Genomic DNA, 72,089 nt, shown 5'->3' with positions numbered 1-72,089 from the left:
GTGCACTTGGACACGAGAAAATGCGCGACTTGTTCACTGCTTGGACACGAAATGCGCGGCCTGTGCAGTTGGACACGAGAATACGCGACCTGTGCACTTGGACACGAAATGAGCGACCTGTTCACTTGGACACAAAAATGCGCGGCATGTGCAGTTGACACGAAAATGCGCGGCCTGTGCAATTGGACACGAGAATACGCGATTGTGCACTGGACACGAAATTCGCGACCTGTTACTTGGACACGACAATGCACGGCTTGTGACAGTTGGACACGAGAAATACGCGACCCTTGTGCAGTTGGACACGAAATGCGCGACCTGTTCACCTTGGACACGAAAATGCGCGGCCTGTGCACTTGGACACGAAAATACGCGACCTGTGCACTTGGACACGAAATGCGCGACCTGTTCACTTGGACACGAAAATGCGCGGCCTGTGCAGTTGGACACGAAAATACGCGACCTGTGCACTTGGACACGAGAAATTACGCGACCTGTTCACTTGGACACGAAAATGCGCGACCTGTCACTTTGGACACGAAAATGCGCGCCTGTGCAAGTTGGACACGAAAAATAGCGACTTGTGCACTTTGGACACGTAGAATGCGGAGCCTGTTCACTTGGACACGAAAATGCGCGGCCTGTGCAGTGGACACGAAAATGCGCGACTGTGCACTTGGACACGAGAAATGCGCGGACCTGTGCACTTGGACACGAAAAATGCGGCGGCCTGTGCAGTTGGACACGAAAATACGCGACCTGTGCACTTGGACACGAGAATACGCGACCTGTGCACTGGACACGAAAATGCGCGGCCTGTGCAGTTGGACACGAAAATACGCGACTGTGCACTTGGACACGAGAATGCGCGCCTGTTCATTGGACACGAAATGCGCGGCCTGTGCATTGGACACGAAATACGCGACCTGTTCACTGGCACGAAATTGCGCGGCCTGTGCAGTTGGACACGAGAATACGCGACCTGTGGTCTTGGGCACGAAAATGCGCGGCCTGTGCAGTTGGACACGAAAATGCGCAACCTGTGCACTTGGACACAAAAATGCGCGACCTGTTCATTTGGATACGAAAATGCGCGGCCTGTGCAGTTGGACACGGAAATGCGCGGCCTGTGCAGTTGGACACGAAAATACGCGACTTGTGCACTTGGACACGAGAATGCGCGACCTGTTCACTTGGACACGAAAATGCGCGGCCTGTGCAGTTGGACACGAGAATACGCGACATGTGGACTTGGGCACGAAAATGCGCGGCCTGTGAGGTTGGACACGAGAATACGCGACCTGTGCACTTGGACACAAAAATGCGCGGCCTGTGCAGTTGGGCACGAGAATACGCGACCTGTGCACTTGGACACGAAAATGAGCGACTTGTTCACTTGGACACGAAAATGCGCGGCCTGTGCAGTTGGACACGAAAATGCGCGGCCTGTGCACTTGGACACGAAAATGCGCGACCTGTTCATTTGGACACGAAAATGCGCGGCCTGTGCAGTTGGGCACGAAAATGCGCGGCCTGTGCAATTGGACACGAGAATACGCGACCTGTGCACTTGGACACGAAAATGAGCGACCTGTTCACTTGGACACGAAAATGCGCGGCCTGTGCAGTTGGACACGAAAATACGCGACTTGTGCACTTGGACACGAGAATTCGCTTCCTGTTCACTTGGACACGAAAATGCGCGGCCTGTGCAGTTGGACACGAAAATACGCGATTTGTGCACTATGATACGAAAATGAGCGACCTGTTCACTTGGACACAAAAATGCGTGGCCTGTGCAGTTGGACACGAGAATACGCGACCTGTGCACTTGGACACGAAAATGAGCGACCTGTTCACTTGAACACGAAAATGCGTGGCATGTGCAGTTGGAAACAAAAATGAGCGACCTGTTTACTTAAACACGAAAATGCGCGGCCTGTGCAGTTGGACACGAGAATACGCGACCTGTGCACTTGGACACAAAAATGCGCGGCCTGTGCAGTTGGACACGAAAATACGCGACCTGTGCACTTGGACACGAAAATGAGCGACCTGTTCACTTGGACACGAAAATGCGCGGCCTGTGCAGTTGGACACGAAAATACGCGACTTGTGCACTTGAACACGAGAATGCGCGACCTGTTCACTTGAACACGAAAATGCGCGGCCTGTGCAGTTGGACACGAGAATACGCGACCTGTGCACTTGGACACAAAAATGCGCGGCCTGTGCAGTTGGACACGAGAATACGCGACCTGTGCACTTGGACACAAAAATGCGCGGCCTGTGGAGTTGGACACGAGAATACGCGACCTGTGCATTTGGACACGAAAATGAGCGACCTGTTCACTTGGACACGAAAATGCGCGGCCTGTGCAGTTGGACACGAAAATGCGCGGCCTGTGCACTTGGACACGAAAATGCGCGACCTGTTAATTTGGATACGAAAATGCGCGGCCTGTGCAGTTGGACACGAAAATGCGCGGCCGGTGCAGTTGGACACGAAAATACGCGACTTGTGCACTTGGACACGAGAATGCGCGACCTGTTCACTTGGACACGAAAATGCGCGGCCTGTGCAGTTGGACACGAGAATAGGCGACCTGTGCATTTGGACACGAAAATGAGCGACCTGTTCACTTGGACACGAAAATGCGCGGCCTGTGCAGTTGGACACGAAAATGCGCGGCCTGTGCACTTGGACACGAAAAAGCGCGACCTGTTCATTTGGATACGAAAATGCGCGGCCTGTGCAGTTGGACACGAAAATGCGCGGCCTGTGCAGTTGGACACGAAAATACGCGACTTGTGCACTTGGACACGAGAATGCGCGACCTGTTCACTTGGGCACGAAAATGCGCGGCCTGTGCAGTTGGACACGAGAATACGCGACCTGTGGACTTGGGCACGAAAATGCGCGGCCTGTGAGGTTGGACACGAGAATACGCGACCTGTGCACTTGGACACAAAAATGCGCGGCCTGTGCAGTTGGACACGAGAATACGCGACCTGTGCACTTGGACACGAAAATGAGCGACTTGTTCACTTGGACACGAAAATGCGCGGCCTGTGCAGTTGGACACGAAAATGCGCAACCTGTGCACTTGGACACGAAAATGCGCGACCTGTTCATTTGGATACGAAAATGCGCGGCCTGTGCAGTTGGACACGAAAATGCGCGGCCTGTGCAGTTGGACACGAAAATACGCGATTTGTGCACTTGGACACGAGAAAGCGCGACCTGTTCACTTGGACACGAAAATGCGCGGCCTGTGCAGTTGGACACGAGAATACGCGACCTGTTCACTTGGACACGAGAATACGCGACCTGTGCACTTGGACACGAAAATGCGCGGCCTGTGCAGTTGGACACGAAAATACGCGACTTGTGCACTTGGACACGAGAATTCGCTTCCTGTTCACTTGGACACGAAAATGCGCGGCCTGTGCAGTTGGACACGAAAATACGCGATTTGTGCACTATGATACGAAAATGAGCGACCTGTTCACTTGGACACAAAAATGCGTGGCCTGTGCAGTTGGACACGAGAATACGCGACCTGTGCATTTGGACACGAAAATAAGCGACCTGTTCACTTGGACACGAAAATGCGTGCATGAGCACTTGGACACGAAAATGAGCCTCCTGTTCACTTGGACACGAAAATGCGCGGCCTGTGCACTTGGACACGAAAATACGCGGCTTGTGCACTTGGACACAAAAATGCGCGGCCTGTGCAGTTGGACACGAGAATACGCGACCTGTGCACTTGGACACGAAAATGAGCGACCTGTTCACTTGGACACGAAAATGCGCGGCCTGTGCAGTTGGACACGAAAATACGCGACTTGTGCACTTGGACACGAGAATGCGCGACCTGTTCACTTGGACACGAAAATGCGCGGCCTGTGCAGTTGGACACGAGAATACGCGACCTGTGGACTTGGGCACGAAAATGCGCGGCCTGTGCATTGGACACGAGAATACGCGACCTGTGCACTGGGACACGAAAATGCGCGGCCTGTGGTTTGACACGAGAATACGCGACCTGTGCATTGGGACACGAAAATGAGCGACCTGTTCACTTGGACACGAAAATGCGCGGCCTGTGCAGTTGGACACGAAAATGCGCGGCCTGTGCAGTTGGACACGAAAATACGCGACTTGTGCACTTGGACACGAGAATGCGCGACCTGTTCACTTGGGCACGAAAATGCGCGGCCTGTGCAGTTGGACACGAGAATACGCGACCTGTGGACTTGGGCACGAAAATGCGCGGCCTGTGAGGTTGGACACGAGAATACGCGACCTGTGCACTTGGACACAAAAATGCGCGGCCTGTGCAGTTGGACACGAGAATACGCGACCTGTGCACTTGGACACGAAAATGAGCGACTTGTTCACTTGGACACGAAAATGCGCGGCCTGTGCAGTTGGACACGAAAATGCGCAACCTGTGCACTTGGACACGAAAATGCGCGACCTGTTCATTTGGATACGAAAATGCGCGGCCTGTGCAGTTGGACACGAAAATGCGCGGCCTGTGCAGTTGGACACGAAAATACGCGATTTGTGCACTTGGACACGAGAAAGCGCGACCTGTTCACTTGGACACGAAAATGCGCGGCCTGTGCAGTTGGACACGAGAATACGCGACCTGTTCACTTGGACACGAGAATACGCGACCTGTGCACTTGGACACGAAAATGCGCGGCCTGTGCAGTTGGACACGAAAATACGCGACTTGTGCACTTGGACACGAGATTGTGCGACCTGTTCACTTGGACACGAAAATGCGCGGCCTGTGCACTTGAACACGAGAATACGCGACCTGTTCACTTGGACACGAAAATGCGCGGCCTGTGCAGTTAAACACGAGAATACGCGACCTGTGCACTTAGTCACGAAAATGAGCGACCTGTTCACTTGGACACGAGAATACGCGACCTGTGCACTTGGACCCGAGAATTCGCGACCTGTTTACTTGGACACGAAAATGCGCGGCCTGTACACTTGGACACGAAAATGCGCGGCCTGTTCACTTGGACACGAAAATGCGCGGCCTGTGCAGTTGGACACGAGAATACGCGACCTGTGCACTTGGACACGAAAATGAGCGACCTGTTTACTTGGACACGAAAATGTGCGGCCTGTGCAGTTAGACACGAAAATACGCGACTTGTGCACTTGGACACGAAAATGTGCGGCCTGTGCAGTTGGACACGAAAATGCGCGGCTTGTGCACTTGGACACGAAAATGCGCGACCTGTTCATTTGGATACGAAAATGCGCGGCCTGTGCAGTTGGACACGAAAATGCGCGGCCTGTGCAGTTGGACACGAAAATACGCGGCCTGTGCAGTTGGACACGAGAATACGCGATCTGTGGACTTGGGCACGAAAATGCGCGGCCTGTGCAGTTGGACACGAGAATACGCGACCTGTGCACTTGGACACAAAAATGCGCGGCCTGTGCAATTGGACACGAGAATACGCGACCTGTGCATTTGGACACGAAAATAAGCGACCTGTTCACTTGGACACGAAATTGCGCGGCCTGTGCACTTGGACACGAGAATACGCGACCTGTGCACTTGGACACAAAAATGCGCGGCCTGTGCAGTTGGACACGAGAATACGCGACCTGTGCACTTGGACACGAAAATGCGCGACGTGTGCACTTGAACACGAGAATGCGCGACCTGTTCACTTGGACACGAAAATGCGCGGCCTGTGCAGTTGGACACGAGAATACGCGAATTGTGCACTTGGACACGAAAATGCGCGACCTGTTCACTTGGACACGAAAATGCGCGGCCTGTGCAGTTGGACACGAGAATACGCGACCTGTGCACTTGGACACAAAAATGCGCGGCCTGTGCAATTGGACACGAGAATACGCGACCTGTGCATTTGGACACGAAAATAAGCGACCTGTTCACTTGGACACGAAAATGCGCGGCCTGTGCACTTGGACACGAAAATGAGCCTCCTGTTCACTTGGACACGAAAATGCGCGGCCTGTGCACTTGGACACGAAAATGCGCGGCTTGTGCAGTTGGACACGAGAATACGCGACCTGTGCACTTGGACACGAAAATAAGCGACTTGTTCACTTGGACACAAAAATGCGCGGCATGTGCAGTTGGACACGAAAATGCGCGGCCTGTGCAATTGGACACGAGAATACGCGACTTGTGCACTTGGACACGAGAATTCGCGACCTGTTCACTTGGACACGACAATGCACGGCTTGTGCAGTTGGACACGAGAATACGCGACCTGTGCAGTTGGACACGTAAATGCGCGGCCTGTGCACTTGGACACGAAAATGCGCGGCCTGTGCAATTGGACACGAAAATACGCGACTTGTGCACTTGGACACGAGAATTCGCGACCTGTTCACTTGGACACGAAAATGCGCGGCCTGTGCAGTAGGACACGAAAATACGCGACTTGTGCACTTGGACACGAGAATTCGCGACCTGTTCACTTCGACACGAGAATGCGCGACCTGTTCACTTGGACACAAAAATGCGCGGCCTGTGCAGTTGGACACGAAAATAAGCGATTGTGCACGTGGACACGAGAATACGCGACCTGTGCGCTTGGACATAAAAATGAGCGACCTGTGCACTTGGACACGAGAATACGCGACCTGTGCACTTGGACACGAAAATGAGCAACCTGTTCACTTTGACACGAGAATTCGCGACTGTTCACTTGGACACGAGAATGCGCGGCCTGTGCAGTTGGACACGAAAATGCGCGGCCTGTGCACTTGGACACGAGAATACGCGACCTGTGGACTTGGACACGAAAATGAGCGACCAGTGCATTTGGACACGAAAATGCGCGGCCTGTGCAGTTGGACACGAAAATACGCGACTTGTGCACTTGGACACGAGAATGCGCGACCTGTTCACTTGGACACGAAAATGCGCGGCCTGTGCAGTTGGACACGAGAATACGCGACCTGTGCACTTGGACACGAAAATGAGCGACCTGTTTACTTGGACACGAAAATGCGCGGCCTGTGCAGTTGGACACAAAAATGAGCGACCTGTTCACTTAAACACGAAAATGCGCGGCCTGTGCAGTTGGACACGAAAATGCGCGGCCTGTGCACTTGGACACGAGAATACGCGACCTGTGCACTTGGACACGAGAATTCGCGACCTGTTCACTTGGACACGAGAATGCTCGACCTGTTCACTTGGACACGAAAATGCGCGGCCTGTTCACTTGGACACGAAAATGCGCGACCTGTTCACTTGGACACGAAAATGCGCTGCCTGTGCAGTTGGACACGAGAATACGCGACCTGTTCACTTGGACACAAAAATGCGCGGCCTGTGCAATTGGACACGAGAATACGCGACCTGTGCATTTGGACACGAAAATAAGCGACCTGTTCACTTGGACACGAAAATGCGCGGCCTGTGCAGTTGGACACGAGAATACGCGACCTGTGCACTTGGACACAAAAATGCGCGGCCTGTGCAATTGGACACGAGAATACGCGACCTGTGCATTTGGACACGAAAATAAGCGACCGTTCACTTGGACACGAAAATGCGCGGCCTGTGCACTTGGACACGAGAATACGCGACCTGTGGACTTGGACACGAAAATGAGCGACCAGTGCATTTGGACACGAAAATGCGCGGCCTGTGCAGTTGGACACGAAAATACGCGACTTGTGCACTTGGACACGAGAATGCGCGACCTGTTCACTTGGACACGAAAATGCGCGGCCTGTGCAGTTGGACACGAGAATACGCGACCTGTGCACTTGGACACGAAAATGAGCGACCTGTTTACTTGGACACGAAAATGCGCGGCCTGTGCAGTTGGACACAAAAATGAGCGACCTGTTCACTTAAACACGAAAATGCGCGGCCTGTGCAGTTGGACACGAAAATGCGCGGCCTGTGCACTTGGACACGAAAATACGCGACCTGTGCACTTGGACACGAGAATTCGCGACCTGTTCACTTGGACACGAGAATGCTCGACCTGTTCACTTGGACACGAAAATGCGCGGCCTGTTCACTTGGACACGAAAATGCGCGACCTGTTCACTTGGACACGAAAATGCGCTGCCTGTGCAGTTGGACACGAGAATACGCGACCTGTTCACTTGGACACAAAAATGCGCGGCCTGTGCAATTGGACACGAGAATACGCGACCTGTTCACTTGGACACGAAAATGCGCGGCCTGTGCAGTAGGACACGAAAATACGCGACTTGTGCACTTGGACACGAGAATACGCGACCTGTTCACTTCGACACGAGAATGCGCGACCTGTTCACTTGGACACAAAAATGCGCGGCCTGTGCAGTTGGACACGAAAATAAGCGATTGTGCACTTGGACACGAGAATACGCGACCTGTGCACTTGGACATAAAAATGAGCGACCTGTGCACTTGGACACGAGAATACGCGACCTGTGCACTTGGACACGAAAATGAGCAACCTGTTCACTTTGACACGAGAATTCGCGACTGTTCACTTGGACACGAGAATGCACGACCTGTTCACTTGGACACGAAAATGCGCGGCCTGTGCAGTTGGACACGAAAATGCGCGGCCTGTGCAGTTGGACACGAAAATGCGCGGCCTGTGCACTTGGACACGAGAATACGCGACCTGTGCACTTGGACACGAGAATTCGCGACCTGTTCACTTGGACACGAGAATGTTCGACCTGTTCACTTGGACACGAAAATGCGCGGCCTGTTCACTTGGACACGAAAATGCGCGACCTGTGCACTTGGACACGAAAATGCGCGGCCTGTTCACTTGGACACGAAAATGCGCGACCTGTTCACTTGGACACGAAAATGCGCTGCCTGTGCAGTTGGACACGAGAATACGCGACCTGTTCACTTGGACACGAGAATGCGCGACCTGTTCACTTGGACACGAAAATGCGCGGCCTGTGCAGTTGGACACGTGAATACGCGACCTGTGCATTTGGACACGAAAATGCGCGACATATCGTTGTGATTGAGAATACTTGGGTCAAAAATTGCAATAGTTTTCACTATTTTTACATGTTGGCAATGTTCTTTGGGATCAGAAGTGATTCATAGTATATGGATAAGGATAAGAATAGAAAAGGATAAAAAATTACATAACACATTAAGATTTATGTACGGAGACAAAAGTTACAAACTCTATTTATGTTTAATAAAACGTATGTATATTTGTGACAATTTCCGCAATTTTTTATTTTATACCTGCCTCCTGCGCAATAGCGGTATAACAATACTTATACTAAATTTTTTAAATCAAATACGAAGAATTATAATATATAGTCTTGTCTCCGATAAAACATTACAAAAGAAAATTGCATATAATCACAGCGCATTGTACTATACGTAACAATATTAAAAGATATAGTTATCATAATATCTTGTGTATCATAAATCCGTAATTATCGCAATTTTTATTTTATATCTGCCTTCTGCGCAATATAGCAGTATAACAATACTTATACTAAACATTTGTAATCAAATACGAAGAATTGTAATATACAGTGTTATCTTTCCGATAAAACGTTACTTAAAAAATCACATATAAATCACAGCGCATTGTACAATACGTAACAATATTAAAAGAAATATTTATCAAAATATCTTTGGTATCATAAATTCGAAATTTTTATTTTATACCTGCCTTCAGCGCAATATAGCGGTATAACAATACTTATACTAAACATTTGTAATCAATTATGAAGAATCATAATATACAATGTTATCTTTCCGATAGAACGTTATAAAAGAAAATCGCGTATAATCACAGCACATTGTACTATATGTAACAATTATTAAAAGAAATTATTATCAAAATATCTTACTTATCATAAATTTTTGGTATATAAAATAAAATGCACATGTTTGATAACAGAGAACTTACGTATACTAATTATGATTAAGTTTAGGAAATATAGTTTCTATAATCAAGCATTTTGAAAGATATTAATTATTACAATAAATCATAAAAAGTGCAAAATGTCTTGTTATAACTGATTTATAGCTAAATTTAGAAAACAATTAGTTTAAACGAAAAACATGCATAATTATAGCAATAAGTTACATATAACATTAACATTTGGCTTTGGTATCTTTATCTGTTTCCATTTTTTTGTTTAGGATAACAAATATGCATTACACAATTTGTAAACTTATTATATATCGGCACTTCATAGTACATGACTTTGCCTGTAAAATTCGAATTATAAGTAGATATTTCAGATGCAATCAAAGCAATATTGCACATACAGATATTTAAGATACATTCTAAATAATGTAAGAAATATGAGTCAATTTATTTTCAAAACAAAGTAAATAAAAATAATAAAGCGTTTTCTGTTCTAAAATTAGTAGACAGCAGTTTGTAAACAAAAAAATATTGCTTGACTCAAAGACAATTCTTATGGTCTTCTAACTCGAAGAGAGTTTTCATAAGTAGTATTGCAAATCGGACATCGATTTCTTTCTAATTTTTCAATGCATTCAATGCAACAAGCAAGATGACCATATGGTATGAAAACATGTGTTCGTTCATTAGTAAGACACACCGTGCAGGTTTCTTCGAAAGGTTTTGCTCCTGACACGTTAGAATTCTGGTAATCTCTGTTAATAGCATGGAATGGAAGGTCTTCTCTATGAGTATTGCTGTTATCCTCATACCAATATCCATAATCATCTTCTGGCACGTCATATATGGATGAATCATCTGTAAGAAAAAGAGGAAAGTTGAAAGTATTGCTGTTCCATCTTTATGCAAAAAATCTTATTTTAAAGAACTGTTACGTCAAACTCCGGAATTTGTAGATAGCAACGAAAAGGCTATCTAGAGGAGGGGAGATAGGAAGACGTAACGAGATCTTATCGTATCTCGGGTGCACGCTGGAAAAGGCGCGTGTCTCGAGACGAGTGCACGTTTCGGGAAACTCCAGTTATGGGTCAACGTCCAGAAGGGACGCTATTACGCCTACTGAGAGTTTCGTGCACTTGTGGTCCTGTTTTCGGTCAAGGATATTATCCCTTTTACCGGGGATCGGACCTTGTGCGATCTTTGAGAGAGGGAGGGAGCTGAGGACGAGGTCTTATTCTAAGAAATGATTGGTATTCATTTTACAATTAATATACGTTTATTCATAACAAAATCATTTAAACATTTATTAATAAAGAAAAGATCTAGTAAAATTTAAGCGGAATATAATTATAACAGAGAAATAGGCAAATCATTATATACACATATATACGAGTGTGAGGTGTATGTGTGTGTGTGGGAAGGGCGCGGGTGTTACAAAGGTGCGGAGGTCATCGAACAGGATTTAGAGGGAAAAGAATCTAAATTAACTTGACAGCCTGCTCGGATTATTACAGAATTATTATTAATAATAAATTTATATGTAAAAGAAGGAAAAGAGAAATTAAATGGTGTAATGTATGTGCATATTGAGAATCATGCAAATTAAACGGGGAATTGAAAACATTTATAATAAATTAAATGTGGGCTGTATGTCGGACCGCAATAAAAATAAATAAGCAAATATGTCGTGGTTAAATGTACATAATTATTTATATATATATATATATATATATATGCTCCCCTTCTTCTTCATATATCCACGCGTTAGGGAAGTCTCCCAGTATAGCCCTTCCATCCCTCTTGCTACCCCTGTTCCGAATTAGCCGATTTATCGGTCGATTCCGAACAATCTCCTTTGCTTTGAGTTAACTGGCTCGGTGGACTCGGGGTATGTTGCTTTGAGTTAGCTGGCTCGGCGGATCCGAGGTATGTTGCTCTGAGTTAACTGACTCGTCGGTGGACTCGGGGTACACTGCTTTGGGTTAGCTGGGTAAGCGGACTCGGGGTATATTGCTTAGGGTTAGCTGACTCGTTGGTGGACTCGAAGTACTCTTTAGATTTATTCTCCAAAGCATGAGGAGACTTCCCCGCACGTGACGGACTTAAATTTTAACAATCCGCTAATTCGTAGTGGATTCGGCCGGTCCCACCAATAAGAAGTCGCGAAACGCCGCGAAACACGGGAGACGTCGCCACAAACGGGCCCGCAGGGAACCGGAAAAACCTTGTCCCACACAGCCCGGTGCTTCGCGTCTCGCCACTCCACCGCCCCTACCAGCCTTCTCAGAGGAACCCTGTTCCTCACAACAGCGTCGCCCCGTCATACAATCTCGCCCCATTATCCTCCCATCTCGGTTTTCCCCCGCACCTTATCGTCCGGTTTGTCGGGTGGCCCCATTTCGCGTGGTCCCCGTCAACCGCGATCCGGTCGCCCTCCTCGAACCTCCCGACTCCCCCTCCTCTTCCCGAACTCCGTCTCCGGCCCCGTCCACCGCCTCGACTCTCGACCTTGAGCAAGTAGGCGATCCTGAGATCGTAACCTTAGATTGATAGCTATATAATTAGGTTTTACTTATTACAATTTTCATATGCTTTACTTCATCGATTAACATACACACGCACACACACAGTAGATTCATGTAACCTCAATCCTAAAACTAACTGTAATAATAGCGGGCAGGATGTGTATTTTCAAGTAGGTATCCCTTTAGAAATCTTGCCCGATCACCCCCGCACTTATGTAACACCCGCGAGAAGTACACAAATATACCTTAAACATACACTTCCATTGTAAAATGCTTTCAATCTACCGTTTTTGCCTAGTTCTCATCAATTGTAATTTCGACAGTTACTTAACTTAAATTTATAATAAATGTTTTACTTATATTAAATATAAATTTCCATTTATTTATCACTTAAGACCTCACCCACCACTATCTCCCTCTCGGAATTGCATGAAGTCCGATCCCGAGTTAAAGGGATTAAATTCCTTGACTCGAAAGAGGACCGACGATCGCACCGCTCACGGAAGGCGTCCTAGCGTCCCTACGAACGTTGACCCTTCCTGAGTCATAAAAGTGTGTTCGGGCTCGCGCCACGCGCCGCAGAGCGCGTACCTGCGAGCAGTATTCTTAAGCTTCGAGTTGCGTTCTTCCTTACCCCGACCCCCTGGTTAACTTTTCCTTCGCTTCCCAGATTTTCTTATCCTAATCCCGGGGTTGGACGTAACATATAAATAATCATTATTTTCGCATAACATACTACGTTCTACAAATAAGTCGCAATAAATAGAGATCATAACACGGTTCTACAATTTAATAGAAACTACTCGACGCTTTTTCATACGCAAACAAAAACGCTCCTAAATCCCTGTTTACTACTTGCAACCCGTTAGCACCACGCGTGTCCTTACAGAGTCCTGCTCCATCGGATTATCCAGAACGATATTCTTGAAGCTTTTGAAGTTCTCTGCTTGCTCTAAAGATATCCTCTTCCTCTCTATCTGAAATAAAAATAAGAGAATTATTCGATTATTTTGCTTACTTTCCTCGGTATTAGTGATCACTATTATTTACGAACTTTTGACTTAACGGCTTTCTTGCAAATATCTCGCTTCGACTTTTATCATATTAAATTCTTCTATACTTTTCTGTATTTTAAATTGCGTGAATTACAAGTTATTATAAAAAGGGACTCAAAAATAGAAACCATTAATACTTCGCTACAGTTATTGCAATTAAAGCAAAGTGATTACCTTAAATTTTATGTGTATTTATTCTATCCCACGATGCATAGTATCCATTATCCTTGTATCCCAGCCCCTCAGACGCATATATCCCAGCAGTTACTCCATTCTGAAACAGAAAGTTTTTACAAGCCTTTACTCTGTTCTTCATATAATTAGTAGCATAATCAGTTAATGTGATTCAGGAAATAGATTTAAAAGACACTTATCTGATTGTACAACAAATTATTGACTATCCTTCCGATCAAGGGTGCCTGTACCATCTTATTCCTTGCGGGCCTCTCTCTGGACGTATGAGACTTTCACTTTCCGGGACGCCTCCCTCAGGATGCTCAGGACATCAGGAGTGAACCAGGTCGCTGCGCTTCTCTCTCAGTGCATTGTTCGGACGTAGATATTCACCTGAAACGCTCATCGCTCTCTGTCAGTCCTCGCTCTAAAACAAAAGTGAATTAATAGTTGCACGATTCGTCAATAAATAGATAAACAAATTAATAAAGATAGTTAATGACAGCACTGTTAGCTCTTTCAATAGACAGATTAATAAATCAACGGATTATCTGTTCCATTTTCAATATTATTGCGGATTAAATTTATTCTTTGATAATAAGTCTCTTCACTTACCCCGCCAGTCTCCTCTTCTTCAGGACCGCTGTTCCTGACTCTTCGCGTCACACGACGATCACGGGGCCAGTCACCGGACCTTCCGGTCACCGCGATGTCCCACACATCGTCTCCTCTCGCTTCGTCGCCGTCACTCTTCCCACCGCCAGAGTACCCGACGTAGTGAACCTGAAGAGAGAGAAATAAAAGCTATTATGAATTAATGAAAAATACGATTATTTTATTATTATTAGATTCTATTCACCTTGCTTTTTCCTCGCCTTGCATTCCTCTCGTAGATTTCTCGCGTTTGACACCACGCGTTACACACCTGTCAAACGCACAAGGAGAACATAACCTCACCTGTCAAACACACAAGGAGAACATAACCTCACCATAATTTCGATCTCCCAAGATTACACGTCGTCAGGCCGTCTGCTCATCGCGCGTTTACCGCTAAGCCTGCGATATGAACTTCCTGACGTTGAATAACTCCAAGAAATAAAATTATTAAATATTTTATACAACTTATCTCTTTCGCGACATTCGTGCGCAAATGCACAGTGTCCTTCTTTCGGTGTGCGAATGCACGGTGCGCTTTTTTTCGTGTGCATCTTTTCCGTGTGCAAATGCACGGTGTCCTTCTTTCGGTGTGCAAATGCACGGTGCGTTTCTTCTCGTGTGCATCTTTTTCGTGTGCAAATGAACGGTGCGAAAATTTTGCGTGTCCAAATGCACGGTGGGCATATTTTCGTGTACAAATGAGCGGTGCGCATCTTTCCGTGTGCAAACGAACGGTGCGCGTCTTTCCGTGTGCAAACGAACGGTGCGCATCTTTCAGTGTGCAAACGAACGGTGCGCATCTTTTCGTGTGCAAACGAACGGTGCGCGTCTTTTCGTGGGCAAACGAACGGTGCGCATCTTTTCGTGCGCAAACGAACGGTGCGCATATTTTGCGCGTCCAAATAAACGGTGGGCATCTTTTCGTGTGCAAAAGACTGGTGCGCATATTTCCGTGCGCAACTGAACAGAGCGAATTTTTTAATAATTTACTTTCTGTGTGCGAAAGACATTTGGCCAATAATTCCTGTGTCCAAAAGCACCGTGTCCGATTGAACCGTGCGCAAAGTGTCGTGTCCAATATCTCTGTGTCCTTTAGCATCGTGTCCATTTGAACGGTGTCCAAGTGCACCGCTCCCAAAGAAAAAAAAGTAAATTGAGTAATCGCTTTTTTAAGCAGTACAATTGATATTTTCCTGTGTATGCATGTACACACGTATGTACATACGTACGCACAAAAAATTTTTTTATGTTAGAAAATTTTATTTATATTTAAAAAAGGCGAGAAACTATTATCGCTCAGGACGGGGGCCCGGCGTTACGCGCCGCTCGTGCGTAATCATCGCCGCTTGTAGTAAACAACTGCCCGCGCGCCGACCGCGGGGCGGCCGCATCTCGCCGCGCGCTTGGATTTGGCGGTGGGCCGGGCCAATACGGCGATTTTTAATCATTAATAACTCATCAACTATTGCGAAAATTGCAAAATGGTACATGATTTTTCGACTCAGTTTGGCTCGCTCTATCTAAATATGAGAAAAGTACCAAACATTCAGAGACACCCTGTATATATATGTATATTACTTGTAAATAATTTATGTATGTTTTATATGCGTATAACATAGGGTTATGTGGGGTGATGTGCAACACTTTCACTCGTTGCTCGGAAAACATATCCAAAAATCAAATTCTTGAATATATCATGGCTGTATAATGTAGAGGAAGGAAAATACTAAAATTCTGCGTGATTAGATTTTCAAAATTTTAAATTTTTTCTAAAAATTTTTCGAGTTTTCAAAAACGTCTGTTTTAGCCTTTTCCTTGGGGTGATGTGCAACACAGGTAAAATTAAGGTAAAAAATGCATGAATATCGACATCAATCGACTTAAATGTTAAATTTGGGCTTCTTAAATATAAATTAATCGAAATCTGGTGAACAAAAAATTTCACTGTTGTAATCGACCTAAAAAAAAAAATCATTTTTTATTTCATTTCTTATTTATTTATCGCTTAAAAATTAATATAATGAAAGGAAAAACGCAAAAAACTTTATTTTTCATCATCTGAATCGCAGTTGTCACAAGTAAAATAGTTGCGACCTTGCATGTCGACACATTTCACATCATGTTGCACATCACCCCAAACACGCTATTTTGCGCGGACTGGCGTGACACCAACACAATGTAAGAAAATCACAAAATCGCTTTGGATTATCAAAAGTACTTGAAAAACTAACAATATAAAAATATTTACCTATAAGATGACTAAAACCAATTCACGAAATCACTATGAATGTGAAAAGCAAAAATTACATTCAGCTCGAGAAATTTAACTCGCTTTTCGTACAGCAAACCAGGGTGCGTGCTATCTCGCGAGTTATTTATCTAAAACAAGGTACTGTCAACACAAACAGATGGCAGTATGCGGTTCTGTCAAATGTCGACATGCAGACCAGGAATCGGAAACGTTGCACATCACCCCATGTTGCACATCACCCCACACAACCCTACATTTATCAGTAACACAGGCCCACAAAAAAAGAAAAGTTGTTTGCGCCATGGTATTTCCCATGTATTTTCGCCTGCTGAAACCGAATATGACCTCAGTTTTGCCCCTACACGTCAGGATTTTTTTCTACAGTCAAAAACAAGATGTTTTGTGCCCAAAACACCTTTTTTTGACTGTAGAAAAAAAATCCTGACGTGTAGGGGCAAAACTGAGGTCATATTCGGTTTCAGCAGGCGAAAATACATGGGAATACCATGGTCTAGTCCATGGCGCAGACAACTTTTCTTTTTTTGTGGGCCTGTGTAATCAATAATATGTTGTTATATATAGACCTTATGTTCGTAGTTTATATGTCAAATAAATATCAGCTGTAAATTACATATTATTGTATATACGTTTTATATATGTGTTTTATACATTTAATACATGTGCATTCATATAAATGTATTAATTAACATTAGATATATGTATATTATACATACAGAAACTGCTTTTAATATAAATGCATAGATGTTCCATAGATTTATACATCTAATATATACATGTATTACATCTTTTGTTCTGTGTGAAATTGCACAGTTTAATCTTGTGACTAAAGTTATAAAAATATTAATCTACTTATCATTCTGAAGGTTCTACCTCGCAAGCTTCATATTGGACAGCTTTACTCTGTACATATACGATACATGGATACAGTAAGATATTTTATTTATTCAAATTATTAAGTTTTTAAAGCACCAGAAATAAATAATTTAACCTTTCCAGGGTATTGCAACATTATTCGTTATGTGTGAAAAACGTACAGCTATTTTGTATGATGCTTTATGGGATAAGATTATAACAGTTGGTACCACAACTTGAAGAAAACGTTAAATTTATAATGAGCGATTTTGAAATGGCTGCAATAAAATCACTGAGTCAAAAATTTCCCAGAGCAAAATTAAGTGGATGTTGGTTCCATTTCAATCAGGTACATACAATCATTTATCAGTGATATATTTAATGTATTGTATTAATATGTACATACAATCAGATGCATATAATTTAAAAAATGTAGGAATTGTCAAGTTAATAAACATTAAATTAAGAAATATTAGGTATAAAATTTTTTTAAAAATTGTAATCTTTTTCATTATATTATGCTCTATTACTTTTTACTTTATTTTGATGTAGTTTGCATTTTTACATACATTTTTTGTACATCATTCTATTTTTGATTGTTTTCAACAGCTTTTCCTAATTTTTTAATTTCCGTCAGCGTAACTTTCTCATATTTTTGTTACCGTAACATCCTTATGTCATTTTGTAGGAACTTTCTATATCACACATTTTCAGAGGGGTATTCACCTGGAATTTTCTTATATTCTTTAAAAATACTTTCACAGTAATGTACTTTTTACAAAAATAAAATATAAAAACTATGTATGTAGATTTATTGTGTATCTCCGTAGGGTTTACAAGGCGTTTTTTATGAGGAACGTACCCAAACCTCTTACAAATCACTCCCCTACGCGCCCTGGCCATATGCGACCTTACATTTCATTTATTTCCCCTCCCTTCGTCCTTCATTCCTCCATCTTCTTCCGCCTTCCTTGCTTCAGCCATTTCTCCGCTTCCCTCCTTTCTGCCACTGCTCTCTCCCCCTCCTTCCCTCTCTCTCTCTCTTCCCGCTCGCCGCCTTCCCTCCTTGCTATTCTGTCTTCGCTCTGAAACAAAAACCCACTTCCTTTCCCCTCCCCTCCTCTTTACTCCAGCCATCTCCCTCCGCCTCTCTTGCTTCTGTCATTTCTCTGCTTCCCTCCCTTCTGCCACTGCTCTCCTCCCCTCCCTCCTTCTCTTTCCCTCCTCCCGCTCGCCGCCTTCCCTCCCTCCTGTTCCGTCCCCGCTCCTCCCGCCAACCTCTTACTCTCCTTTCTTCCTATGGCCCTCGTCCTCGTCTGTATCTATACCCTCGCCTCCACCGCTTTCTCCTCGTTCATCTTCACCATTAATCTACTCCCCTAGCTCCTTTCGCCTTGCCTCCAAAGTCCAGCTCACGCACGCTCGTCACCTCTTCTCCTTCCTCGTTCTACCCCTCCGTCGCTTTCTCTCCTTCTCTTTCCATCACCTGTCTATCTGTCCGGCCCCTTCGGTCATTTGATCCATCGATCTGTCGCGACGACTCCCTGCTCCGTTCCATACCTGCCGCGCCACCATCGACAATCCCTCTGTCTCGCGACAGATCGATCGATCGCCCGATCGATACTCCCTGCTGCCAACTCGCTCAGCTCCCTCGTCGTGTAACCTGGGCTGCTACCTCCATTCCTTCAATCCCGCCCTTCTCCCTAACCTCACTTTCCACGTACCACTTCACCAACGATTCCCGTCTCCTCCAGACCACCTTCCGCTTCGCCTTCATTCTCCCGTCTTCCTTTCGCACTCCCCTATCTACCCCCTTCAATCAACACCTTCCTCACCTCTCAATCTCTCCCTTCATCTCCTTTCACGCTCCTACCATTTATCCACCTGTTTCCCCGCCGAGGGCTACGGAGGAACCCCCATACTAAAGGAAAGGGATGAGTGGGATAGGGTTGGGTACGTCCCTTCAAAAACGCCGTAAGATACTAGACTGTGAACCCTACGGGGATATACAGTAAATAATAGTTTACGAGTATAAAAACTATAAATAGTAATCACGCAATTTAGAATTATTTTTTCTGCCTCCGTGTATATGGCGCGAGATACTACCGTATTTTTATTCATCATGATCATTACAAATGTGACTTCATTGCATTACTTAATTTCAATTATATTTCTTTCTTTCATTTTCTTGCAGGCTGTCCTGCGTAAGTGGCAAAAACTACGCTTTTCAAATGTTCCACGAACTATACTATCAATGACAATGGTATTGCCTTTATTGCCATCAAACATGTTTCAAGAAGCTTTACACATTATACAAGCTAAAGCTGACCTACTTTCTCGTGAATATCCGGATATTTTATGTTTCACGTCCTATCTGAGGCTTACTTGGTCAAATATGGCATCAAAAATTAGTACTTTTGATTGTCCAATACGCAATAATAACATAGTAGAAAGTTTTCATAATACTGCAGTGTAAAAACTAGGCACAAGAAATATAAATGTTTGGACGTTTTTGGGTAATTTTATATCAAATCATACATACTTTTACCGAATAATTATTCTCTGTTCTAATGTTATATTCTTAAGAACTTATACATTAATGTTATGTATTCTAATTATTCTACCTCTTTTCCTTAGAAAAATTAAAAAATTTAATAGTCGATCAAGAACTAGATTTTCGTCGCTTGAAAAATGGTGTTCGAGCTCGACGAACCCGTACCCGGGCAAGTAGAGAACGTGATGTCAAAATACATAATATGCAAGAAGATCTAGCTAATAAAAGATATTATTTTTTAATCTTCCTTGTATTTTTTTTTTAATTTACAGTAGTACGAGTTGACTAATAGATAATTATTATAAAATTATAATAAAACTCATCTTTAATCTTTTTAAGATTGCCACTGAAACAATTTTTGCTGATGTTTACCACGGACAATAATATCTTTGAAATGGAACAATTGACATCATTTGACGGTAAATTAACATAATTTTACTAAAAATTACAATAATGATTACATCCATTTATAGTTCCAGTTTTACTTTTTATTACATTTAATACAAATATAAATTTTGATCAATTAATATAATCAACTTACCCTAAACATATCTATGACTATGTTTCTTTTTTCCAGAAGATGAATTGTCAAGTGATGTACAGATTGCAGACATAGAGTTCTTCTCGGATAATTTAAACGAAATATTTGAGACAGGTAAATAATGCTACTTTCTTTGGATGTAAAAATCTTCTTAATAAATGTATTAAAGTCTGTAATTTTATTCAAAAATTTTTTTTATACTTTACTCCACTAGCATAATTAAAAACATTTTGTATAAAAAGCAAGCTACAAATTTTTAATAATATGTTTACAGCTCAAACTTGCCTTGAAATAATTTTATATTTTAATTTTAGACAGACAAACTGGACGCACAAATACTAGACGTAGAAGATCTCGACGCATACGTGACATTCCATTATCTAGTGCAAGAGAAGAAGAAAATGAAGCAAATGCAGGTAAGAAGAAGTACTTTGCCATTACTTTAATGTCTTATAAGTTTTTGTACAAACAATTTTTTATGTTTTAAAAAATTTTATAGTTAATAATGCTTGCACATTTGTTGAGACTTATATAGCACGCAATAAATATTTACATAAAATTAAGGAATCTACAGCATTAGTTTTATTTTTAATTGGACAATGAATTGATTAATACGCCAGATAATATTGTTATTAGCAGCCTCTAAATATGCCTATAACTGTTTCTTCTTTTCAGAACATGAATTGTCAAGTGACACACAAACTGTACGTATGGAGTTCATTTAAACGAAACGTTCGAGACAGGTAAATATTACTATTTTCATTATTTTCTTTGGCTCCAAAAACTTAATAAGTGTATTAAAGTCTATATTTTATTCCAAATTCTCTTTTATACTTTACTTCACTAGGATAATTAAAAACATCTTGTATGAAAAGCAAATTTTGGTACAATTCTTATATAATATAATAATTTTACAGCTCAAACTTGCAAATAATTATTTTAATTTTAGATCGACAAAGTGGATCTCAACGCGTATATGACATTCCATTATCTAGTCCAAGAGAGGAAGAAACTGGATCTCGACACGTACATGACATTTCATTATCTAGTCCAAAAGAGGAAGAGACTGGACCTCGACGCGTACATGACATTCCATTATTTAGTCCAAGAGAGGAAGAAACTGGATATCGACACGTACATGACATTCCATTATCTAGTCCAAGAGAGGAAGAGACTGGATCTGATCGCGAATATGACATTCCATTATTTACTCCAAGAGAGAAAGAAAATGAAGCAAATGCAGGTAACAAGAGGGAATTAAGGAATATATAATTAAGGAATCTACAGCATTAATAATTATTTCTGTTAGAGAGAGAGATTGATTGATACGTAAGCTAATGTTCTTATTAGCAGCTCATAGGTTCTGTTACGTCCTGTGGACTTTGCGATTTCATTCTTTCATAAAAACCTTTCGCAAGATGTTTTTCCTACAGAATTGTTTTTGGGATGACGAAAACCGAATAATATTTGTCGATCGGCGGGCAGGTTACTGATAATAATGAATCACCATTCTTTCCAACAGTAAAATCAAACAATGAGTATATTAATTGTGAAACCTGCGCCGCCGGTCAACGGCCGGTCAATAGCCGGTCAGGCCGTCAGTCCCGGGGAAAATTCGGGAAAAACACTTCACGCTGGACAAAAACAGATAAGAACGAGACGATAGAAATTCCGAAATTCTAAACAGTAGAGTCCGCGTCCAACGGGATTCATAATACAATCGCTTCTGGTCTCGACCCGCGCCGTCAACTTTATATTTATTATAACTAAATTCTGTGCGCGTTAAGTCTCAACACGAAATCACCATGCCAATGAAAACCACCACCGATCTGCAGAGCCACGAGATCTTGAAACTCCGTCAAGAAGAGAAAACGCTAAAGGCCAGCAAGTATTAAGTTCTTCAAATTTTCTCTCACCTTTACCCTTTTCACCTACAAAAAGTCTATCGAATTCTCGGATTTCATTTCTCAAATTTCGTCTCAACTCTACCGCATATTTGTAATATATATATATATATATATATATGTCAATTGGCTATTTTGACGACATAAAAAAATTGGATATTTTATTGTATACATAGGAGTACATTAACACTCTGACGTATACATCACTTATATTTTTGCGATAAAATGTACTGGCACGTATGTATAAAGAAATAATTATACAGGGTGTCACTGAATGTTTGGTACTTTTCTCATATTTAGATAGAGCGAGCCAAACTGAGTCGAAAAGTCATGTACCATTTTGCAATTTTCGCGATAGTTGATGAGTTATTAATGATTAAAAATCGCCGTATTGGCCCGCCCACCGCCAAATCCAAGCGCGCGGTGAGATGCGGCCGCCTCGCGGTCGGCGCGCGGGCAGTTGTTTACTCCAAGCGGCGATGATGACACGGCGCGACGCACGAGCGGCGCGTAATGGCCGTATCACACTAGCGGTTCGCGTTGGAGTTGCTGTTGGTGTTGGCGTTAGCTGTTGCGTCTCGACCAATCAGAAAGTGGCGGACCGTATCACACTAGCGGTTCGCGTTGGCGTTGCCGTTGGCGTTGGCGTTAGTTGCTGCGTCTTGACCAATCAGAGAGTAGCGGTTGGCATTGGCGGCTGACGGCTCCAGAAAAGCCACCCGTCTATTTTTCTCAACGCCAACGACGACCAATCACAGAGCCTGTTCAGCTCACATGACCACATTAACAAGAAGCGATCATGCCTCCCAAATGAAGTCTCTGTCAACTGACGTGGAAATGAAAATGATCCAGGAGATTGAAACTCGTCCTGTTTTGTGGGATGTCACCTCCTCAATTTATAAACGTGCCGATTTAAAACCGGCGGCATGGGCAGAAGTTGCCGATGCCCTCAAAATTCCATCAATTACCGGTAAGTTTTTATAAAAATTTATTGCAATTGTTGAAAAAAAGGAAAGTTATCAATTTCACTACCATGTGTCACTATGCTCAGCTCAGAACAATGACAATAAGTGGGATTGAAAAGTGGGGTTATGTTCTCTTCATTGTGTTGATCATTATTGATGTATGAAGTTTTTATTTACAGCTGAAATTGTTGCAAAGCGCTGGAAAAATATGAAGGAGACTTTTATGAAAAACTTGGCAAAAGTCAAGGAATGCAAAAACAAGAACAGTGGAAATGGTGCTGATGACGGATTCAAGCCTACTTGGTATCTTTACAAACGCCTATTGTTTTTGATGAAGACTTGCGCTCAGGCAGAATCTAAATCAAATTTACCAAGTCCACCCCTGTCTGCTATCTGCAGCGATACTGATTTAGCTTTCCACAGCATTTATTACGATGAAAATGTTCAGGTGAGTACAAGTACAGGTCACCAATTTATCTTCATTTCAGATGTGCAGTTTCCAAAATATAATTCTTTTCATTTCTTATTTATTAGAAATTTATGATGCTGCCCGAAGATACGTCAAATGCCACTAACTCTAATGAGAGCCTTGGCAGTTCCTGTGATGGACCTCTACTGGTTTCACCTGGCCCAAGCTCTGATCCTGCTGGGATCATAATATCACCATTATCCGTCCCGACACCACCACCCAGACCAGCCTCAGCACCCATCAACAATGGGACAACAGCAAAACGTCCATGTGAGGAAGATCATTTTTTTAATAAAAGAGGTTCTGGTAAGAAGACATCAGCGACGCTCCTTGAGGGCGCTGTGAAAGCTATAGAAAAAATTGCATCTGAACCAGTACCATCCCTCAATTCAGAAGTAGATGCTCCTGAAGCTTTTTGTTCATTTATTGCTGCCAGGCTCCGCAATATAAAAGCAGAGGAGACTCGTAAACAGTGTGAAAACGAGATACTTGGGGTTTTAACAAAGTACTGATTGCAGCTACTGTATCTAAGGCCAAATATAAAATGACTCTTTATTTTCTTAATTTTAAAAGGTATAACATTTTTTTTATTTCAAGTTTTGCTCTTGAAGGTCACTCTCATATGTTACTAAGATTTCTAATGCTATAAATTCTAGTTTTACTTTATGCAGTTTTTTTTAATCATTTGTGTTTAGTTTATTTTGTCCTATATCCACGGGATATAGGACTGTGATATTTAATAGGTCTTAATGCTTCAGTTTTAAGAAATATTTTTTAGTTGGTGCATCAGTATTGAAATTATTAAATAATGTAATAAAAAGTACAAAAATATGTATTTGTGATATAAATGTATGTATACATATAAATATATGTAGTTGTAATAAAAAGATGATTGAAAAGTATGTATTGACTTCTCAAGTGTCTGTTGCCTTGTCACAATATATTCACTCAGTTATATGTAAAGTTTGACAGTAATCAATAACAACAATATCTTATTTAGTATATATTACTTCTGTTATATTTCCAAAAATAATGACTTTGGTTACGTACAGGCTATTACATCTTCAGAAGTAGAAAATCTGAATTAATGACAATAATCAGTTTCTATCTTGAGCGCTAATCATTCGGTCCTGCCAAGGCACTGCTCCTACACCACTGAAGTAAGCACACCATTCGTCTCTTAAAGTTAATGCGTCATTGGCATGACGATTTCCTCCAAGATTACCAAGGGGTAAAAATCCTTGAGGGGCAGGTTCTTGACGCCACTCTCCAGGTCTAATCCGTCCAATAACCTCATCTTCATGGTCTACCATGACAGGAGGAGTATACAGTGCACGCCCAATAGTGTCACTGCGTAACAAATTATGTAAACACAAAATAGCCATGACTATGTCACGTGCATCATCTGGATCGTAGCGCATTGGAGAACGAAAAATTTGAAATCTGTTTGCCATAACTCCAAAGGCATTTTCTGCGCAACGCCTTGCTCGAGACAACCTGAAAGTAAAGATACAATTACTAAATAGCTCCATTCAGTTTATTCACATTACAGAGTTCTGACACCAAGCTTACCTATAGTTGAATATTCGCCGATCTTTCTTGCCTCGGAGTTGTTCTTTGGGGTATGGGATTAATATTCTTTTAGTTAACATAAATCCCTCGTCACCCACAATAACAAATGGAAATGGTTTTTGTATACAAGGAAGAGGTGCTGGTGGGGGAACATTTATTGTATTTTCCTCTAAATGCCGCTTCAGTGAGCATTTGTTCCACACACCTTTATCTGATATGCGCCCATTAGTGCCCACATCTGCATAGATGATGCGCAGTTGAGGATCCACAACAGCAAGAAGGACAATGCTAAAAGAATCCTTATAGTTGTAATACAAAGAGCCTGACTGTAATGGTGGGGAAATTACAACATGTTTCCCGTCTATTGCTCCTATACAATTGCTGAAGTTCCATCTATCGCTATATTCAGCAGCCACAGCTTTCCATTCCTCCTCTGTTGATGGGAATCTGAGGTATGTGTCCTTTAAGACAATGTATAAAGCTTTACATGTCTCTTTAATAATTCCTGAAATGGTACTTTGACCGATTCGAAAGAGCAAAGATAACGATTCTTGGGTTTCACCTAAAAATAAAAATTAATTTTTATTATACGAGCGCATGATTTTGCTGTTGCTCATAACCTTCCATAATCTGAAGAGAGTAATAACATACCAGTTGCAAGGTGCCGTAATGTCACGGCTAGCCTTTCATCAGGAGGAATGCTTAGTCGCAAATGAGTGTCTTGTTTTTTTATAAGTGGAGAAACTTTACTCACAAGCCAGTCAAACATTTCAGGAGTCATTCGAAGGCACCTGAAAGAGATCAGTGGATATAAATATGCTTCATAAAGACCGACTAACCTAATTATCATTTTTTAACTATAGTAAAGAACATCTTCATAAAATAATTAGCTCTTCAGAAGTATTTAATACCTACTTACGATATCTTCCTAGATCTTCCGTTCGAAGTTCAAGAAAGAGATTATTATGTGCACCCTGTAGTCCTCTCCTCCCAATCCAATGGTGAATCCATAACTTTCGATTAGGTATGCGAAGCCAAAGTTCTAAGATAATGATGTAGAGAGCAATTGAACATATTTTCTTCCTGCGATGGAGATAATAATAATACTGCAATCTTCTGGTAGGGACCATTTCGGAAGGTTATAATTTCGTCTGCTGTAGTTGGGAAAACAAACACAGTCGAGGCCTTCTCGAAAACTCGTGACACGTTCTCAAAACGTTCCTTGCAGCGCAGGAAAGCGCAGAACGGCGGCAGCAATCGCAATCGCAACGACGCAGTGTGATTGGTTCAACAGCAATCGCAACGGCAAACGCAACGGCAACGCCAACGCGAACCGCTAGTGTGATACGGCCATAACGCCGGGCCCCCGTCCTGAGCGATGATAGTTTCTCGCCTTTTTTAAACAGAAATAAAATTTTCTAACATAGAAAAATTTTTTGTGCGTACGTATGTACATACGTGTGTACATGCATACACACAGGAACATATCAATTGTACTGCTTAAAAAAGCGATTACTCAATTTACTTTTTTTCTTTTAGTAAGTAACGGTTGTCTTTAAGAAAGAATATTTTCTTGATGATAGTCTTAAAATGTACAAATTTTAGAAAGAGTCTTTATCATGTACTCGAAAGAAGAATTTATACTCCTTCAAAGAACATAATAAAATTTTATCAAAGAAAAGTCAAAATAATAAATAAAGTAATATGAGGACCCTCGAGATTAAAATAGGAGAAGTCAAGGCTATGAGGGTCAGACGCAGATCACAGTGAGTAATATCAGAAATAACTGATTTATTCGTCGTTTTGATACATTACATCGATCCGTACGTTTCGGCTCAGTTTTGAGCCATCTTCAGCGGTAGTTACAGAAATTAAGTTACACGTTCTCCGTACCGTATGGTGAGTATACTGATTCAAAGTATCAGAAAAATAGATCAATTGATCCATATCTGTAAATTTGTTCAATTAATGTTGAGATATTAAAAAGATCCCTTAGAAAACTCACCATTCGGTCTGAAAAACGTGGAATACAGAGCCATGTACATAATGAATACTCTCTGCGAGAAGACTTGACGATCTTGTCGACACGACACACAATGATATGAAAGGTCTTGCAAGAAGAGGCATGTCGTAGGTCAACACACCGGCGAGGATTATAACAAAGCACGATTTGACACCGTCACAATATGTCACATGTACCGTCACATGTACCAATAGTAAAACCCCGATTTGCCAACGACCAAAGTTCATGAGCATGGATTACAATTTGCTCAAAACCGTGACATATGCATGATGCAAAAAATCCGTGTCAGTTTGAGACGGTGTCAAATCGTGCTTTGTTATAATCCTCGCCGGTGTGTTGACCTACGACATGCCTCTTCTTGCAAGACCTTTCATATCATTGCTGTGCATGTGTCGTGTCGATAAGATCGTCAAGTCTTCTCGCAGAGAGTATTTATTATGTACATGGCTCTGTATTCCACGTTTTTCAGACCGAATGGTGAGTTTCCTAAGGGATCTTTTTAATATCTCAACATTAATTGAACAAATTTACAGATATGGATCAATTGGTCTATTTTTCTGATACTTTGAATCAGTATACTCACCATACGGTACGGAGAACGTGTAACTTAATTTCTGTAACTACCGCTGAAGATGGCTCAAAACTGAGCCGAAACGTACGGATCGATGTAATGTATCAAAACGACGAATAAATCAGTTATTTCTGATATTACTCACTGTGATCTGCGTCTGACCCTCATAGCCTTGACTTCTCCTATTTTAATCTCGAGGGTCCTCATATTACTTTATTTATTATTTTGACTTTTCTTTGATAAAATTTTATTATGTTCTTTGAAGGAGTATAAATTCTTCTTTCGAGTACATGATAAAGACTCTTTCTAAAATTTGTACATTTTAAGACTATCATCAAGAAAATATTCTTTCTTAAAGACAACCGTTACTTAATAAAAGAAAAAAAGTAAATTGAGTAATCGCTTTTTTAAGCAGTACAATTGATATGTTCCTGTGTGTATGCATGTACACACGTATGTACATACGTACGCACAAAAAATTTTTGTATGTTGTTAGAAAATTTTATTTTTATTTAAAAAAGGCGAGAAACTATCATCGCTCAGGACGGGGGCCCGGCGTTACGCGCCGTTTGTGCGTAATCATCGCCGCTAGTAGAAAACAACTGCCCGCGCGCCGACCGCGGGGCGGCCGCATCTCGCGCTCGCTTGGATTTGGCGGTGGGCCGGGCTAATACGGCGATTTTTAATCATTAATAACTCATCAACTATTGCGAAAATTGCAAAATGGTACATGACTTTTCGACTCAGTTTGGCTCGCTCTATCTAAATATGAGAAAAGTACCAAACATTCAGTGACACCCTGTAGATTGGCTAGTATGACGACAGTACAAAACTATGTACAATAATACATTACGTGGCTAATATGACGACACTAATATTTTCCGTAAAATCCCGTTTACACGAAGGAAAATCCCGTTTACGCGAAGAAATTATCAGAAGTAACGCTCGCGTAAACGTAGTATATGTTACGTTGATATATCAGATTTCTTAATTTTTAAAAGCGTTAGGTTAGGTTGTAACCGGACGGTACAATTTCGTGCCCGATTCACGCGGCTATGTGTCCTTTTAACGGTCGCCACTCGGTTTGACCTATGTTCACCGAGAAGGTATAGGTAAGTGTTTCCCCGTTATGTTCTATGAATGTGTCATCTAACTAATTATTCCCCTTTTTATTTTCAGGTTCCCGCCACGGATGGACGATCTCCAGCGTCGCCCCTCGGATCATCGACTCCAATCGCCGTCGTATCACCACGCGGAACGAAGATGGCGGACCACCGCCTCTTCCGGTAAGTATCGGTACGTCGGTCAACTAACTTCCAAATTTAAATAAAATTTTAGGTTCCCGCAACGGATGGCGCGTCTGTGCCGTCTCCCCAGTGATCACCGGTAGCGACCTTCGATCAGGATCAACGAACGGCCGAGATGTCTGACCATCACCCCGCATGGGTAAGTATACGTATGTTGGTCAATCAACTATGTTAATTAATCAAAATTTTCAGGTTTTCGCGACGGATGCCTCTTCAGGGTCATCGCCCGATGGATCACCGATGATTTCCAGCGTCCAGGATCGACGCCCGACCAAGATGGCTGACCACCGTGCGCCTGAGGTATATACACGTAACTCGGTTAGCTAACTTTTTAACGACCGCACTTTTCCAGATTATTCGAACGAATGGCCGATCTCCATTCCCCAACGATGAATCACCGACGATTATCTCCGCTCAGGATCCACGATTCTCCAAGATGGCTGACATCCGCTTGATCAGGTATAAAGGAGATAATTAACTGACAATTCCTTTTGTATATGGCAAATAATCAATTTGTTTATTCGCAGGCTTCGGTTTACACACACTTGGTTGTTCACAATATTTCTTTACACAAGATGGCGTCGCACATTCGCTAAACGCACGCAAGTCCTTCGTTTCGGTAACACAGTACCGGTCGTCTTTCGTATCGACGATAGTTAACGCGTTTCGCGGGCGTTCCCGATTGTTATGGATGTTGGCAACGATTGTTTAAACACTCGACTTATACTCGCGGGACTTAACGCGAACGCGGGTGAATATCTTAGAGAGAAGTTACCGTGCCGACGATCCTCGAGAGACTGCCTCGAGCATCGTCGCTCTCAGTGGCTCCCCACTTACGGCCGTTACCCCCACTCCGGCTTCGCGGCCGCTTTCTCTTTCTGGAATGTTCGTCGCGGCGCAATAACAACTTTCTCTTTTGTGCGCCGAACGTTCCAGAAGTTATTGACGGAAAATTCCAACGGTAGTACCATAAGGTCGACCCCCACTTTCCGCTCCCGGGTAGCGGTTTTCCAACTCGCTCATTTTTTGCGTTTTTTCGACGCCGACCCGTGCGCTCGACCTATTCCGCGTCCCTGATCATGCATCCGGACCGACTTCCCGTGGAAGACGTCCGGGTATACCTCGCGTCGTCGGCCGTCGACGCCGACCCCCGGTGACTCATCTACGCCACCTTCCCAGTCGGAAACCGTGGTCTGTTCTCGGCGATGACGCTTGGTTCACGAGATCGCGGGCGGTCACGTAACCCCACCTTCGCGTGGTCGGACTTCGACGCCGACCCGATTTTCGGGTGTACCAGGTCCCATGTGACGATCATCGGTCATTTTTTCTCGCAAATTACCCATGTTCGCTAACTTCGCATCCGGGCGTCCGATCGTGACGCCGACCGGCTGTGATCGTTCTTTCGGTCTCGCGGGTGAGCCATTTATTACTCTCAGTCGCCTGAGACCCTCGGTTCCGTATTTCGCGAACGCGTTTTCGGATTTGACCCGCGGTCGCTGATTACCCCTCCGTGGGTCGCCCCGGTGAGCCATTGGTGGCTCTTTCGGTTGTGCGCGCGGCTGATCGCGATTTGTCGGACGCGCCGACCAATCGAAGATTGCGTGTGGCCTTTGCCTTGTCGCGCTTTACGCGTCGGTTCGCGCAACGAAAATAAAACTGGCGCTGCCTGCGCTTAGGCCAAAACTCAAAATAAATGAAATTGAACCGACAAAACTTATACATTTAGTTGCGGGCTCGGAAGCTAAGGCTCGCCCGTCTTGTTATCTTTCTAACCTTTTGAGCTAATGGTGCCGGATGGGCCTACTTTTATCACCCGCCGCGTAGCGGTATCTTAAACGGAACTTATGAATTAAATTTTCGATTCTGCGCTCTACTATTAGCGCCTCGGGTTGCGCTGGTGGCGCTTCTGCTTGTCCTCCTGCCAGTGTTGGGCTCGGCCGGGTCACGACTGCTGCCGACTCTACCCTACGGAGGACCAGACGGGGTGCCCCTTTAACAAGGGGCCGCGGCCTGGAAGCATGCGGTTGCAAGGTTAAGTTATATTCAACGGTCCAAAAATTTTTTCTAATATCGACGATTTTTGCTTTTTAAACCCATTTTAAAAACATTTATTTTCGCAAAAAAACTGATAATTAATTCCAGTAACTAAGGTTATATTTTTAATAGAGTATAACGTTTATATTTGACATTACTTTTAATTAAAAAACTACGAAATTTTAATTATAAAAGTAATGTTAACATTTATATAGTGTAATAAATGTTTTTAGTATAATAAAAACGAGACAATTATGTCCTTGGCAACTATCATAGTCCGACTAATTTTTTAAGTGAAGAGATATGCTGTGCACATTTCAATATAATATATTGAATTCAGTGTGTTCGTGTACACAACAAGATCATGTCTGACATGTTAATTTTGTAAAATATAAAAGTTATAATATAATAAGAAGTAAATTATATGTGATAAAAAAATAAAAACAAGGAAAAAATGACTAATGACCATGAAATTTGGACTTCAGTCAAAAAAATCTCATAAAGCGTATAGAAAATGATATATGTGTATTAGAATTAAATAAATAAATTTTCTGTTATTTTACTGTAATCTTATGATTTTATTTTAAATCTTGAATGTGATGCAGAATGAGTTCCATATATATCAAAAAAATATTAATTGTTTATAAAAGCAAATACAGGTGTATAGTACATTGTCACAAAATAAAAAATAGAGATGCAATATGCAAATTGCAACAATTATAATATACAAAGCGCGATAGATTCAAGATATATTATTGTTATATTTTACTATACGTATAACTACTGAAATACAGTGATACTTAACGTATACGGTTATATTGTATATATACCAAGACAACTCATATAATCCTATCAAATATAAAGGATGTCATACTTTACTTATGCTTAGGTTGCTTTATGTATTTCTGTATATTTATATTTCAATGTAACATAATTGTTTATTACAGGTTAATCCTGTTTTACTTATAAAAAGTAAAACTTCTTAGAGAGAAGACTAATATAGGATATACAGTTTTATCAGATAAATATTATAATATTCTTTTTTAAAGTTTTGATTTTTTGTACTCCTGCAGTAGCAGTCAATTGTCAATCTTTGTTAAGGCTTATGGGCTCTTCCCGTCATAATGTGAGATTGTGACGTCAGGTGAGCGAGAAATGGCAAGAATTCTCAGAGTGTCATTTCAAAATATGTCATTTCTCGCCTCTGACGTCACAATATATTTCACATCATGACAGAAAGAGCCCAGGAGCCTTAAACATATACGTCATCTTCTCATTACGGAATGTATCAAGAGAGAAGATGAAGCGAAAAAGAAATTAGTTAAAGATTTTCTAAAACTATTACTTGTAGATGTTGGCATGAGTGTGAATAAGACTGTCTTAGAGACACAATCAACGCATAAGAGATATAAAAAAATAAATCTGTTGACAATAGAAGATATCCAAACATTACATAAATATTTGACGAAAAAAAGAATAGAAGCTTACACAGCATTAAAAGAATCTTTTTTATACGAGAAGTGACTTTCTCTGGCAAAAGTGACATTAACTTTAATGCACGTCTTTAATAGGCGACGAGTAAGAGAAATAGAACGAGTCCTCATTCAAGATTTCGAAAATTATGAAAAACTAAATGAAAATATGTACACTGATATATATAATTCATTATCCATAGAAAACAAAGAAATTGCACAAAAATATGTTCGATTCTGTATAAGGGGTAAATTGGTGCGGACTGTCCCCGTTTTATTGCCAAACGATCTTTTCGAATGCGTCACTTTAATTTTGAAATTTCGAAAAAAGCTGATATACCAAAAAGAAATCCTTACATATTTGTATTACCTGGTTTGAACAAACATAGATAGCTATTGTCTTCCTATATCTAGACTAATATTATCCTAATTGAAAGTAACAATGATATTTCGACAAGTTTCAAACAACAGAAGATTAAATACAGCCAAATAAAACCAACATTAGTTCTTAATTTTGATGTAAATTCTCATGGCGATCGGCGGAGGACCAAGTTTTTTGTCCAGAGCTAACTTTTCCACTATTTGTATTTGACACTCCAATTCATAGGATTTGAACATATACGGATGGTAGTTCACGTCGAGTCGATCAATTGCTTTTTTCCACAGAGCAACCTGCTTATCGGTTATACAATTCTGGGTGTTGTAATGCAGCAATCCTTCGCTCTTGTCTCCTATGTCCCCTAATATAAAATTAAGCTTGCCGAGTAAGGAATATCTTAAATATCTCTTTTCTGATCGCATTATTATGTGAATATAATTAGATATACCTTGGAATGCAATTCTCGATAGATAAAAACCGCCCAGTTCAGCATTTGGAATCATGTAGCAGAGATTAGTTCGAGTATTCATCCGCAACGTAAACGCGCACACTATCATTCTTCCTTGAGTGGCACATTTATTTAATAAAAGCCAAAGAACAATATCTGCGAAAAAAAACAAAGACCAATTTGACATTACTTTTATAGTAATTAAACGCTGCGATATCATGACCCATACAGCACAGATTGTTGCAGAAAGATTTGAAACCTTTCTGGAAGCTTTCTTCAACTTTGAAACCTTTCTGGAAGCTTTCTGCAACAATCTGTGCTGTATGGGGAATCGAGTGTTATTTCACGCATTAAATTTTTTGTATTATGTATCTTATATTTCGTTACCTTTACGAGTGCTACCGTAATCTGCTCTGACGAAGTACTTCCGCTTAATGTGATATCTAGAAGATCGTCACGTATAGGCCTTACACCGATTATCTTGGCTGGTGGATGTATATGTTTTATCCGGTGCAGCTCTTTTTGCGTGAAACGCAGCTTCAAACCACCGATTGACTTCTTAGTTTCCAAGTTAACTTTCTCTGGTATCACAAAAGGTAAATCAAGTTTCTCCCTGTCACTGTCACTGTCCTATAATAAATCAAGCAAATCAAACGTAAGAAATAAAAAATCCAAGACATCCTTATATGTGTCATTTTAAGCAAGATCTTCGATTACGTTATGCGAGAAATGTACACCTTTTTGTAAGCCTCTTCACCCTTGAAATACGTCGATCTCGATAAAACTTGATTAGTCGCTTTGCTCAGCGATTTCGTTTGCAAGCATCTACGTTCTCTGTAAAGTGATACTTACGTTTTTACTTGTACAATATTTAACAATGTTGTAAAAATAAATATTACTCTCACCAACGTGAAGACCTACCTGCCCAAAGTACGCACGACCAAATCAATCTCCATGCCATCACACACCTAAAAGCTTAATCGCGCAATAATTTTAGACGGCGCTTTAATCTGCTGCACCAGATCCACCAGTGATGTCATTCTGTAAACATCTATGTCTGTCTTCCTTGACAGCATCTCTAAATCTTTATAGAACTGATCATGCACCCAATTGTTTCCCAATCCAATCACGTATAATTTAATGTCCAAGTCTTTCAAGGATGCCGTCTTCTGATCTGATGCGATGTTTTTCGTCGTCCGCGAGTTTAGGGGTGTGATAAGTAATCAGAACTATCCTGCGTTTGGTAAGGACTGTCTTTATCTTTAACAAGATATTTACATGGCGCATGTCAACGCGTCGTGAAGCGGGTAAGTATCCTCGGTATTCATGCTCTGATAACCCTTCATGCCGCTTTTAACTGCATACTCCTGCATGCTAGCTTCTGCCAAAGAATTTGCTTGTACAACTGCAGGGATAATTAATAACAATTAATTGTAACTCGTTAATCAAACTAATAACCAACGTTATAACTAACCTTGAAAAACTTTTGGATATGACTGAGCTTGGTCTCCGGTTCTATCTCAAACATCTTCTGTGTAGCATCGACGAGAAGCAATGTGGCTTCTCTTACTCCGTATCATTGACTCTCTTGCAAATCGTCTTCTCCATCCATATTGTAATCTTGTACGAGTGCCATTTCTATTATCAGTATAATTTGTTACTATTAATTATTTCGCAGTTATCATTTAAATAATGTCTCAGAGAACATTATATAGATATTTTGAAGTCATCTGAGAGATCATAAGAAATCTTAAAATTCCGAAGATGTCTTATGACATAATAAATCTAAACATATTTTAAGTAACTGCTGTAATTAATAATAAATACGTAGTACAGTTTGTTGATATCCATTCGTAACACACTACCGGCATTTTAGGTTCACGAATTTGTCGGAAAATATGATTAAATACTCACCTCTGAAGGGATTGAAACGTCGATGTCACAAAGACTAGAATTATGCGAATCTCTGACGAATCTACACGAATCTACGACGTTTTTATCTTTATATTTGTCGATGGAAAGATTATCTATATAATGTTCTCTGAGACATTATTTAAATAATAACTGCGAAATAATTAATAATAAATTTTGCTGATAACAGAAATGGCACTCGTACAAGATTACAATACGGATGGAGAAGACGATTTGCAAGAGAGTCAATGGTACGGAGTAAAGCTGGATTCAGACAGGACGCGTCAAGCGTCAAGCAGCGAGCAGCAACCAATCAGCGAGGCGATATATTCTACGCCACTGCTGATATCACCTAGCTGATTGGGTTGCTGCTCGCTACTTGACGCTTGACGCGTTCTGTCTGAATCTAGCTTAAGTCCCCATCTACAATTAGGTGTTTTAAGCCCTAAGCCTTAAGAAGGAAGTTTTCCAGCAAGCGACACAAGTCGACACAAGCAAGGTTCTATCTTTCTTTTTTGGTAACAAAGATAAAACGATACTTGTGTCGACTTGTGTCGCTTGCTGGAAAGCTCCCGAAATTGTTCAATCACAGTTGAATTTGAAGAGAATAATTGACTGTGATTGGTCAATTTCTTAGGGCTTAGGACTTAAAACACCTATTGTAGACGGGCACTAAGAGAAGCCACATTGTTTATCATTCTTCCTTAAGGCCATTGCACGTAACAAAGTTTTAGTCATAGACTACGTTTACACGGCCCGATTTACGCCGAAGTTATAACATCGATGTTATAACTATTGACGTTAAATACCGTGTAAACGCTCTTTTACGACGTTATCACGATGTAATAACTTCGTCATAAAAGAGCGTTTACACGGCATTTAACGTCAGTAGTTACAACATCGATGTTATAACTTCAGCGTAAATCGAGCCGTGTAAACGTAGTCATAATCGTAAAGCCCCGGACACACACTTTTTCGTAACAGTAACAGTAAAGTTTCGACCAATCGCGTTGCTCGAGTCGAGAACGTACGGCCGTACGTTCCCGATTCAAGCAACGCGATTGGTCGAAACTTTACTGTTACTGTTACGAAAAGTGTGTGTCCGGACCCTAATGCTGTAAGAAAATAGACCAATCACAGTCGATTATTCTCCTCGAGCTCGAAGAATAATAGAGTGTGATTGGTTCTATTTTCTTACGGCCTTACGATTACTCCGCGTAAACGAGTGAATTATCATAGACCGCTGTTACACGTCGGGTTTAATAACATCGGTAGTTCTTAGGCTGGCAAATCACAGCTATTCCCTTCTTCTGAAGAATGAGTGTGATTGGCTAGTCTAAGAACTATCGATGTTATTAAACCCGATTAACGGCGCCGTGTAACAGCGGTCATAAGTTGCTACAGAAGTAACGCTCGCATAAACGTAGTAATAGATTGGAAACACACTCATGGCTTCTGCACAGGCAAGAAGCGACGTGGTAGCCAATCAACGTGTTGTTCTTCCGTGAGAACCAAAAGTTTATTGGCTACCGCGTCGCTTCTTGCCGCGCGGCAAGCGTTTCCGGGTCCTATGTGCAGAGGCCATCAGAAGTCTATTCGAAATTACCAACGTCGAAAAAAAATTCCCCATCACACATGTGTCCATTCGCGAACAAGCTAAAATGCTTATTTTTAATGATTTTTTAAAACACAATCGATATTTGATAGAAACTTATTTTTATTTTATAATTTGGTAAATCTGAAGGAGAGCTCACTCCTCTCCGATTTCAATGAAATTAGGCTCAATCCGTGCGTTTTTTATTAAAACGACCGAATCTGGCAGAAAAAAGCGTCGCTCTGCCCCGCGACACGAGATATTAAGGGCTGGTCTACAATGGGTGTTGTAAGTCGTAAGTCGTAAGAATTGGCCAATCACAGTTCATTATTCTTCTTGCGGTCGAAGAATAATGAACTGTGATTGGCCAATTCTTACGACTTACGACTTACAACATTTATTGTAGACCGGCCCTAATGCTAGGTCTACAATGCGAGTTGTAAAGTCGTGAGTCGTAAGAATTAACCAATTACAGTCGATTATTCTTCTCAAATTCGATTGTAATTGGTCCATTTCCTACGACTCACGACCCACGACTCGCAATGTAGACCCCGCATAAGCCTTAAGAAATTGTTCAATCACAGTTGAATTTGAAGAGAATAATTGACTGTGATTGGTCAATTTCTTAGAGCTTAGGGCTTAAAACACCTATTGTAGACCGGCACTAAACGTTAAATTTGACAGGAATCAGGTATGAAGAAATTGACCAATCACAATCGAGTATTCTTCTCACATTCCACTATGATTGGTCAATTTCTTATGGCTTAGAGCTTAAATACCTATTAAAGCAAGGTTATAGGCCGGTATTCATAATCAGATCTTATTTCAAGACCGTCTTAAATAATATCTTAAGATGCTAATACGTCTCTGTGATTGGTTAATGACATCTTAAGATTGTACTTAAGATCGTCTTAAGGGTCGACAGGAGTCATTTATTACTAGAATCGTAAAATCCGTATTACGGTCAAAATAATGAGAAAATCGCACTTCTTACGACTTACGACTTACAACATTTATTGTAGACCGGCCCTAAATCTTTGTTACGTGCAATGATGATCCGACACCGACTTATGACTTACGACAGAGTCGTAAACGGTTACGATAATAATCTTTGTGCTCTGGCCCTAAATCTATATCAGATTACGCATTGAAGACTGAAATTGCTTGAAGTTTGACTAATCGGGACAAAGAAATGTACGCTTCAAAGCATATGTAGCACCAAATGGATTGCAGTTCTATTATTTTAAGCACGGTTAAGGAGGTAAAGCAGCTAGCGTTCGCCGAACGATTGGGTGCGTTCAGCAAATCAAGTTGCTTAGTATCAATCAAACGTGATTGGCTATTACTTTTAGAAACAATAAATCAACGCAGAATGTGCAAAAGAAGATAATTCAGTAATTGTTCTTCTGAACGCCGCCATTGGCTGAACGCTGCGTTCAGGAGACACAATCGTTGAGTGCTCAATGATTCTTTAATATGATTGGTTCTTGCCTTCTTCTCCTGATCTAAGTGTAAAACCAATTATAATAAAGAATCACTGAGCGCTCACTCAACGGTTGTTTCCTGAACGCAGCCATTAAGGGCCAATTTCACCAACCACGGTTAGCTTAACCGACGGTTAAAGTTAGCAGGATTGACCAATAGAAATGAATCCACCCTGCTTTCTATTTGTCAATCCTGCTAACTTTAACCGTCGGTTAAGCTAACCGACGTTGGTGAAATTGGCCCTAAGTCCGTTTCAGACTACGGATTGGGATTGAGATTAGAATGAAATTTAATCAATCAGAATAAAGATAACTGATCGCAAGTTTAGTGAACTTTGCTCTGATTGGTCAAATTTCAATCCAATCTCAATCCCAATCCATAGTCTGATACGGGCTTTAAGCCGTGATCAGACTACGGATTGGGATTGAGATTGGATTGAAATTTAATCAATCAGAATAAAGAAAACTAACTTCAAGTTTAGTAAACTTTGCTCTAATTGGTCAAATTTCAATCCAATCTCAATCTCAATCCGTAGTCTGATCACGGCTTTAGGGGCATTCAAGAACGCGACCACTCATTGAGCGGCTAGTAGCGAATGGTTCTTTAGATCCAACCAATCACACTAAATTGCTGTTTAACCGTTCTGTGAGCGATTGCGTTCCTGGATACACCCATTGGTTCTTATTTGTGGATCTAACCAAACACCTTCATCCACTCGGCAAGCAGGCTATGTGCTTTGTCTGGCTTGTAAGCGCCACTTTTTAAGCGGGAAATATTCTCTGATATTCTCGTCCCAGTAGCACATTGAACAACGTAAGTAGTAGTAAATTTTAGCTTACAACTTAAACAGTAACATTTAATCTGTAAACGAATCAACAAATCAAAATCAAAATTATGATTAAATTTTAGACAATACTCGATTGTGATTTGTTGATTTGCTTATTGCCTAAATTGTACTGCTTATGTTTTTTTGTACAAAGGTCACGGTGCCATGTCTACAAATGTGCCATATCTCAGTAGTTACTGATTAATTCGTGCAGTGTGTATTTCTACACAAAATTTAAGAGCCTTTACTAATCGAATCTATTAATCTGCAGTAATTACTTAAAGTAGTTGAATGTTTATTTCTGTTAAATAAAGTCACTTTCTCAGTAATGGTGGTATACTCTCACACAAGCTATTTGTAAGTCACACGTGTACGTAAAGATCTTAATTCTTACAAAATTACATTTATTTCGATTGCCACACTATCAGTCCCAGCGAAAAATGACCCGTTTATAGTCGTCTAATCGACGTCGGTTAGACGTTTATAGACGGGTCATTTCTCCCTGAGGTAACGATTTTTTACTTCTCTAATTTTTTTCTAGATAATATGGATGGAAATAATGCCGAAAACGAATACATGGAGATCTTAGTTCCTCGTAAGTAACAATTGTTATATTATAGAAAATTTTGCATGTGACGTTTAATATTGTAATATATGTGCCTATTTTTTTGCTTGTGGGCAAAGTATAGTACAATAGTCAATATATTTTACTGATAACTATACATATATGTATATATATACAGGGTGTCTCAGAGACCACTCGTACGCCCCTTTTATCTTTGCAGGGTAAGGTCGAAATAAACATATGTTCAGACAAAAGTTGTATGGTCTGAAGGGAGGCAAATAATGGTAGAATCAAATTTCGAAAAAATTGCTTTTTTAAGGTCAGACAGAGGTTACAGCCATTTTTTTAAATGGAATTATATGCTTTTTTTTACATAATATAATTCTTCTAGTTATTCTGCATATAAAAGTATTAAGGTAGAATAAAAAAATTAATAGTTTACGAGATATTTTATACTTTGTTTTGGCATATTTTGACATAAAATCTAAAATATCTTGTAAACTATTTATTTTTTGGTAACTGTACCTTAATACTTTTATGCACAGAATAATGAGACAAATCAATTGGTGCAAAGAAAACACATTGTTGCTTTACAAAAAAGATGTGGTTGCATATTGCAAATTGCATAATTTTTTAAATAATAATATAAAACTTCTAATGTTAAATTGTTGTACATTTATTTCGACAAATAGTATAATATTTTTGTACTTACATATTTTTATTCTATATTTTAGCAAAACGGGTAAAATGGACTGAGGAAGAAACAGAAGTAGTACTTCGAGAATTCGCAAAATATATGGAAACTAAAGCGTTGCCGTCTCTAAAAGAGGTTCAAGATATAAGGGAGAAATATACATGTCTTACTCGTCGTACATCGCCACAGATAAAAACATTTTTCTATAATATGAAAAAAAATAAGAAAAAATAAAGAAAAAGAAGAAAATAAAAAAAAGAAGAAAATGAAAAAAAAAGAAAAGTAAAAAAATGAAAAGCTATCGAAAAGATATCGACACGATAGCTTTTCACGACTTACATAATTACGTATACGGTTTTTCGTTCTCTACCATTAGCCTTAATTGTTCTTTTCATTAATATTGAAACTAATAGTTTATAAAATATCACAAATGTATTTTTATTTGAGTTTAGTTGCAAAACATGTGGTATTTAGTTTAAACTGTTATTATGTGAAAATCGTTCTCTACCAATAGCCTTAATTGTCCTTTCATTAATATTGAAACTAATAGTTTATAAAATATCATCACAAATGTATTTTTATTTGAGTTTAGTTACAAATCATGTAATATTTAGTTTAAACTGTTATAATGTGAAAATCGTTCTCTACCATTGCCTTAATTGTTCTTTTCATTAATATTGAAACTAATAGTTTATAAAATATCATCACAAATGTATTTTTATTTGAGTTTAGTTACAAAACATGTGATATTTTACATACTGTTCCGCGTCTTGTATGATATGGTATTGTGATATGGTATTGTATAATAACACACGAATGCAAGATAATTATCTGTCAAATGGGCAAATCAAGTCGATAGGAATGGAAATAGACGATACCTCGATAATATGGCCGCAAATAAATAAACTCTGATGTTTAGTAATATGATGAGCGAAGTCGACGATCTCACGTTAGGCACGCCAGTAAGAACTAAGAGTTGCGGTCTGTAATTTTTCACGTGCTCTTCCACCCGATCCAATTGCTGTACAGCGGTCAGCGCGTTATTGTAAGTCTGGGCTTGTGTGATCGAGCCCGAATTTACATCTGTAATATGTTTTCATAAAGAACACAGTGCGAGAAAAAAACAGTGCTTAATTAAATTTCTGTTGCATGAAATTACCAGGTTTTCTGTATGAGACTACTACATACAGTGCTAAGACTGCGCATAATGTTATTAGAGCCGTCCACCATGAGATCAGAAACATCACAGAAACGCAAAGGATAGCACCAGCGAGACTGAGCCACATATTGTAATACTAAAAAAAGAGCACGTCTCCATAAAATTAACTTCACAATTTTGTCTTTCTACTTCATTTTCTGCATTTTAAATTGCCGAATTTCTTCATTCTTCTACTATAAGTCGACCCTTCTCTTATTTGAACATCTATTATATTAGAAAAAAATTATCTTTTTATTCCTATCGTAAAAACTTGTAAAAAATATATAACACTATTTAAAAAATAAACAAATTTTTAAAAACAGCAATAGTAAAAGAGAATCTTCTTATCAATAAATTAAATCAATATCTTTCCACGTTGAAAGTTTTACTACAAGAATTATCGCAAATAATTATATTAGTTATCAAGGTTTTTTGAAAATTTCTCTTTTCGTGTTTCCAATAATTTCACAGAAAGCTGCTGTAAATTTAATTAATAATTTCTGCGATCCTTAGAGTACAGTCGATCGAAAATTACAAAGACTACACCCGAAACTTTTCAATCAAGCATTTACATGTACATCGTACATATCGTACGCACACAAGGAGCGTAAATGGTTTACGGCGGTATACGACACAGAGAAAGAATAAAGACCCTCTATACAGTATGCCTTCTTTCATGCATATGCTCCTCGTGATATGCTCATATCTTCCACCTACCCTGCGTTCCGTAACGCGCATATGCGCGCATTTGTCTGTAGTATACGTATAACATTTACTATAGAAAATGCGCGCATATGCGCGTTACGGAACGTGTACCGATATACCATGAGCATATTCAAATAATGTAACACGCTTATCTGTCAGAGGCTCGTGATTTATTCGGAGTACGCTTTTTATTGTGCCCATTAACACTGCCACATCGAGCCACAAGTGTAAACGTACGATTCAATCGTTCGTCGTTCGCAAAACCATGTGAGTAATAACAGAGAATTCTGAAAAAATAAAAAATATCTGACAGCATGACTTCTATATCTGTATCCTCTTTATGTTGCATCAATAGAAAAGTTGCAACAGAAAAGTTGCAACAAAAAAGTTGCAATTTGATTTGCTAAAAGCCATACGAGAGCCAATCAACTTGCAACTTTTCTGTAAGAGCAGAATTTGCGCATACATTTCACTTTCGAAATTCAAGAATCGAGCCCTTGAGAGCACAACCGCTCACTGGGCGGCTAAAGGTCATCGCACACAAAATTGCATAGTTTAGCATAAGCGTAACATAAAACCGCTAAACCAATGAGCATCCAGCATAAAGTCGCCATATTGATTTACATAAGATGCTCATTGGTCCAGCGGTCTTATGCTATGCTTATGCAGCCTATGCAATTTTGTGTGCGATGGCCTTTATGCTACGCTTATGCCAAGCTATGCATTTTGTGTGCGATGGCCTTTAAGCGGTTGAATTCACAGGCAGGAACGTTCAATCGTGTGGCGAGCGCTAAAGCGGGGAGCACACACGCACAACGCATAATGCGTAAGCATAAGAAAATTGATTGGTCCATACACATGTGCATAAGGAAATAGACCTATAGTGTTGTATAGTTGAATATACCTATTGTGATACAATACACATACACAACACGTATACTCGTATGTACGTATGTATATACGTATATATGTACACAATCGGTCAATCAATTTTCTTATGCCCGTATCAGACTACGGATTGGGATTGAGATTGGATTGAAATTTGACCAATCAGAGCAAAATTTACTAAACTTGAGATCAGTTTTCTCTGTTCTGATTGATTAAATTTCAATCCAATCTCAATCCTAATCCGTAGTCTGATACGGGCTTAATAATAAAGAACAGAGAAAACTGATCTCAAGTTTAGTAAATTTTGCTCTGATTGGTCAAATTTCAATCCAATCCCAATCCCAATCCGTAGTCTGATACGGGCATTAAGCCTTGTGTCCACGATGCTAGAACTGTGTCCGAGTTTCGGTTTAAGCCAATGAAACTGCTACTTTTCTGTAAGAGCTACAAGTTGATTGGCTTAAACCAAAACTCGGACGCAGTTCTAGCATCGTGGACACAAGGCTTTAGGGGCATTCAAGAACGCGACCACTCATTGAGCGGCTAGTAGCGATTGGTTCTTACCTTTAGATCCAACCAATCACACTAAATTGCTGTTTAACCGTTCTGTGAGCGATTGCGTTCCTGGGTCATGTTCCAAAACTCACTCTAGTTAGAGTGAGTTTTGGAACATGATCCTGGATGCACCCATTGGTTCTTATTTGTGGATCTAACCAAACACCTTCATCCACTCGGCAAGCAGGCTATGTGCTTTGTCTGGCTTGTAAGCGCCACTTTTTAAGCGGGAAATATTCTCGTCCCAGTAGCACATTGAACAACGTAAGTTAGTAGTAAATTTTAGCTTCCAACTTAAACAGTAACATTTAATCTGTAAACGAATCAACAAATCAAAATCAAAATTATGATTAAATTTTAGACAATGCTCGATTGTGATTTATTGATTTGCTTATTGCCTAAATTGTATTGCTTATGTTTTTTTGTACAAAGGTCACGGTGCCATGTCTACAAATGTGCCATATCTCAGTAGTTACTGATTAATTCGTGCAGTGTGTATTTCTACACAAAATTTAAGAGCCTTTACTAATCGAATCTATTAATCTGCAGTAATTACTTAAAGTAGTTGAATGTTTATTTCTGTTAAATAAAGTCACTTTCTCAGTAAAGGTGGTATACTCTCACATAAGCTGTTTGTAAGTCACACGTGTACGTAAAGATCTTAATTCTTACAAAATTACATTTATTTCGATAGCCACACTATCAGTCCCAGCGAAAAATGACCCGTCTATAGTCGTCTAATCGACGTCGATTAGATGTTTATAGACGGGTTATTTCTCGCTGGGGTAACGATTTTTTACTTCTCTAATTTTTTTCTAGATAATATGGATGCACTTCTTCAGTTTCCTATGGATCTATAGTATATGTAGTATATACATATGTCTTATACATATAGATGTAAATTTTTATTAAGTCCTGTTTTATTTCAATCTTATCAGTCTAATAAGATGTATGCTTTGGTCAAATATTACGATAATGTGCATTATGTGTGCCATTCGAGCCATATATATTCTAATAAACAAGGTGTTACAACAGTAAAATATAGTGATCAATGTAGATACCGTGCAACGATTTTGGCAAAAAACGGTAAGTTAAAATAATTTATATAGTAAAGATCAGATTGCGAATAGAACACCAGAAAACTTTCTACATTTAAAGCTTAATATAGGCTACTGTCAACTTGATGTTACAAATGTTTCGAAGCATTCCTCTTCTCCTTTCTTTCAACGAAGAAAGAAGGAGAAGAAGAATGCTTCAAAGTATTTGTAGCGTTAAGTTGACCGTAGCCATAGTTAGACTAAATTTTTATTTGTTTCTAAGGCTACGGTCAACGTGACGCTTCGAAACATTCCTCTTTTCTTTTCTTTCAATGAAGAAAGAAGGAGAAGAAGAACGCTCCAAAGCATTTGTAGCGTTACGTTGACCGTAGCCTAAGTAAAGCAATGAGTGAATATTACTTTTATTGTTATATATAACATATGTATATATAACGATAAAGTAATGTTACACTCATATATCACTTTACTCAGAAATAAATAAAAAAATTTAGTTTAACTATATTAAGCTTTAAATGAAGAAAGTTTTCTGGTTTAATGCTCTATTCGCAATCTGATCTTAAAAAAATTACATATTCCTTTCTCTCAACTTGAAAAAGTACTTAAACGCCAAATAAATATAACATTATTTCTTCATTATTACAGATGATAAAAAATTACTACAAACAATATTAAAAAATATTAATACAAACAAACCTTATGTATCATGCTGTAGCATCTATAACGCAAATGGTAAATATGATAATACAAGTAACGATGAGAGTGATATCTCCAATTCAGAGCATAATTGTCAGACAAATATTCCTGTACCTGCATCAAATAACGATGAGACTGATATCTCCAATCCAGAACATAATTGTCAAACATACATTTCTATACCTGCATCAAATAACGATGAGACTAATATCTGTAATCCAGAACATAATTGTCAGAGAAACAGTGTACTTACAACAAATAATGATGAGACTGATATCTCCAATTCAGAATACAATTGTCAGAAAAACGTTTGTGTACCTGTATCAAATAACAATAATACTGATATCTCCAATCCAGAACATAATTGTCAGACATATGTTTCTGTACCTGCATCTTGTGGTAAATATTTATTTATTTCAAAATAATCTTGTAAATATAAATTATTATAAAATGTATGATACAGTAATCATAATATTTCTGTATATTAGATGTTAATACAAAAATATCTTCTGCTAAAGAAAATGAGAACACTAATGAAGATGACAATAATCTAGACTATGATTATCAAGAAAATGATGAAATTCCAGTATCTTATGGTGAGTACATCGGTAATGTCAAAATATTTCTTTCAATATGATCTATTATAAATACAAAGAAATTTTTGTGTTATTTTTTAGTATTTGATATTGATACAACAATAGATTTGCTTAATGTTAATCATGGAAATAATGCCGAAAACGAATTAATAGAGATCTTAGTTCCTTGTAAGTAACAATTGTTATATTATAGAAAATTTTGTATGTGACGTTTAATATTGTAATATATGTACCTATTTTTTTACTTGTTGTGGGCAAAGTATAGTACAATGGTCAATATATTTTACTGATAACTATATATATATATATATATATACAGGGTGTCTGAGAGAGAGAGAGAGAGAGACCACTCGTACACCCCTTTTATCTTTGCAGGGTAAGGTCAAAATAAAAATATGTTCAGACAAAAGTTGTATGGTCTGAAGAGAGGCAAATAATGGTAGAATCAAATTTCGAAAAAATTGATTTTTTAAGGTCACAGAGGTTACCGCCATTTTTTTAAATGGAATTATATGATTTTTTTTACATAATATGATTCTTCTAGTTATTCTGCATATAACAGTATTAAGGTAGAAATATAAAAAAATTAATAGTTTACGAGATATTTTATACTTTGTTTTGGCATATTTTGACATAAAATATAAAATATCTTGTAAACTATTCATTTTTTGGTAACTGTACCTTAATACTTTTATGCACAGAATAATGAGACAAATCAATTGGTGCAAAGAAAACACATAGTTGATTTTCAAAAAAGATGTGGTTGCATATTGCAAATTGCATAATTTTTTTGAAAAGTAACTGTGTTTTCTTTCAACCAATTGATTCATCTTATTATTTTGTGCATAAAAGTATTAAGGTACAGTTACCAAAAAATGAATAGTTTACAAGATATTTTATATTTTATGTCAAAATATGCCAAAACAAAGTATAAAATATCTCGTAAACTATTAATTTTTTTATAATTCTACCTTAATACTTTTATATGCAGAATAACTAGAAGAGTCATATTATGTAAAAAAAATCATATAATTTCATTTAAAAAAATGGCGGTAACCTCTGTGTGACCTTAAAAAATAATTTTTTCGAAATTTGATTCTACCATTATTTGCCCCCTCCTCAGACCATACAACTTTTATCTAAACATATTTTTGTTTCGACCTTACCCTGCAAAGATAAAAGGGATGTACGGGTGGTCTCTCAGACACCCTAATATACTAGGTGTTCTATTTTAACTTAGACACCAAAATATCTAAAAAACAATGCACTTAAAAAAAATATTCCAAATACAAGTTGTAGGGTTTGAATAGGGCCATCAAATGAGTTGACTAAATTTTGAGTCTGGCGCCTATTTTGGATCCAATAAGACAATTTGATTTTCTTTAATAAAAATCTCAATTTTTTATTGTACCATCTTCTACTAATTAAATCGAACAACTTTTTACCTGAAACATTTTTTTATTTGCCTAATACTTTTTAAGATAATCAAGGAAAATTTGATAACTTTTTCAATATTTAGCTTGCGATATCTCGATAATTGTTTATCGGAGGAAAAAGTGATACAGGACTTTTTGACTTAATTTTGTCTCAAGAATATGCTATTGCAATATAGTGCTCAAATTTTTTTAAATATTTGTGTATAGATAAAAGCTCCAAGGAGATGCATACACAAATATTTAAAAAAAATAAAGCACTATTGCAATAGTATATTCTTGAGAATCAAATCAAGTCAAAAAGTCCTTCACCACTTTTTCCTTCGACAATTATCAAGAAATTATAAGCTAAATATTGAACAAGTTACAGAATTTTTCTTGAATATCACAAAAAGTATTGAGCAAATAAAAAATTGTTTTAAACAAAAGTTCAAATTTAATAATAGAAAAAGGGGATATAATAAAAAATAGGGGTTTTTATAAAAAAATAAAGTTAATGTTAACCTGACTTTGACAACGCCACTTATGGTCAAACTAATGCTACCATTAAATGCGTCTTTTTAAACCTTATAACTTTGTCTAAAACATTTCTTTCTATTTTGCTTTATTTTTTAGATATTTAAGCGACTTAATTTAAATGCCCCACCCTGTATATTAAAACATGTTTTATTTTTTGTACTCAGTAAATTATACTTTTTATTTATTTGTGGTGTAAAATATATTGGTCCTTATGTTTATAGCTGCACATAACGGATCTGAGTATGATAATGTGGAGAAATGTGCTAAGAAATTAACATTTAGTCCTGTTGGTATGTATAAATCAGCCATATAACATAGCTCCCAGTAAGCAAGAAACATAAAAAAATATTTCAACTACATTGCATTAATGTTACAACGTTGCTGCATGGATGTAATTGATGTAATTTAATGTTTCTTGCTTACTGGGAGGAATATTTGAAAAGTAAGGATAGATTGATTGAAAACACGAAACAAAATATTTAAAAAAATGTACAGGGTGTATCAAGACGATACAGAGCGGTACGGCGGGTTGCCCATTCGAGCAGGCGCGCATGGTCGTTCACAATTGCGTTGACTTCGGTGCATCACCTATAATCACTCGCATATCTTTTTTACAATAAAATGAACTTTTTAGCGCCCGAAGTTGCAATACAATTGTGACGGATTTCCGTAGCAGTAACGTTAAAACAGAAGTCGAGATGACAATACAGGTTATGAAATAAATTTTATTAAGAAAACGAAAGACATCTTCTCTCTTACGAAAAAAGCTCGTACCATAGACCATCATAATCATTATATATTATAATTTTATTACTTAAATTATTTTTTGCACACAATTTTTATGCACAGGACAAAAGTCAGCAATTAGCATATGTGTGCAAATTTAAATTATAAGTCGGCTAATAAATTTCATTCAATGTAAGTTTAAATAATGGCAGAAATTACCATTAACAAATCTTACAATATTCATTTTGTTTAATTAATAAATAATTTATCATTAAATTGATAATCAATTTAATATATCAATACTAATGAGCATTATATAATTCTTTATATAAATGATGCTGCTGCATCTTAAAAATCTTAATCTTAATCTCATAAACAAGAGGTTTATTAGTATAAAATATACATTTTAAATATGATGCTAATAAATAGTTTATATAAGGCAAATTATCATAATATTTAATGAATACTTTTCAGTAATAAATTTCTTGTAGATTTATATGAGATTCAGTAGCATTATTTACATAAAGATGCTTATTAGCATCAGTATATTGAATTAATTATTAATGTTAATGATGAAATATTAATATTCTGAAATAAATGTTGTTAAACATAAGATCCGCTGATAATCGTTTTTATCGTTATAAATAACGATGGAAACGGTTATCAGCGGATCTTGTGCCTAATAACATTTATTTCAGATTATTTATATATATATATATATATATATATATCGTATATATATAATTTATATTAATTTTTGTATGAAATATTTCGTTCCGTGCAAAATAAAATAATTGAAATAATAAAATAATAATGTATAATAACTATGATCGACTATGATCCAGCTTTCTTGGTAAGAGAAAAATAAGGCATCCCTCGTTTGTCACGTTTACTTTATAAAATGTATTTTCATACCTTGTCACTTTGGCTTCTGTTTTAACCGATCAATGTTGAAGTCTATTAAAATTGAATGTTTCGCATAATTTAAGTGAATGTCTCGTATGTCTGATGGAAATTTGTCGAAAGCGCAGAGATTAAACAAAAATCATCAGTAATCAGTAATATAAATATTAAGATATAAACTCGTTTTTACAAGGTGGCAGTGTCTCATAAACCTGATCTCGTATGTAACCCCATACAAAAAAATCCATAGGTGTTAGAGGTCAGGAGAGCGTGGGGGCCATTCATGCAGAGTGCTATGGATGCCTATCCATCTGTTAGGAAATCTTTGATTTAGTATATTACGAGCGAGAAGGGATGTATGAGCAGGATGGCCATCTTGTTGAAAGATAATATTTGGTAATACAGCCAATGGAACATCTTCTAATAAATTAGGTAATGTTTCCTCCAGGAAAGCGGAATAAACTTCTGCTGTGACGTTAATGTTTTCCGGAAAGAAATACGGCCCGATAACTTGATTATCTAAAATTCCCATCCAGACATTAATATGGAATTGGCCCTGGATGTGTGTTTCCTTTCGGCAATGAGGATTTTCCTCCGCATAATGATGTTCATTATGTCTGTTTATGTCTGATAATGGAGCGTATTAATTGTTATTAATTTTTTATTAACCATTTATTCTCTAGCGGTCGACAGCAAAGAGCGATTTTCTCCAAATTTTTAGGGAATCACGTTCTTGCGATAACAAAACGATTCAGCAAGTATTTGCGACAAGACGAGAGAATCGTTCTTTGCTATCGGTCGCTGCAGAATAAATTATTAATAAAAATATAATAACAATTAAAGGAAACCGCGTCTTGTCGTAGATACTTGCTGAATCGTTTTGTTATCGCAAGAACGTGATTCCCTAAAAATTTGGAGAAAATCGCTCTTTGCTGTCGACCGCTAGAGAATAAATGGTTAATAAAAAATTAATAACAATTAATACGCTCCATTATCAGACATAAACAGACATAATGAACATCATTATGCGGAGGAAAATCCTCATTGCCGAAAGGAAACACACATCCAGGGCCAATTCCATATTAATGTCTGGATGGGAATTTTAGATAATCAAGTTATCGGGCCGTATTTCTTTCCGGAAAATATTAACGTCACAGCAGAAGTTTATTCCGCTTTCCTGGAGGAAACATTACCTAATTTATTAGAAGATGTTCCATTGGCTGTATTACCAAATATTATCTTTCAACAAGATGGCCATCCTGCTCATACATCCCTTCTCGCTCGTAATATACTAAATCAAAGATTTCCTAACAGATGGATAGGCATCCATAGCACTCTGCATGAATGGCCCCCACGCTCTCCTGACCTCTAACACCTATGGATTTTTTTGTATGGGGTTACATACGAGATCAGGTTTATGAGACACTGCCACCTTGTAAAAACGAGTTTATATCTTAATATTTATATTACTGATTACTGATGATTTTTGTTTAATCTCTGCGCTTTCGACAAATTTCCATCAGACATACGAGACATTCACTTAAATTATGCGAAACATTCAATTTTAATAGACTTCAACATTGATCGGTTAAAACAGAAGCCAAAGTGACAAGGTATGAAAATACATTTTATAAAGTAAACGTGACAAACGAGGGATGCCTTATTTTTCTCTTACCAAGAAAGCTGGATCATAGTCGATCATAGTTATTATACATTATTATTTTATTATTTCAATTATTTTATTTTGCACGGAACGAAATATTTCATACAAAAATTAATATAAATTATATATATACGATATATATATATATATATATATATATATATATATATATATAAATAATCTGAAATAAATGTTATTAGGCACAAGATCCGCTGATAACCGTTTCCATCGTTATTTATAACGATAAAAACGATTATCAGCGGATCTTATGTCTAACAACATTTATTTCAGAATATTAATATTTTATCATTAACATTAATAATTAATTCAATATACTGATGCTAATAAGCATCTTTATGTAAATAATGCTACTGAATCTCATATAAATCTACAAGAAATTTATTACTGAAAAGTATTCATTAAATATTATGATAATTTGCCTTATATAAACTATTCATTAGCATCATATTTAAAATGTATATTTTATACTAATAAACCTCTTGTTTATGAGATTAAGATTAAGATTTTTAAGATGCAGCAGCATCATTTATATAAAGAATTATATAATGCTCATTAGTATTGATATATTAAATTGATTATCAATTTAATGATAAATTATTTATTAATTAAACAAAATGAATATTGTAAGATTTGTTAATGGTGATTTCTGCCATTATTTAAACTTACATTGAATGAAATTTATTAGCCAACTTATAATTTAAATTTGCACACATATGCTAATTGCTGACTTTTGTCCTGTGCATAAACATTGTGTGCAAAAAATAATTTAAGTAATAAAATTATAATATATAATGATTATGATGGTCTATGGTACGAGCTTTTTTCGTAAGAGAGAAGATGTCTTTCGTTTTCTTAATAAAATTTATTTTATAACCTGTATTGTCATCTCGACTTCTGTTTTAACGTTACTGCTACGGAAATCCGTCACAATTGTATTGCAACTTCGGGCGCTAAAAAGTTCATTTTATTGTAAAAAAGATATGCGAGTGATTATAGGTGATGCACCGAAGTCAACGCAATTGTGAACGACCATGCGCGCCTGCTCGAATGGGCAACCCGCCGTACCGCTCTGTATCGTCTTGATACACCCTGTTCAAGTCATACATGTAATCATATAAGATATTATTAAAGGGAGGTTGTTTTGAATTTGGTGAAGATTAGTCAAAGGGTTACCGATTTTTGCCTAAAAAATGTATAGGGTAGACCGAGGCAAATCGGATTACTAATTAGCACGATAAAATAGCTCGTTTAAAATAAAACACTAACGAAGATTGTCTTAAAACTTATATTAATCCGATTTGCCTCAATCTACCCTAAGTTATTTGATGGATAGAGTATCATTAAAGGAAGATTGTTATTTAATTTGGCGAGGATCGGTGAAGGGATTACCGATTTCTGCTTAAAAAGTGTATAAGATGTAATTTTATAGAGTATTATTAAAAGAAGGTTGTTTTGAATTTTGCGAAGTAAAAGGGTTACTGATTTCTTTCTGAAGAACCTTTTTACCGATTATCGCCAAATTCAATACCAACCTTCTTTTAATGATACTCTATATAAAATTACACATACAACTTATACATGTAACTTTTTGAACAGAAATTGGTAACTCCTTCACTGATTATCGCCAAATTCAATACCTTCCTTAAATAATATTCTATCCATCAAATAACTTACACAATTTTTAAGCAAAAATCGATAACTCTTTCACCGACCCTCGCAAAATTCAAAACAACTTTATTTTAATGATACTCTATATAAAATTACATGTACATCTTATACACTTTTTAAGCAGAAATCGGTAACCCCTTCACTGATCCTCAAAAAATTCAAAATTTTATAAAGAAAGAACCCTTTTACCGATTATTAGATATACCGATAATCAATCAAATCTTAAAGTATTATATATGAAATAGGGATAGAAAAGACTCAAGAATATAATAAAATTAGAAATAGTCCAATATGTAAAAAAGAACCCCTTTACCGATCATCGCCAAATTCAATACCAACCTTCCTTGAATGATACTCTATCGATTAAAAAAAAAACAGCCCGATATCTCAATATTTGCGAAAGTTAGAGCAACAACGGACATTTCTAAAAAATCCGCCACATACACACATACATACGGACACCTTTTTTTAAATGCAATATTTCGACATTTTAGAACACTCTGAACATATTAGCATCAAAAACTCAAAAAAAACAATCTTTTTTTTGGTTTCTTCTATCCCTGTTTCAAATATAATTTATTTAAATTTGGTTGATTAGACCCAACTTTATACGCAATCAAATGTTCATGTACGAAAGTCACGAAAACAAAGCTTCCTCTATAAAGAAGCAAAATAAAATATTTCAAAAATATTATAGTAGACATATCGACATATAATACATATCATTATTGTAATTTTGTAACTTTGATCCCATTCAAGATTAGACATTTGTTTTAATGAAGTATCAATAGTCTTCTCTCTGCAAAGAAGTTCTTTAAATATTTTTCTATAGCAATAAGAAATCTTTAGGTTATTTTGTTGTTTATTTGCAAGTAATGGTTTCTTACATTTCCTTCATAATTAATTTTTTGTTTTGGATTACCATTGAATAACATTTTATAAAAAATATTACTTATGTTTAGAAGAGCTATCGAAAAATGCAGAAGATATACGTATATTAGCTATGTGTCCACAAGATGCCACAAACGAAAAAACTGTTGACATTCTAGCATCTTATGGTGCGTATAATATTATTTTTTGTAGCTATTTTTTAATTAAAAAAAACAAATTGGATGATATCATTTATGACAATATAAAAAAAATATTATAAATATATGAACATGTATAAATGTATCTATAACAATGGACATTGCTCTCATAATGTTGATTTTGCTGCATCGTATAAAGTAAAAATATCAAATAATATTTATACTAATAAAAGACGTTTTTAGACGTCATCTTGCTACCTGGGTTGCATTATTTATGGAAAGGAAAGTCGTTACTCTAAAAGAAGAAAGACTTACATAAATGTTATTTTAGTAGTTATAAAATTTTATTTTAGTAGTTATTTTATGCTTTGATAGGAATACTTTGAGAAAAAAAAATTTTAATGATTTAATTGCGTTTTACATTATTGTTGACGATTCCTATTAAAGCATAAAATAACAGTACTAAAATAAAATTTTGTAACATTTATGTGTGTACGTCTTTTTCATTAGAGTAACGACTTTCCTTTCCATAAGCGATGCAATACTTTTGACCAGTGCTGTATTTAACTAATTTTATTTTTACCAGATAACGAAAAAGAATATAGCGATGAAGAATCAGAATACGTACCTTCAGAACAAAGTTCTTCACATAATAGTGATTCTTCACATAATAGTGAATCTCCACATAAGAATGTTTCAAACAAAACTATATCATCCGCTTCTAGTTTCAATGAATCAAAAACTAATATTGTTGGCACATCTTCATGCAATGACGAATTAATGCACGTTCAAAATTCCAAGGTAAAATCCACCAAAAAGAATTGTTGTACTTTCTGCATGAAGTTGCAATCGCAACTCGCACGTCATTTGCAGAACGTCCACTATAATGAGCCTAAGGTAAAAAAATTTGCCGTTTTACCAAAAACAAATCCAGAAAGGAAGCAAATAATAAGTAACTTACGAAAGATGGGTAATTTCAAATTTAATACCAATTCTGAAATTAATACCGGAGAACTTATTGTATCCAGACGTCCAAATGAAAAAGTTAATAAAACTGCGATTGATTTTACTGCTTGTGCGAAATGTAAAGCTTTCTACGCCAAAAGCACAATACGTCATCATGCTCGACAATGTTATAAAAAAGATTTTCGAAAAAATAAAAGCATTATGGTTATGGGCAGAAAAATTACAAACAGAATACATCCTCTAGCAAATGAGACTTTAAGAAATATGGTGTTTCCTGTGATGCGAGATGATATAATAACACGAATTGTGAGATATGATGAATTATTGATCTTATATGCTAATAAGCTGTGTGTAAAATATAAAGCCCAACATCAACATGACATGATAAGAGCGCGATTGCGCGTTCTTGGACGTTTTCTTTTGGCATTGAAGGAGATAAATAAAAATATAGAAGATTTTCAGTCGCTCTATCATCCTAAGGTATATGACGATTGCATTTCAGCCATTAATAGAGTTGCTAAATACGACGATGAACAACAACTTTACAAAACTCCTGCAGTAGCAGCTAATTTGTCAACCCTTGTTAAATACATAGGTAATCTTCTCATTACCGAATGTATCAAGAGAGAAGATGAAGCGAAAAAGAAATTAGTTAAAGATTTTCTAAAATTATTAATTGTAGATGTTGGCACGAGTGTGAATAAGACTGTCTTAGAGACACAATCAATGCGTAAGAGACACAAAAAAATAAATCTGCCGTCATTAGAAGATATCCAAACATTACATAAATATTTAACGAAAAAAAGAATAGAAGCTTACACAGCATTAAAAGAATCTTTTTCATACGAGAAGTGGCTTTCTCTGGCAAAAGTGACATTAACTTCAATGCACGTCTTTAATAGGCGACGAGCAGGAGAAATAGAACGAGTCCTCATTCAAGATTTCGAAAATTATGAAAAACTAAATGAAAATATGTACACTGATATATATAATTCATTATCCATAGAGGACAAAGAAATTGCACAAAAATATATTCGATTCTGTATAAGGGGTAAATTGGGGCGGACTGTCCCCGTTTTATTGCCAAACGATCTTTTCGAATGCGTCACTTTAATTTTGAAATTTCGAAAAGAAGCTAATATACCAAAAAAAAACCCTTACATATTTGGATTACCTGGTTTGAACAAACATAGATATAGATACCTTAGAGCCTGTATTTTAATGCGGGAATTTGCACGAGAGTGTAACGCCAGTTGTCCAGCTACTCTGCGTGGTACAACCTTGCGGAAACATATAGCCACACATTGTATTCAATTAAACCTCAATGATACTGACGTCACTGATCTTGCTACATTTATGGGCCACGCCGATAAAATCCACAGACAACATTACAGACAACCATCAGCGAGTCGAGATATCCTTAAAATCTCTAAGTATTTGGAAGCTGTGCAAGGAAATACACAGGATACAAATACACAGGATTCAAATGATGAATCTTCATCGGATATGGAACTTGAAATGCAAACTAATTCAAAAGAAAACGTTAGTCTTAGCAACAATGAAATAGGTAATTAAAGTAATGTTTAATATTACCTTATATAATAATAATATATAAATATACATATATAACAAAATATAGTATAAAATAAATGTAATAATGATATAAAAATATAATAATAATATAATATATATAAATATATAAATATGGTAAAAAATAATATAACATAGTAAAAAAAATTCAATATTTATATTTTTACATTTTGTATTTGTGTATATATTGGTATTTTTGTGTATAATTAGTCTTAATTTATTATTTTTAAAACTTATAAAACAAATTATATTATTTTAGATACAACAACATCGTCATTAAATGATACATCAAATCATATAGATTGCCAAGGCCAGAAAAATAAAAATGGAAAACGGAAACGAAGTAGTAAGTAATGTTTTTTATTCTTTTCCAATCTTTTATTATACCAATATTATAAACTTTTATTTTTTATCTTGTGTCAAAATCCTTTCTATTAATTTAATCATTTCTGTGAATGTATATTATTGATCAAACCAAGGAAAAACATCATTAAATGGTCAGAATTGGATCTTGGTTGCCTAATAATACTATTCGAAGAAATTTTACGTATAATTAAATTGATATCAATTATGTGACTGCGCTGTTTTTGCTTCGGTTGAGACGGCGTTTTAAGTATGGAAGTAACAACGTGTGGTTTGCTAAGGCAAAGAATTGTAGGCGTAAAATTTACTTGAATAATATCATTAGGCAACCAAAATCCGATCCTGTCTATTTAACGACTTTTTTCCTTAGTTTGATTGTATATCATGTACGGTCATATTTTCACTTACTTATATATTGTTCATATTATTTATGTAATTTAAACGTTTTTACATATGGTAAATATGCGTATATAACTATATTTTGAGCAATTTAATCTTATTTAATGTATATTTATCAGGATAGTTGTAAAAAAGGATGAAAAAAATTAATTTTATTTAGCGATGCAGCTTTGTTTGTATTTTGTGCATTACACATTAATTTTAAAAAATAAAACTGTAGAATATTGAAACATATATTAACTATTATACAAACATTAGTATATTAACTATTGTACAAACGTTTAGCATAAGAATTTTTATTCTAATAAATCAATTTGACATATATGAGTGAGAATAAAAGTGATTCAAGATTCTTCACATTCTTAAAATTGTAAAAGAAAAAATTAATGTATACATTGTATTAAAAAAATGTGTAATTTTAATTATTTGAATTTGAAATTCTTTAAATTTAAAAACTGAAGGCTATAATTTTTTAACTGCAACGCTTAAATTATTTTTCTCATAATGTTACTATATTAAAAATTTAGTAATCTAACGTTGTTAAGTATAGAATAAAAAAGTTTAAATGTGGAAATAGTAATATAAAACTTCTAATGTTAAATTTTAATGTTAAATTGTGTACATTTATTTCGACAAATAGTATAATATTTTTGTACATACATATTTTTATATTCTATATTTTAGCATCTCCTTATGGAAAAACAAAACGGGTACGATGGACTGAGGAAGAATCAGAAGTAGTACTTCGAGAATTTGCAAAATATATAGATGATCCTAAAGCGTTGCCGTCTCTAAAAGAGGTTCAAGATATAAGGAAGAAATATAAATGTCTTACTCGTCGTAATTCGCCACATATAAAAACATGGTTCCATAATATGAAAAAAAAAAATAAGAGGAAATAAAGAAAAAGAAGAAAATAAAAAAAAAGAAGAAAATAAAAAAAAAGTAAAAAAAATTAAAAGCTATCGAAAAGATATCGACACGATAATAGTTTATAAAATATCATCACAAATGTATTTTTATTTGAGTTTAGTTACAAAACATGTGATATTTAGTTTAAACTGTTATAATGTGAAAATCGTTCTCTACTATTAGCCTTAGTTGTCCTTTTCATTAATATTGAAACTAATAGTTTATAAAATATCATCACAAATGTATTTTTATTTGAGTTTAGTTACAAAACATGTGATATTTAGTTTAAACTGTTATAATGTGAAAATCGTTCTCTACCATTAGCCTTAGTTGTTCTTTTCATTAATATTGAAACTAATAGTTTATAAAATATCATCACAAATGTATTTTTATTTGAGTTTAGTTGCAAAACATGTGATATTTAGTTTAAACTGTTATAATGTGAAAATCGTTCTCTACCATTAGCCTTAGTTGTTCTTTTCATTAATATTGAAACTAATAGTTTATAAAATATCATCACAAATGTATTTTTATTTGAGTTTAGTTACAAAACATGTAATATTTTACATACTGTTCCGCGTCTTGTATGATATGGGTGTCTAAAACACACGAATGCAAGATATATCTGTCAAATGGGCAAATCAAGTCGATAGGAATGGAAATAGACGATACCTCAATAATACGGCCGCAAATATATAAACTCTGATGTTTAGTAATATGATGAGCGAAGTCGACAAGGGACGATCTCACGTTAGGCGCGCCAGTAAGAACTAAGAGTTGCGGTCTGTAATTTTTCACGTGCTCTTCCACCCGATCCAATTGCTGTACAGCGGTCAGCGCGTTATTGTAAGTCTGGGCTTGTGTGATCGAGCCCCAATTTACATCTGTAATATGTTTTCATAAAGAAAACAGTGCAAGAAAAAAACAGTGCTTAAATAAATTTCTGTTGTATGAAATTACCAGGTTTTCTGTATGAGACTACTAAATACAGTGCTAAGACTGCGCATAATGTTATTAGAGCCGTCCACCATGAGATCAGAAACATCACAGAAACGCAAAGGATAGCACCATCGAGACTGAGCCACATATTGTAATACTAAAAGAAGAGCAGAATATTATTACTAAAATAACATATGAAAGTATAATAACGCCGTAAAAATGTTATATTTTTACGCTAAAATACTTTGAAGGTTGGTCGCCATCCGATTGGCTTAGCCAAGGAAGCATGAAACGTACTGAAATTGATAAGAGTGTAGGCAGCCAAGAAGAAATAGCGAGACGGAGAGGGCGAAAGGATTCATTGGATACAACGGTAACGTCGCGTCAACATTTTTTTTACGCGTATTTTCGGCATTACTATCTTACAAATCTATCGTAATTAACAGATATAATTATTAATTTTGTCGTTTATTTGTAATTTACAGCTAAGCTGTTCAAGGAAAATTTATATCCGAACTATAGAAGCCACGAGAAGGCGTGAAACACAATTTCTTTTCAGTCTTGGCTATTTTTTTCCCAGCGGCAACAGGTATCCTGGCAGGTGCGAATATATATATCTAGTGACTTGAAGGTGATTTAGTCCTTTCGTCTATGGAGATATTTATAGTTAATGCTTGACTCATGATTATGTGTAATGTAATTTATGCATCTATTTTATTATTTATTAGTGTTTGCATATTCGATTAAAGTTATCTTCTATACTGTGATAAATTGTTTTTTCTGTAGATAAATGATAAAAAAATTTGTTTTTTAATCATCATGATTATTGCTGAAATCAGTGAGCATTTTATGTGATGTCAACGCGGAAGTTTCGTGCCATTTTTAAATCTTATCTTGAATTTGACAGGACCCGCAAACAGCCATACCGAAAGGCACGCTACTCGCGATTCTCTTGACGTCGTTGTCATACTTAATGATGGCAATTATGGTCGGCGGTACCATTATGCGAGACGCGTCCGACAACGTTATTGATTTATGGACGACGTACAATAGCTCTCTTTTGGCCATGTCAATGCTCGGCGCAGACAATGACACTGAAATTGAAAACAGTACAGTTATCGAGAATGTCACTCGCAGTTGGAGTGTATATGGAACGGATTTTAACTGCACCGCAGGATGCAAGTATGGCAGCCACAACAGCTTCGAGGTGCATAAAATTATTAATACAATTCACAAATAAGACTGATCTCTGAAGATATTAATTAAATGAAAATAAGAATCACTTTTTAAACTGAAATAAATAATTGCTAATCCTCCTGGCTCCTGGCGCTATGGATTTTAGTTGCGGAACATTTAACGTATGCGAGCCCGAACCCTGAAAATAAATCGTTCGATAAACTGAATGTTCTGAGGACCAATCTTATCCCAGAAATAGTATAGAGATTTACAAAATAAAACGTTGAAAAAGTTGGCGCTTATAAATTAAAAGAAATATAAGAGATAATTTTAAGAGATAATTTTTGTATCAATTTTTCAATATCAGTAGAAGTTGTTTTCATATATATATTCGTTTAATTTTAATTTAATTTTGCTTTAATCGTTATTTAAATCTTATTTAAATTTAATTGTGATCATATTTTTATTTAATTCTTATCCGATTTTAATGTAATATTTTCTTGTAATTCCCATTTAATTTCAAGAATGCATCATTTATCACATTTTTTATATCGCATCTGCAAAGGTATCCTACATTTTAGTCTCCTCTTTTCCACATTGCATTGTCCTTTATTTCTCTGGATATCTATTATTCTACTCTATTCCGCTGCATCGTCAGCAGATCTGCGGATTGCCGTTCCGCGTTCGCGCGCATCGTAAAAACGTATGTAACTATGCGAGATTTAAAATTGCTAAAAAAAAATTTAAATAAAAGAAATTAACAAAGCCTCTTCAGGAAGAGTTTTTCCAAAGCGTTGCGATTTCGTATGCCATCAGAGTCGACTGCTTTTCCATGCATATCGCGTAATCGCGCCTATAAAGGATACGACCGGCTCGTAATTATGCTCCGTGTCATTGAGATAATGTCTTCATCAATCCGATGGGATAATCGACGTACCGAGAAGTTTCAAGGTCAGCTCTCTAAATGAATCCCAACGATTTCTTACAGATGTTCGAGGCGGCGATTTCACGTCTTATCGAGCAGCTGGCCTGGTAGGATCCGCGGCAAGTGCATTAGCGCGTAAATTGAGATTCAGAGGCGATTATCGAAGGCATTGAAGGTGACTCCGGTCTCGAGGAAGGGTCCGCCACTCGGCCAATGAAGTCTTAACGATTTACGTAACCGAGCCTCGTGTAATCGGCCTCGTGTACCGGCAACGGTACAGCGATGTCTGGTGTCGCGGAACTTTTTGCGAATTGCACGTAGGATTGCTCAATTAGAAAGAAATTGGAAATATCCCTGAGACATTGTGTCTGAAAAACGTTTAAGTCCCCGTCTTCTTGTCTTATAACGTATGTTTAAAAGCATCAACAATCGTTATCGATGATTAATGACTTCCGGACGGAACGAGCTTTGCTGCAACATTTACGGAAGCCTCGGAAACGAATGAGTAATCGAAGAGTTAAATCGAACTTTTTAAAATATCAACGCAAACATGATTGCTGTAACTGTAGAGAATAGATGCTGTAGAGAATCGTTTGTGTATAATAATTTACATCATCAGATGAGTGATTAATAACAAGGACTGGATCAATTGTTGTCAATTCGATTTTGATTGGATTGCAACTTGTTCTCTTGAAGGCTTATGTAGAACTCTCTCTATCTCAGATTAATCCATTTCGGGATTTTCCATTACATCCTCAAATATCCTTGGCTGCTTGCATTGAGCTCCGGTATTATCGTGTAAAATTATCCTTGCATGTCTCCATAAAATCAACTTCACAGTTTTGTCTTTCTACGTCATTTTCTGCATTTTAAATTGCCGATTTTCTTCATTCTTCTACTATAAGTTGACCCTTCTCTTATTTGAACATCTATTATATTAGAAAAAAATTATCTTTTTATTCCTATCGTAAAAACTTGTAAGAAATATATAACACTATTTAAAAAATAAACAAATTTCTAAAAACAGCAATAGTAAAAGAGAATCTTCTTATCAATAAATTAAGTCAATATCTTTCCACGTTAAAAGTTTTACTACATAAATTATCGCAAATAATTATTAGTTATCAAGGTTTCTTGAAAATTTCTCTTTTCGTGTTTCCAATAATTTCACAGAAAGCTGCTGTAAATTTAATTACTAATTTCTGCGATCCTAAAGGCCATTGCACGTAACAAAGTTTTAGTCATAATCGTAAGGCCGTAAGAAAATAGACCAATCACAGTCGATTATTCTCCTTGAGCTCTAATCGAGTGTAATTGGTCTATTTTCTTATGGCCTTACGATTATGACTAAAACTTTGTTACGTGCAATGGCCTTAAAGGCTTAAGCGGGGAGCACACACTTCTGCACAACGCATAATGCGTAAGCATAAGAAAACTGATTGGTCCATACACATGTGCATAAAGAAATAGACCAATCAGTTTTCTTATGCTTACGTATTATGCGTTGTGCAGAAGTGTGTGCTCCCCGCTTAACTCTTTTGCCTGCTTGAACGTGCTTAGGGCCGGTCTACAATGGGTGTTGTAAGTCGTAAGTCGTAAGAATTGGCCAATGACAGTTCATTATTCTTCGACCGCAAGGAGAATAATGGACTGTGATTGGTCAATTCTTACAACTCACGACTTACAACACCCATTGTAGACCAGCCCTAAGGGCCATGGACAGGAATCATAACCTGATTCCTGTCAAATTTAACGTTTAATATCTCGTGTCGCGGGGCTTTTTTCTGCCAGATTCGTTCGTTTTGAACAAAAACGCACGGATTGAGCCTAATTTCATTAAAATCGGAGAGAAGTGAGCTCTCCTTCAGATTTACCCGATTTTCTAAACGAAGAGGCTTCGCTGATCTATTCATTATTTACACATAACAGTGACTTTGACCAAACTCTGATTAACTTATCAATACCTGTATTACTTTGTTAATACAGAATTATTAATTTTCTATTGTATGACATATAGAAAAACAGATTAAATTAGGGATAACGAATTATATAGTTAGAATTTTTGTTTTAAGCAAATTTGTCAATTTAATTAATGAATGGTTGGTCAAAGTTGCCCTTACAATTGCTATTACGAGCGGCATTGTTAGGATCGGAACATAAGAATTTTTTTTTGTTTAGGAGGGAAAGGCAGAAATGGTTCCTGTCGTTGTTGTACGGCACGTGCATGATATACGCCACACGTACATTAGTTCCCTCGTTGATACCTGTTGTCAGTCAGGAGAAGAAAGTCGAAATCGGATTCAGGCATAATACTATCAAGCTTCTTTTGAGGCTATACGTTGACGCAAGTAGCCAGCGGCTATATTAGCGATAAAATCGGTGGGCAGAGAGTACTGTGGATATCTGCTCTCGGTTGGTCAGCAACAACCTTCCTCATGCCAGAAATCATAGAATTTTTTTCCGGAGATGGAACCTCCGTTTTGCTCGTCGCAGCGATGAGAATGATAAATGGAGCATTCCAAGATAAATTTTAAACATTATACAGTTGCACCAAAGGCAATGGTGGATAATACGACACCTATCACTTACAGGAATGCATTTTCCTAGCATGATTAGCTTGATCAGCCAACGCTTGCACGAGGCAGAAAGAGCCTCCTTTAGCTTATTAACATCAGGATCTGCTCTGGGCACTCTACTCACCGGGTCTTTAGGCTCATGTCTTCTGGAGAATTATAACTGGATGACTGTCTTTCGGGCGTTAGGTACAATGTAGCTTATGTCAAATTAATTGAAGAATTCATAGATAAAAGATGATAATTTTTGAACATGCATTATATAAGAATAATTTATTTATAGGGTACTTTCCGTTTCACGCATGATGTGCATAATGCATCATTTATCTTTGTTGTTCATCGAGTGTTAAACAAGGATAAATGATGCATTATGCGCATCATGCGTGAAACGGAAATCCATAGTTGAACGCATCTTTTTGTTAATTTTGTTTTCATGCAGAAATGAGATACTTTTGTGGTGCTTACTAATTTATTTATAGGAGGCATGAGTTTGACATGGACAGCTTTATTAAGCTATCACACTCTGCCTTTTAAGGAAAAAACAGCTTCTGTCAAGTCGACCACTGGCTACACTTTACCTTGGTCCAAACTTCTGTCATAACATCTTTTCTGGTAATTATGATGCATGGAATGTAATATTTTCAATTTGCATAGACTAATACAAAGAGGAATTTTTATAATTAGCTAGTCGTAGGCATTGCAATTTGATTATATTCTCCTTATCGATTTCGAAACTTATTTTTCGCGATTTTAAATTCTGAACTTTTTGAATCGCAATTCTTGAAAACATGAAAAATTCTTGGAATTTTAAATAATGCAACCTTCTTGCTGATTATATTCTCCTAATACTGTATTGATTTCTGAGACTTTTTATTTTCGCGATTTGAAATTCCAAACTCTCAGAATTATAATTTGTGAAAACGTGGAAATTTTTTGAAATTTAAAATAGTGTAATTTTCTTGCCGATTATATTCTCTTGATACTAAATCAATTTTTAAGATTTATGATTGTGCTCGAAAGTAATAAGAATTTAAATTATGCATATATATTTTAGCTTATACAAATGCTCCAGTTCTAAATCATTTAATTGTAAAAATTATACGATTATTATAAGATTATGACCATAAGATCTTGTAAATATAATATTCTTTATAAATCGATTGTCTCGACTGTCTTTATTGATTGTTAACTATGATTTTCAGGTCCTGTATTATTGGACATGCCTGCCAAAACAACCGTGTTTTTCGTGTTACTTTCGTGGATGGCTACATATTTCCATGACACATTTTCTGAAGTTAGGGTAAAATCTTATTATCTAATTTTTATTCAGTAAATTGTTTAAAAAATTTATATGGAAAGAAAGAGCCATAAGAACACTGTTCTATGACAAAATTAGTAAAAAAATATTCAAATTTGTACCTAAGAAAAAGTTAACTAATAACTAAATAATTTGTGATAATAAAATAACGTAATAATTTTTTTCTGGGTATATCATGTTGAATAATATTTCAATTAATAGGATTGTGTTATAAATATGGTGCCATGGCTATCAATGCTACTTTGTACATTCTTCGGGAAAGCTTTATCAGAAGAGATAATTAAAACTGGCTATGACTGTGACACGCAAAACAATTCAAACAATTTGTTTTGTCATCGAAATTGGAGAGAGAAGTCTGTTATTCTTAGGTAAATTACACTAACACTTAATGTTGTATCTTATAATGCTGTTATAATAATTTGTATCGTATATGTTCCTTGTAGTAAAAGTGGAAAGCTTTCAAAATGCAATACTTTGTCTCGCGTTGATTATTATCGGTGGCTCAGGGTTCCACAATAACGCTATCGCTGTAAATCCCTCAGATATCGCACCAAAGCACTCCGGCAGTGTATTCGGTCTAATGAATACTGTTGGCGCGATACTTAGTATGTAATTAATGTAAATAATCGCATGATTATTACACAGTTAATAAATTTCCTTTTTTTTTTTTCAGGTTTCCTTGGAGTATATTTTTCCGGACACATTTTGCACGTGACACACAACTAGCCTGTTGTCTTTTTATTTATAGCTGTTATCGATGCATTAGGATGCATAATGTTTTTATTGTTTGGCTCGGGCCAAGCGATCATATAAATTATAAAATAAAAATAAGTTTCTATTAAATATCGATCGTGTTTTAAAAAATCATTAAAAATAAGCATTTCAGCCTGTTTGCGAATGGACACATGTGTGATGGGGAATTTTTTTTCGACGTTGGTAATTTCGAATAGACTTCTGATGGCCTCTGCACATAGGACCCGGAAACGCTTGCCGCGCGGCAAGAAGCGACGCGGTAGCCAATAAACTTTTGGTTCTCACGGAAGAACAACACGTTGATTGGCTACCACGTCGCTTCTTGCCTGTGCAGAAGCCATGAGTGTGTTTCCAATCTATTACTACGTTTATGCGAGCGTTACTTCTGTAGCAACTTATGACCGCTGTTACACGGCGCCGTTAATCGGGTTTAATAACATCGATAGTTCTTAGACTAGCCAATCACACTCATTCTTCAGAAGAAGGGAATAGCTGTGATTTGCCAGCCTAAGAACTACCGATGTTATTAAACCCGACGTGTAACAGCGGTCTATGATAATTCACTCGTTTACGCGGAGTAATCGTAAGGCCGTAAGAAAATAGAACCAATCACACTCTATTATTCTTCGAGCTCGAGGAGAATAATCGACTGTGATTGGTCTATTTTCTTACAGCATTAGGGTCCGGACACACACTTTTTCGTAACAGTAGTACGGCCGTACGTTCCCGATTCAAGCAACGCGATTGGTCGAAACTTTACTGTTACTGTTACGAAAAAGTGTGTGTCCGGGGCTTTACGATTATGACTACGTTTACACGGCTCGATTTACGCTGAAGTTATAACATCGATGTTGTAACTACTGACGTTAAATGCCGTGTAAACGCTCTTTTATGACGAAGTTATTACATCGTGATAACGTCGTAAAAGAGCGTTTACACGGTATTTAACGTCAATAGTTATAACATCGATGTTATAACTTCGGCGTAAATCGGGCCGTGTAAACGTAGTCTATGACTAAAACTTTGTTACGTGCAATGGCCTTAAGGAAGAATGATAAACAATGTGGCTTCTCTTAGTGCCCGTCTACAATAGGTGTTTTAAGTCCTAAGCCCTAAGAAATTGACCAATCACAGTCAATTATTCTCTTCAAATTCAACTGTGATTGAACAAGTCGACACAAGTATCGTTTTATCTTTGTTACCAAAAAAGAAAGATAGAACCTTGCTTGTGTCGACTTGTGTCGCTTGCTGGAAAACTTCCTTCTTAAGGCTTAGGGCTTAAAACACCTAATTGTAGATGGGGACTTAAGCTAGATTTAGACAGAACGCGTCAAGCGTCAAGTAGCGAGCAGCAACCCAATCAGCTAGGTGATATCAGCAGTGGCGTAGAATATATCGCCTCGCTGATTGGTTGCTGCTCGCTGCTTGACGCTTGACGCGTCCTGTCTGAATCCAGCTTTATTCCGTACCATTGACTCTCTTGCAAATCGTCTTCTCCATCCGTATTGTAATCTTGTACGAGTGCCATTTCTGTTATCAGCAAAATTTATTATTAATTATTTCGCAGTTATTATTTAAATAATGTCTCAGAGAACATTATATAGATAATCTTTCCATCGACAAATATAAAGATAAAAACGTCGTAGATTCGTGTAGATTCGTCAGCGATTCGCATAATTCTAGTCTTTGTGACATCGACGTTTCAATCCCTTCAGAGGTGAGTATTTAATCATATTTTCCGACAAATTCGTGAACCTAAAATGCCGGTAGTGTGTTACAAATGGATATCAACAAACTGTACTACGTATTTATTATTAATTACAGCAGTTACTTAAAATATGTTTAGATTTATTATGTCATAAGACATCTTCGGAATTTTAAGATTTCTTATGATCTCTCAGATGACTTCAAAATATCTATATAATGTTCTCTGAGACATTATTTAAATGATAACTGCGAAATAATTAATAGTAACAAATTATGCTGATAACAGAAATGGCACTTGTACAAGATTACAATATGGATGGAGAAGACGATTTGCAAGAGAGTCAATGATACGGAGTAAGAGAAGCCACATTGTTTCTCGTCGATGCTACACAGAAGATGTTTGAGATAGAACTGGAGACCAAGCTCAGTCATATCCAAAAGTTTTTCAAGGTTAGTTATAACGTTGGTTATTAGTTTGGTTAACGAGTTACATACAGTTGATTGTCATTAATTATCCCTGCAGTTGTACAAGCAAATTTTTTGGCAGAAGCTAGCATGGAGTATGCAGGAGTATGCAGTTAAAAGCGGCATGAAGGGTTATCAGAGCATGAAATCCGAGGATGCTTACCCACTTCACGACGCGTTGACATACGCCGTGGATATCTTCTTAAAGATAAAGACAGTCCTTACCAAACGCAGGATAGTTTTGATTACTTGTCACACCCCTAAACTCGCGGATGACGAAAAACATCGCATCAGATCGAAGGCGGCATCCTTGAAAGACTTGGACATTAAATTTTACGTGATTGGTTTGGGAAACAATTGGGTGCATGATCAGTTCTATAAAGATTTAGAGATGCTGTCAAGGAAGACAGACATAGATGGTTACAGAATGACATCACTGGTGCAGCAGATTAATGCGCTGTCTAAAAATATTGCGCGATTAAGCTTTCAGGTGTGTGATGGCCTGGAGATTGATTTGGTCGTGCGTACTTTAGGCAGGTAGGTCTTCACGTTGGTGAGAGTAATATTTATTTTTACAACATTGTTAAATATTGTACAAGTAAAAACGTAAGTACAGAAAACGTAGATGCTTGCAAACGAAATCGCTGAGCAAAGCGACTAATCAAGTTTTATCGAGATCGAAGTGTTTCAAGGGTGAAAGGCTTATAAAAAGGTGTATATTTCTCGCAAAACGTAATCAAAGATCTTGCTTAAAATGACACGTATAAGGATGTCTTGGATTTTTTATTTCTTACGTTTGATTTGCTTGATTTATTATAGGACATCGACAGTGACAGTGAGGAACTTGATTTACCTTTTGTGATACCAGAGGAAGTTAACTTGGAAACTAAGGAGCCAATTGGTGGTATGAAGCTGCGTTTCACGCAAAAGGAGCTACACCGGATAAAACATATACATCCACCAGCCATCAAAATAATCGGTGTAAGGCCTATACCCGACGATCTTTTTAGATATCACATTAAATGGAAGTACTTCATCAGAACAGATTACGGTAGCACTCGTAAAGGTAACGAAATATAAAATACATGATACAAAAACTTTAATGCGCGAAATAACAATCGATTCATGATATCGCAGCGTTTAATTACTATAAAAGTAATGTCAAATGTGGTCTTTGTTTTTTTTCGCAGACAATCTATTGTTCTTTGGCGCTTTATTAAATAAATGTGCCACTCAAGGAAGAATGATAGTGTGCGCGTTCACGTTGCGGATAAATACTCGAACTAATCTCTGCTACATGATTCCAAATGCTGAACTGGGCGGTTTTTATCTATCGAGAATTGCATTCCAAGGTATATCTAATTATATTCACATAATAACGCGATCAGAAAAGAGATATTCAAGATATTCCTTACTCAGCGAGCTTAATTTTATATTAGGGGATATAGGAGACAAGAGCGAAGCATTGCTGCATTACGACGCCCAGAATTGTATAACCGATAAGCAAGTTGCGCTGTGGAAAAAAGCAATTGATCGACTTGACGTGAACTACCATCCGTATATGTTCATATTCTATAAATTGTAGTGTCAAATACAAATAGTGGAGAAGTTAGCTCTGGACAAAGAACTCGGTCCTCCGCCGATCGTCATGAGAATTTACATCGAAATTAAGAACTAATGTTGGTTTTATTTAGCTGTATTTAATCTTCTGTTGTTTGAAACTATTGTCGAAATATCATTGTTACTTTCAATTAGGATAATATTAGTCTAGATATAGGAAGACAATAGCTATCTGTTCAAACCAGGTAATCCAAATATGTAAGGATTTCTTTTTGGTATATTAGCTTTTTTTCGAAACAAAATTAAAGTGACGCATTCGAAAAGATCGTTTGGCAATAAAACGGGGACAGTCCGCCCAAATTTACCCCTTATACAGAATCGAACATATTTTTGTGCAATTTCTTTGTCCTCTATGGATAATGAATTATATATATCAGTATACATATTTTCATTTAGTTTTTCATAATTTTCGAAATCTTGAATGAGGGCTCGTTCTATTTCTCCTACTCGTCGCCTATTAAAGACGTGCATTGAAGTTAATGTCACTTTTGCCAGAGAAAGCCACTTCTCGTATGAAATAGATTCTTTTAATGCTGTGTAAGCTTCTATTCTTTTTTTCGTCAAATATTTATGTAATGTATTTGATATTATCTGCATTATGTTATTTCATCGCTCATGTAGCATATAAGATCAGCAATTCACATATACTCTATTATCTCGCATTTACTGGAAACACCATATTTCTTAAAGTCTTTGCCAGATAAGTACTGGTCTATTACCTTATTTTAAAGGGTATTTAAGCTGTAAGCCATAAGAAATTGACCAATCACAGTGGAATGTGAGAAGAATACTCGACTGTGATTGGTCAATTTCTTACGGCTTAGAGCTTAAATACCATTTAAAGCAAGATTGTAGACAGCACTAATGTACGCATTCTACTTGTAATTTTTTTACCCGTAACTATAATGCTTTTTTTCGGAAATTTTTTAAAGAATATTCTTGAACATAATGGCGTATTGTGCTTTTGGCGAAACAACTTTTACATTTGGTACAAGTAATAAAATCAGTCGCAGTTTTATTAACTTTTTAATTTAATTATTTAGACGTCTAGACACAATAAGTTGCTTGATATTATGTTCAGAATTTATACTAGATAGTTATAAGTACAAATATATTAAAAGACTTAAGAAAATGTTTGTGACAGTATCATTTATCCTACTGTATTTATATACTCTCAGGTTCTGTACTATTTTTGTATATGTATTTTGCACAATGAAGCAAAATTATTTACAATAATCTTTCGTCTATTTATCAAAATACCTATATAACGTACTATAACATTTATTTCTTATTCTTATATTTTTAACAAGAGTTTCTACGTTTGATAGGAATATTCTGTATTATAACCTTATCTACGATATTTTCTACTTTTTTTTATAATTGTAATTGGTAATTCTTAATTTTTTTTGCGACAATATTTAAAATTCAAGCATATTTTTTATTATGGCTTTCGGTATCTATTCTTTCTAGTAAAGAATACATAAAGATTTTTAATAAATGTTTAATGTTTAATATGTCCAAATCGTCTTAGATTTTAATAAAAATACATTTATACGATACGTAAAATTTGTGTCTATTTGCGTAAAAATAAGGATTTGGAAAGTAAAGAATCATTGCTTGGTACTATAAAGAAAATAATACGTCGTTAAATTTGTCATTTTCAAAGGTTAGGAAATCTGCCGTCAACGAAATATATGCATTATGATTGAAATATCCCGCTATGTATAGAGAATGCTAAAAAACATTATTTATTAAAAAATAAATAAACATAAAAAATGTTTTACACGAGTTTACAACACGAAACGGAATTTACTCCCTAGGCATAAGAATAGTAGTATTTAATAATTTATTCATATTTTTATATTTCTGTCCGATCCTTTTAACTTTTCAAATCGTAAAAAATTAAGATAAAATAAATTGAAAGTTTTCATATATCATCTTTTTTTATTTAGCATATTTTTATATTTAACGTATTTTCACAAATAT

General features: G+C 37.3%; 2 protein-coding genes, 2 long non-coding RNA genes and 3 pseudogenes across 5 annotated transcripts; 4 read left to right on the top strand and 3 right to left on the bottom strand.

Annotated features, from left to right (window-relative positions):
* The first annotated feature begins 20,297 nt into the window (after positions 1 to 20,297).
* On the top strand, positions 20,298 to 20,919 carry LOC139781169 (uncharacterized). The gene is made up of 3 exons (XR_011720448.1): positions 20,298 to 20,402; positions 20,561 to 20,638; positions 20,839 to 20,919. It is a non-coding gene; the product is annotated as an uncharacterized lncRNA (long non-coding RNA).
* Positions 20,920 to 22,934: 2,015 nt separating this feature from the next.
* On the top strand, positions 22,935 to 24,764 carry LOC139781170 (uncharacterized). The gene is made up of 3 exons (XM_071720006.1): positions 22,935 to 23,398; positions 23,573 to 23,841; positions 23,928 to 24,764. Exons 1-3 carry the CDS (start codon positions 23,203 to 23,205, stop codon positions 24,372 to 24,374), a joined length of 912 nt encoding a protein of 303 aa, XP_071576107.1. The 5' UTR covers positions 22,935 to 23,202; the 3' UTR covers positions 24,375 to 24,764.
* Positions 24,765 to 24,900: 136 nt separating this feature from the next.
* On the bottom strand, positions 24,901 to 26,779 carry LOC139781173 (uncharacterized). 2 transcript variants are annotated; one of them, XM_071720012.1, is made up of 4 exons: positions 26,350 to 26,779; positions 26,086 to 26,225; positions 25,435 to 25,996; positions 24,901 to 25,359 (listed from the first exon to the last, which is right to left on the bottom strand). In XM_071720012.1, the coding sequence occupies exons 1-4, from the start codon at positions 26,562 to 26,564 to the stop codon at positions 24,960 to 24,962; spliced, it is 1,317 nt and encodes a 438-aa protein (XP_071576113.1). In that variant the 5' UTR covers positions 26,565 to 26,779; the 3' UTR covers positions 24,901 to 24,959. The 2 variants fall into 2 exon arrangements, with proteins under 2 accessions (XP_071576113.1, XP_071576114.1); XM_071720013.1 differs by having other exon boundaries at positions 26,354 to 26,441.
* Positions 26,780 to 32,259: 5,480 nt separating this feature from the next.
* Positions 32,260 to 35,304, bottom strand: LOC139781175 (X-ray repair cross-complementing protein 6-like; annotated as a pseudogene).
* Positions 35,305 to 58,082: 22,778 nt separating this feature from the next.
* Positions 58,083 to 59,700, bottom strand: LOC139781179 (uncharacterized). Its single transcript, XR_011720451.1, has 3 exons — positions 59,588 to 59,700; positions 59,300 to 59,511; positions 58,083 to 58,506 (listed from the first exon to the last, which is right to left on the bottom strand). It is a non-coding gene; the product is annotated as an uncharacterized lncRNA (long non-coding RNA).
* Positions 59,701 to 63,446: 3,746 nt separating this feature from the next.
* Positions 63,447 to 66,401, top strand: LOC139781177 (voltage-gated purine nucleotide uniporter SLC17A9-like; annotated as a pseudogene).
* A 1,905-nt stretch (positions 66,402 to 68,306) lies between these two features.
* LOC139781178 (X-ray repair cross-complementing protein 6-like) lies at positions 68,307 to 71,232 on the top strand (annotated as a pseudogene).
* The last annotated feature ends 857 nt before the right edge of the window (positions 71,233 to 72,089 follow it).

This window comes from Temnothorax nylanderi, unplaced genomic scaffold (genome assembly GCF_030848795.1).
Source record: "Temnothorax nylanderi isolate EJ_2023f unplaced genomic scaffold, tnyl_v1.0 TNYL_tig0320_pilon, whole genome shotgun sequence".
Classification (NCBI taxonomy): domain Eukaryota; kingdom Metazoa; phylum Arthropoda; class Insecta; order Hymenoptera; family Formicidae; genus Temnothorax; species Temnothorax nylanderi.
Note: the sequence above shows the minus strand (reverse complement) of the source record. Positions and strands in the feature narration are given on the sequence as shown.

Bases quoted from the DNA above. Each gene is read 5' to 3' on its own strand.
- LOC139781170 (XM_071720006.1), top strand. From the start codon at position 23,203: ATGACCACATTAACAAGAAGCGATCATGCCTCCCAAATGAAGTCTCTG. The intron at 23,399-23,572 runs GTAAGTTTTTAT...TTTTATTTACAG, and splicing joins CAAAATTCCATCAATTACCG to CTGAAATTGTTGCAAAGCGC. The intron at 23,842-23,927 runs GTGAGTACAAGT...CTTATTTATTAG, and splicing joins ATTACGATGAAAATGTTCAG to AAATTTATGATGCTGCCCGA.
- LOC139781173 (XM_071720012.1), bottom strand. From the start codon at position 26,564: ATGGTCCCTACCAGAAGATTGCAGTATTATTATTATCTCCATCGCAGG. The intron at 26,226-26,349 runs GTAGGTATTAAA...GATCTCTTTCAG, and splicing joins GATCTAGGAAGATATCGTAA to GTGCCTTCGAATGACTCCTG. The intron at 25,360-25,434 runs GTAAGCTTGGTG...CTTTACTTTCAG, and splicing joins CGGCGAATATTCAACTATAG to GTTGTCTCGAGCAAGGCGTT.